The 70,852-nt window shown below is 36.1% G+C and overlaps 6 protein-coding genes and 3 long non-coding RNA genes across 11 annotated transcripts in view; 6 read left to right on the top strand and 3 right to left on the bottom strand.

The window, feature by feature from the left end:
• The window catches only part of LOC113695753 (uncharacterized), a 4,806-nt gene extending 4,413 nt beyond the window's left edge, over window positions 1-393 (top strand). The window contains exon 3 of the long non-coding RNA XR_011816603.1: window positions 1-393. This exon is cut by the window's left edge and continues 88 nt beyond it. This is a non-coding gene — a long non-coding RNA (uncharacterized lncRNA).
• Window positions 394-3,911: 3,518 nt separating this feature from the next.
• On the top strand, window positions 3,912-6,307 carry LOC113694510 (protein LURP-one-related 10-like). Its single transcript, XM_027213332.2, has 3 exons — window positions 3,912-4,376; window positions 5,487-5,714; window positions 5,850-6,307. Exons 1-3 carry the CDS (start codon window positions 4,062-4,064, stop codon window positions 5,994-5,996), a joined length of 690 nt encoding a protein of 229 aa, XP_027069133.2. The 5' UTR covers window positions 3,912-4,061; the 3' UTR covers window positions 5,997-6,307.
• Window positions 6,308-15,313: 9,006 nt separating this feature from the next.
• On the top strand, window positions 15,314-20,933 carry LOC113695573 (TOM1-like protein 6). Its single transcript, XM_072054173.1, has 9 exons — window positions 15,314-15,859; window positions 16,635-16,713; window positions 17,022-17,120; window positions 17,937-18,050; window positions 18,557-18,720; window positions 18,914-18,995; window positions 19,067-19,152; window positions 19,300-19,569; window positions 19,855-20,933. Exons 1-9 carry the CDS (start codon window positions 15,699-15,701, stop codon window positions 20,735-20,737), a joined length of 1,938 nt encoding a protein of 645 aa, XP_071910274.1. The 5' UTR covers window positions 15,314-15,698; the 3' UTR covers window positions 20,738-20,933.
• Window positions 20,850-21,861, bottom strand: LOC140009243 (uncharacterized). Its single transcript, XR_011816602.1, has 2 exons — window positions 21,735-21,861; window positions 20,850-21,074 (listed from the first exon to the last, which is right to left on the bottom strand). It is a non-coding gene; the product is annotated as an uncharacterized lncRNA (long non-coding RNA).
• Window positions 21,862-21,964: 103 nt separating this feature from the next.
• LOC113696178 (regulatory-associated protein of TOR 1-like) lies at window positions 21,965-37,151 on the bottom strand. 3 transcript variants are annotated; one of them, XM_072054172.1, is made up of 23 exons: window positions 36,177-37,151; window positions 33,372-33,474; window positions 32,257-32,339; window positions 31,981-32,139; window positions 31,780-31,896; window positions 31,511-31,677; window positions 30,756-30,910; window positions 30,518-30,662; window positions 30,309-30,387; window positions 30,070-30,171; window positions 28,520-28,603; window positions 28,305-28,415; window positions 26,872-27,225; window positions 26,583-26,772; window positions 25,511-26,125; window positions 24,991-25,320; window positions 24,723-24,846; window positions 24,070-24,194; window positions 23,841-23,986; window positions 23,580-23,681; window positions 23,320-23,405; window positions 22,878-22,962; window positions 21,965-22,757 (listed from the first exon to the last, which is right to left on the bottom strand). In XM_072054172.1, exons 1-23 carry the CDS (start codon window positions 36,501-36,503, stop codon window positions 22,419-22,421), a joined length of 4,128 nt encoding a protein of 1,375 aa, XP_071910273.1. In that variant the 5' UTR covers window positions 36,504-37,151; the 3' UTR covers window positions 21,965-22,418. The 3 variants fall into 3 exon arrangements, with proteins under 3 accessions (XP_071910273.1, XP_071910272.1, XP_071910271.1); XM_072054171.1 differs by having other exon boundaries at window positions 24,723-24,885; window positions 36,177-36,945; XM_072054170.1 differs by having other exon boundaries at window positions 24,723-24,889; window positions 24,992-25,320; window positions 36,177-36,945.
• A 10,395-nt stretch (window positions 37,152-47,546) lies between these two features.
• Window positions 47,547-51,023, top strand: LOC113695477 (transcription factor SCREAM2-like). The gene is made up of 5 exons (XM_072056375.1): window positions 47,547-47,853; window positions 48,648-48,779; window positions 48,897-49,064; window positions 49,744-49,869; window positions 50,741-51,023. Exons 1-4 carry the CDS (start codon window positions 47,773-47,775, stop codon window positions 49,840-49,842), a joined length of 480 nt encoding a protein of 159 aa, XP_071912476.1. The 5' UTR covers window positions 47,547-47,772; the 3' UTR covers window positions 49,843-49,869; window positions 50,741-51,023.
• Window positions 51,024-55,226: 4,203 nt separating this feature from the next.
• LOC140009177 (uncharacterized) lies at window positions 55,227-57,358 on the bottom strand. Its single transcript, XR_011816527.1, has 3 exons — window positions 57,168-57,358; window positions 56,150-56,212; window positions 55,227-55,468 (listed from the first exon to the last, which is right to left on the bottom strand). It is a non-coding gene; the product is annotated as an uncharacterized lncRNA (long non-coding RNA).
• A 4,817-nt stretch (window positions 57,359-62,175) lies between these two features.
• On the top strand, window positions 62,176-65,331 carry LOC113694958 (cationic peroxidase 1-like). The gene is made up of 4 exons (XM_027213894.2): window positions 62,176-62,547; window positions 63,691-63,882; window positions 64,169-64,334; window positions 64,766-65,331. Exons 1-4 carry the CDS (start codon window positions 62,302-62,304, stop codon window positions 65,149-65,151), a joined length of 990 nt encoding a protein of 329 aa, XP_027069695.1. The 5' UTR covers window positions 62,176-62,301; the 3' UTR covers window positions 65,152-65,331.
• Window positions 65,332-70,797: 5,466 nt separating this feature from the next.
• Window positions 70,798-70,852, top strand: part of LOC113695193 (peroxidase RIP1-like) — a 2,006-nt gene continuing 1,951 nt past the window's right edge. The window contains exon 1 of the mRNA XM_027214199.2: window positions 70,798-70,852. This exon is cut by the window's right edge and continues 295 nt beyond it. The gene's annotated coding sequence lies outside the window, so the exon portion shown is untranslated.

Raw genomic sequence — 70,852 nt, 5'->3', positions numbered from 1 at the left:
TTGTGAAAAGAAGCACCATTAGAGTCCTGGTCTAAAATGCTGACTGAATGGTGGAATACTCAATAGCCAAGTGCCAACGGAAGAATAATGGCCAGATTTGAGAGTTTTATAAATAGAAATGCGAGAAGAAAACGTTTGGCGAACGGAACCAAACCGAGAACAGTTGCAAGATGCTCGGTAGAAAACAAAAGGCAGTTGTTGAATTCTTTGTGACATGGGAGGAATCCAAGAAGTAGGACAGGATAATTAAGAATTATGAGCAGACAACCAAAAATACCTTCCCTGGAAAAGGTTGTAATACTGAGAATTTACAAAAAAGAAATACCGGCTTACACTGAAACATGCATTGACGGAAATACAAGATGACTAGCATTTGTGTATACAAAGGCCTGAGCTGAGCGCTTTCTATCTAGATTACGAAAGAACATCTTTCTCTATGGATTCTGGAATTAGAGGTGACAATATAAATAAATGGTTCATAATTGATTTTAACTTAATGTACGGTGGATGAAATTTATCCAATCCATTTAGATTCATTTAATAAATGGATCTAAATGAATTAAATAAAAATTAATTATCCATTTATAATTCATTTAAATATTTTGGTTACTTTTTTTTGTTTTATCATTTCTTGTAATATGAAAATACTTTTTTATGTACTTGTAAATTTTAGGCTTATTTGGATGAAAAAGAAGACAAAATACTTAGATTTTTATATATAAAAAAAAAAACCCAGGACTCGTAATAGTAGCTTTCTGTACCAATCAAATATATGTGCATACTTATATATATATATATATATATATATATGTTTTCTTTATTACTCATCAGATATTACGTTTTTCATTCTATAAAGTATACATCAGTATTTTGGGAATTTACATTCTTTGTCACATTTTTAATGTTATACTTCTTTACACTATGTAATAGAGTAACACATGTTCCTTTATTTTACGTTAACGATGTCCACGGATCATCTAAGAATAGTTGGTGGATGATGTCTTCTGACTAATATTAAGTCAAAAGGCACCAATTCATGAAATTCATTTTCATAGGAAAAGTCTAATGGTTGAGTTTGTTCATGAGAAACCAACTCATGAAATTCTTTTTCACAAATGACCACGTGGATTCTCAAATTCTACAGAGATTATAAAGCTAAAAGCTACCAGGTGTATGTACACAAGCACAAATAGACAAAGTCTGGAATTCGTCCATGAAAATAAGAAGCCATTCACTTGTTTTACAATCAAGTTTGAAGTATATAGGCACCTCAACTTTGATTGATGAATTAAAATTGGAGATTTTTGGGGACGAATGAGAGTTAAGTTTCAATTTGAAAAAAGGAAGGCAAAATTGACTGGAAAATGGAAATGGATCCTCGGGAGAGTGTGACTATGTGAGTTTTGATAGTAGAACCACCAGAGAGTGAAGAGGTAAAGGAATCAATCTAATGTCTGCTTTTAGTTATTTCTTTTTTCGTTTCTTTTATTTGATTTTTAAGTAAATGAATATATATGATTTTTGTGGATAATTCATATAAATCGATTTAATTTAATGATTTTACGGTTGGCCAACCATTTAAAACCAATACTATAAATGAATAACCCAAATCCATTTAATTATGAATTATATGGATAGATAAATGGATCTCAATCCAAATTGCCCCCTCTAGTTTGGATCATGAAGCCTTTTTTCTCAGGTTATACGTGGTGTTTCCACGAGACTCTCTGCCTAAATTCACAAATTCAACACAAAACAGCCACCTCTCAATCCTCATCACGAGGCAATGTTAAGAAACGAAGAAGAGGTCTCGACATTAAATTACAAGGTTTATCGACTCCACGATAATTGGATGAATCAGCTCCTATAGAGTTCACTTCAAAACTGTATGCCACTGCACATCCTTGCAGAATTGCTTCCCAAGCCCTGAATCCAGGAGTCATGTTCTTACCAACCATCTCTGTGAGCAATTCGACCGCTTTACCCCACAAACCTCTCTTGCTCAACCCGCAAAAGATCTAATTAAACGCCATAGAATGAGACAAGGAAAACTTGTCTACCATCTCCCTCAACAAATCACAACCTTCATCAATTTCATGACAAGCAACAATCAAAACCTCGTATGTCAAGGAATTAAGTTTCACACCTATGAATTTCATGTTTTTATGCATCTTTCTCGCCAGATTCAACTCCCCACTCCCACAACGGGCGCCCAAGATTGTGCTATAGGTGGTCAAATCAGGTCTACATCCCAGCTCCTCCATAGAAGCCAGCATCTTTATTGCCTCCTCCGAATTATTTTGCTTACACGGGCCAGATACATACACATTATAGGTGAAAATATCAGGAGCCAGACCCAACACAAGCATTTCGTCAAACAGCTCATCGGCTTTTAAGTACCAATCTACCCGAGATCCACTTATAGCAAACGATATCGGGCACAGATTCCTCCGCTTTCATCCGATTCAAGGCCTCGAAAGAGTCCATACAACGCTGCCCCTTTTGATTAAATAGCGAATCACACTGCACCAATCACCTCTCTCGGGGGAAAAATCTAATTTCTTTTTCAAAATTTGAGTTACTCATAAATTTTTAGAATTTTCTTTTTAAAAGCTGTAAAAGTAAGACCTACACAAAGAAGCCAGGAAAAATGAACTTCTTTGGCAATGGTTCTCCAGATTCAACTTCTCCATCAAAATAGTCACAAAGAACTAGCTTCAAGCTAACAGATGAAAAGCCAATTAGGTAAATTCATATAATCCATCATTTTGTAATATTTAATTTTATATTTCATGTTGCTGATTTTCTTGATTTTGTTTCTCTATTTCTGAGTCCTGTTTTTTACCTTTTTCCTATTATTTACTTCTCCCACCTTGTAAATAAGCTGTGACAGAGTTTGTTCTGTTGCCTTAAGTTCTAAGAAGCTTTGACTTCCCTATCATTTGTACAAAAATTTTCTCATTGTTACGAATTCTCCTTGCGACTTTCCGTTGGACTAAGCTACATATGACATTTTTACAACTTATCTTCTTCCATCCATAAAGGGCTAATTTCAGAAACCTCCCCTGAGGTTTTTGACAATTTCACTGAACTCCTATGAGATTTGAAAAAAATTACACATATCTCTTTCGATTTGATAATTTTAGTAACAAAACTTTACAATAATATTGACTTGATCAAAATTTTAAATTAATATCCAAAAATACCCTTGTGTAATGAGTTTTAATTTACTTCCCTATAGAATTATAAAATTATCTAATGTAATTATAAGGAAAAGGTGCTGAATTTTTCATGTCTATACCTACTATTTAATAAACAACTATAATAATAATTTTATCACTATGATAGGATACTTTTGATGGTATTTTATTATGGATTTAGATTTATAAGATAGAAAATAAAATGTTGAAATAATTGATTCACAATTTATGAATTTTTTGAATAGTAGGATTATCATAATTTAGTAATGATTTTGGGCAATTTCTTTTTGATTTATTTTTAATTTTAATACCAAAAAATAAAAAACAAGATTAGTAAAAAACATCAATTACGTATAAAGTTAACTCATCAAAAAAATCATTAGTTCGACATTTGATTACAATAGAAACTAAAGATAATAGTGTTAATTTTATAATTTTATTGGCAAAAAATTAAAATAACAAGGAATAAGAAGGAAAAATAATGAAAAAATAATTTAAAATCATTCTAAATATAAGCATACCAAACAAGGGAATTTTATTAAAATATTTAAGAGTAGTATTGTCATTTTAAATGATAAGGGAGGTATATGTAATTTTTCAAACATCAAGGGAGCTTAGTAAAATTATCAAAACCTCAGGGAGGTTTTTGAAATTATTCCATCCATAAAAAATAAGATAAGAAAAATATTCGTTGAAAATCAAAACCGACTGATATTTATCACTTCTTTAACATCCACTATGTAATAAATATTTCAGTTTACGTCAACCACTGTCCACCGCCCGCCCGGAGCACGCTAACACGCTTGCCCCAAATTCAATTCAACTAGTCAACCATCGTTACGGAGTCGGATCAATTTGAAAATGGCTGAGACAAGCTATGGAGGAGGAGCAGGAGGAGCACCCGCGTTTCCAAATCCAGCCTATGGTGCCGCCGCCGCCGCCTATCCTCCTCCCGTTGTTAATCCCTTGGCCGTGGTGGGCCCACAATTCTGTGCTCCCTACCCTGTTGATCTGGTTATTGTCAGGAAGCTCCTCACCCTGTCGGAAGGCAACTTCGGAGTCACCGACGTTAATGGCAACATAATGTTCAGGGTCAAGGGCAAACTCTTCAGTTTGCGCGATCGCCGCATCTTGCTCGACGCTGCCGGCAACCCTTTGCTTACTTTTCAGCAAAAGGTACACCACCACTCTCGTCCAGTAGTACTCGCAATATCTCTTGTTGTGTCAAATTTACTTCTTTATTTTCTCCCCATATTTACTTCCCTCGTGTCAAATTTATGATCAGCTCCGGGAAAACCACCAGTAAGAAATTTTTTATTTTTTGTAAAGAAAGGAAATATTGATCTCCCAAAGACCAGTTATCCGTTCTCTATACTGTTCTTTCTGGGACATCGGGAACTCCTCGTCTTGAAGTAATTAAATTCGAAGCAACTTTTCGGTATCTTTAATTGTTTTATTCCGAATTGTCTGTGATACCTTGTTTTCCATTTGGGTTAGTGCTGTACTGCTGGTATACATCTCTTCCTTTCACCTTTTTTTTTTGTGATTTTTAAGTTTGAGTAACTTGTGGATGAACTTGTTTTCCATCTGTGCTTAGTTTTAAGGGTTAAAAACAAAAAAAAATCCTGGTATACCTAATACACAAAAAAGCCCCGTAGTTTCAAAATATATAGGACGACACCTCATATTTTGAACTAAATTATAAACTAACAGAATTCGTTAAACTTAATGAGATCCGGTAAATTTAACGAAAAACTCAACAAAATTCGGTAAATTTAACGGTACATTTAACGGAATCTGGTAAGTTTAACGGCTGAGACCATCATTTTCGTTAAATTTAACGAATTTTGTTAGTTTACAATTTAGTTCAAAATATGAGACGTCGTTTTGTATGTTTTGAAACCACAGGAGTTTTTCTGTGTATTAGGTATAGCACATGAGATTTTTTTGTTTTCAACCCTACTTTTAAACACATTCTGCCATTAGTTTTTCCAGTCTGTTGTTTTTCACCAGTTCAACGGGTCAAGATCTCTATCTAATTACACCTGAAACTCTGGAAGTGGTGTTCTCATCAAATTCGTAGTGCTGTACCCTGTAAACGTGTCTAAGAATGTTGGTCAGTACTGTATGATTACTTTCAAAGATGTGTGCACAACTGCTCAGGCCGATATAGGATCTGGTCATGATTGATTGTTAATCATTTGTAGCATTGGGATTGAGCACAGATCCATCTCGACCACTATTGAAGATTTGTACGACTCTGTATCCTTTTCTGCTCGTTTTCAGATACTGACTGCACATAGGCGATGGAAAGTATTCAGAGGAGATGCTTCTGATGATAAAAACCTACTTTTCAGTGTCAAGAAGTCTTCACTCATTCAATTCAAAACCAAGCTAGATGTATTCTTGGCTTCTAATACAAAAGAAGATGTTTGTGACTTTAAAATTGAAGGCAGCTGGTTTGAACGGTCGTGCACTGTCTATGCTGGAGATTCTTCTACCATTGTTGCTCAGGTACACGATGTAAAGCTTTTCCTAGCTGCTGGAGTGACATGCTTCTTCTGCACCTGTATAACGGAATGTTTCTAGTATTTATTTGAGACTTGGGATTTGATCGTGAATCAACTCCTGCTTAATGTTATGTTTCAGATGCACAAGAAACACAGTGTCCAGAGTGTATTACTCGGAAAAGATACTTTTGCAGTGACTGTGTATCCCAACGTTGACTATGCCTTCATAGTTGCCCTTGTGGTGATTTTGGAAGAAATCAACGAGGACAGGGATGGTGAGGATTGAAATCCCCATGACAATCAGCAATGGTGTTCATTCTGATGCCTTGTATCATTCGTTCGTGCTGTGGCAGTTTCGAATGTCCTTGAGGTTGCCATGAATTTCAGAAAGCACCAGGGTATCCTTATGTGGATAATAAGTAAAGGGCTGTTAATTAGTTTTTTACTTGGAGGCTGTATGACAAGAAAGCTTCCGTCTTGAGAGTCATTTAAGCATTTAGCTTCTGTATTGTGCGTGGAATTTCATCTTTCATCTCATAAAGCTGCAGTTTGGAAATGCAGCACCTCCTGACGTTGGATTGCGGGAGTTTATTTCGATATCAGCTACCGTTCTTGTATTAGTGAATGAGGTGCCTAATTTCATATAACAATACAAGGAACAAAGACCATTGCGAAGTTCTAAAAATTGGAAATCGTTTAGGAGACAATAGTTTAACTGCTATGCAAATGCTCAGTTCTGAAAATGCGCGTAAAACACCAGGCATTTTCAGAAATCAGTTGGTTAAGTCACCCATTTGGAAGAACCTGATAGAGGGGGGCAAGTGATACCTGCGCAAGGGAAGAGGTAAGGCCATGGCAAAAGATGATGGGAATCGACTAATGAGAAAGGACTAGGTAATTTGATATGATCAGGCTCCTACCGAAGACAAAAAGATATGATTAGGCAAAACAAAATTAAATGAGTTCAAGCTGATAAATAATGGGAGTGGCATTCAGTCGCGCGTCTCTGGATAAAGCTTGGCATGATGGATGGAGCTGTCCTGCGAGCAAAATGAGATTTAGAAGAAGAAGCCAGACACGTGTCTCTTGGATTTTTTTGGAGCCCCACATCTAGCATCAAGTAGTCTGTAATGGATTGAGTGGTGGAGCCTTGGATCATGATGACTTGTGATTGAAGAGGAGTGAGGAGCAGTGAGAATCCAATTCTACAACCATTGGGCCTTGGTTCAACGGCCAAGCAACTTATTGGAAGTACATCGTACAAGAAGTATACAGTGTTTCTTGTTCTTGATAATAAATTCAGAAAGTATAATAGTACGCTTGTCCGATATAATGGTTCACGTTTAGTTTCCATACAAGTTTGCCTCTTTAGGCTTCTCCCTTATATAGAGTAGGAGTAAGAGTAAAGATAGATAGATATTTACAATTGCGGACCAAAAAAAAAAAAAGTATTCAATTCCACAAAAGTGTAAACCGAGTCAAAAGGCATAAAAATGTGTTTGTGAATCATATGGAGCATCCATAACATTAAATTGTTGTTGTTAGTCAAAAAAAACACAAAAAGTGTTTAAACTCCAACCACTAAATAATACTAGTAGTAATTAGATTCCATCTCCTACTTTCCAACATCTTACAAATAATTGCTCTCTCTGTGATCTACAATCTCCCTCCATCTATCTATCTATCTATCTATCTGTAAATGCATGGAGGGAATCTTCCGGAGGACCACGATTCATCGCATGATTTTCTAGCTGATCATATTATCATGAAATATCGGCAGAATAAAGGCTTTTTTTTCCCCTTTTTTGCTTTTTGGTTGTAAGTCATAAAGATTTTTGACGTTTTTCTTCTTAATAATAGACTTTTTATATTTTGTTTATGAGATTATCAAGTTTTGCTTGATGCCAACTTTGGTTGCCTGGTAAATTCTAAACTCTTTTTTAAGTGCTAAGCTGATCGAGAACTCATAGACATAGTAATAGCATAAAATAAAGCTGCAATGGCGTAATACACGTTTATTCATTTATCTTTTATTGGAAGTATGCTGACGTAGGTGGCATATTCTATCTTATAGTAGGGTAGACCGTGGCTCCTGTATTAAATTAATGACTTCTTTTCCCCAGATACTAATGCTCCAGTCAACAATGGATGGCTGGCTGGCTGGCTGGAATTTCTCCTTACCAAGAATTTTCTGCTATCAACCTCTCCATATAGGATTTCTATTAGTTAGTATAACGCGCACCATAACTGTGAATAAATACTTCTTTTTGTAATTACTACTTTGTGGTTAGCCCCACCAAAACTGTGCCATGTTGTATGAGTGTTTGGATAGCACAAATATGTCAAATAATATTTCGTTTGCATTATAAACACATTTTTCAATTCACCTTTTTATATTTCCAATTACCTTTTTATCTCACATACATCACATCACAAAAGTGTTACAGTAATTATTCCAAATAATATTTCAAATAATACTCTATCCAAACAAACCTACGTCATTCATCAGTCACTTCCAATTCCAGCCCCAACACTAAAAACAAGTAATAACTGTGTGTTTGGATAGGAAATTATTTGAAATAATTACTGTAGCACTTTTTATAAGATAATTCAGAAGATAAAAGTGTGTGTTAAAAAATTTGTTTGTGATACAAATAAACAATTTTTAGGCAAATAATTCTTAGGTGTAACATAAAAAACTGGCTCTAAAATTTTTTCTAATATCACTTAGCACTTGTGAGATTTTAAAAATATCACTTACCTCCCTCTTATAATTGTAAAATGACTATATTAACCCTCACTGGATACGTAATTCATATATCAAATAAATGGAGTTTAAAAAAATTAAAGAAAAAGAAACAAAATTCACTCTTTTCTCTTTCCCCTTTCTTCAACATTTTCTCTTACTTATTTTTTATGATTATGCAATTTTTTATTTGTAAATATAGTAAATTAATTTTTATTTATATTTTTTCTTTTTATGATTATGATAGAGTGGGATATGATTTCTTTGTTTATTTTGAATAAATTTTTATACTAATTTAGTACAATTTAAAAGTCTGTACCACAGGTTGAGAAGAGGTTGGAAATAAAATTAAGATTCATAAAAAATCAATTGTGAGCATATATAATTGGATAAGTGCCCGTGCATTTCTTTTTTGCCATCCAATTTTATATTTTTATGGGCTATCATTCTGTCATATGGTAGTACTACTAGAACTTTTGTTTTAGGTTACGATTTTTCTTGGATAAAACAAAATGATTTATGAGTGTTTTTATTTAGTAAAATGAGCTAAAGGGTAGTTTAGGATTTTTAAAAGTTTTGTTACACAAATAATAAGGGTAATGGAGGTAAGTGATATTTTTCAAACTTTTAAATGCGCTCAGTAATATTGAGAGAAACCTCAGGGAGGTTTCTGATATCATCCCTAATTCTTATCCAAACACACCCGCGCTAGGCCGCTCAAATTGTCAAGAAAACCAACGTTGAATTTTGTATTACTCTATTATTAACGAGAGTTGCCATGACATAATGGCCCGACGGTATAAAGTAGAGGACAGGACATGAATGCGCATGCAGCAATGTTCACGGTGATTACAGGCATGCTTGAAAATTACCGTGAGCACCCTACCCTATAATCGTTAGGATTTCATTCTCGAACAAAAACAGGAAGGCATAAATTATTAAGCAGCCCAACTTCATTAGCTAAAAAAAAAAAAAAAGGAGTTAATTGCACTTTGCATACCTTAATTATCTTTAGATGGAACTTTAAATCCTAAAGGGAAAATCGTTCAAAACGTCACTCACATTTTGTAAAATAATTTTTTTCATCCCTCACATTTAAAAATATAATTTTATGTCCCTTACAAATCCATCTTGATCAAATTTGGTCCCTACCTAGGTTTCTGACTAGTTTTTAGTCGGAATCCACTAGATGCCTTGCACGTGATCATTTTTTAAGGGCAAATTTGTTAAATCAAATCTTACATAATTAGATTCATAGTCTCTCACATTTTATAAAATAAATTTTTTCGTTCCTCATATTTCACACAATGAATTTTTGTATTCTTCACATTTTACAAATTAGATTTTTTCATCCCTCATTGATCATGTGTGCAAATAATTCTTTCTAAATTCATGTATATATCTATTTGATTTCACCTGAGCAGTACGAATAGCATGTAATATAATCAAATATAAATATATTACATGCTATTCGTACTATTCAAGTGAAATCAAATAAATATCTACATGGGTTTAAAAAAATTATTAGTTTTTCACTCATATTCATTTCGTTTTATTCGAAATTTGAAAACAAAGAAAACATTTAATCTTAAGTATTATCGAGTATTTATATCAAACTAAATTTGGACAAAAAAACAAAGGAAAAGTATAACAAAAAGAAGTAATTAATTGGCACTTTCAAATTTTAAAACAATCACAAGACAAGTAATTCAACTGTTGGTCTTAAAAGTGGTAAGTAGAAATTTCATATTTAAATTACAATTTGTTAGCACGACTATATAATTCAAGTTAGTACCCATTAATTAGATGGTTTTATTATACATCTCAATAAATAAATTATTATCAAAAAAGAAAGGTCACAAATATTGAATAGGTTTACATGATGAAATCATCTAGATATATACATGGATTTACAACAAAATTGTTAATTTTAAGCCCCTGTATATATCTGTTGAATAGCATATATACAACTACAATTAGTCTGTTTAACTAAAATCAAATAGAAATATATTACATGTTATTCGTACTGTTCAAGTAAAATCAAATAAATATATACATAGATTTTTTTTTTTTAAAAAAAAAGCTATTCGTACACATAATCAATTAGGGATGAAAAAATCTATTTTAAAAAATGTGAGGAATGAAAAAATTCATTTTGTGAAATGTGAGGGACGAAACAATTCATTTTGTAAAATGTTAGGGACGAAAAAATTTATTTTGCGAAATGTAAGAGACTATGAATTGGATTATATAAAATTTGATTTGATAATTATGCCCTTAAAAAATGATCATGTGCAAGGCACGTGATGGATTTCCGACAAAAAACTAGTCGGAAATCTAAGTAGAGATCAAATTTAATCAATATGAATTTGTAAGGGACATAAAATTACACTTTTAAAAATGAAGAACGAAAAAAATCATCTTGCAAAATGTGAGGGATGTTTTGAACAATTTTTCCAATCCTAAACTTCTAATTTCTGCAGTTAACTGGCTTCAACTTTTGATTTTTTGCAATGCACTACAATAGGCTAAATTTCGGCAAACTAATGAGATCTTATCCAGCCAAAGATTAGTAAAAGACTATCAAATCCTGCCCTTCTTCTTCTCCTCCCAAAATGCCCTTTTTTATCAAGAGGGATAGGTCTCCAAAATCCACCTGATAAAAAGTAAAAAACAGTTTGGGCTTCTGCAGCTCAAAATTCTAATCAAAATGCTAAAAAGATAGGGCTGCAATAATCAATAAGAGGATCTTCTTACTTCCACAAAATTCTTATTTACATCATGTGCGTGATCTCTGTGACGCCTTCTTCTTGGTATCTATCTCTCTGTTTTATTTTTTTTTTGGTCTCTTCTTCTTTTCTATTCTTCAATAAAATTGCTAGCATAAAATCTAAGAAAAAGAACGATTTCGGCAACATGACCATGTTGAAATGAAACCTAATGACCAAGGTAACAGACAACACCATCTTATGTTTCCTTCACCGGCACTGAGCGGCTCGTTGATGATGCCGCAAGAACCAAGTTGTCATGGAGTTGACCATTGGGTGGTATTCGGATTTGGGAAAATGTGTAATTTTATCTTCTTCTTATATGATTTTATAGGTATTAGTGTGGGATTTATTAGGGCCTTTTTATTTTGGGAAATTGGTCGATTTTAAACCGTTGCCTGTTGGACTAAATGAAGAACTCTTTACCTATTAGAATTGGAGCTTGACGTGTATAAGTTAACTAGCTAATGATTTCGATATGCAGGGACATAGTGCTGATAAGAATGTTCTAATTTTTTTTTCTTTTTCTTTGTTTTAGCTAACGACGTTATGATACATTAAGAACTAAAGATCGTTGAATAAGTCTGATTAAATTAATTGAACGATTGGTAGTTGTAATACACAAGCTAAGCAATTTACAAGTAAAGAGATTTTTTTAATCAAAAGTAAAATGACATAAAATTGATTGTTTTATTATTTTCCAAAAATTGCATTAACTTTTAAGTTGTTAAAAACTTCATTATATGTGAGTGATGTGTCCGGTAATACTTTGTTTATTAAGAAAAATTAAAAAAAAAGGTAATTTGTTTTCTTAAGAAATTTGCCTCCCCTTCTGTGGGACTTTTGGAAGTTCAAAAAGAAGTTGAGGGTAGATTGGTTAGGACACCATTTTTTGCCACCCAGTTTAGCTTGATTTCGCGTAGTGCTAAAACGTTTGACTAAGGAATAATTGAGGGGTACGAGCTGCAATTAACCCTAAAAAGATAATTATAAATGTAGGTAACTGCATTATTTAGGAGTCCGATTAGTGCTCCCTGTATATGTTAATTTACTACTCCATTGAAATTCTAGTTGGACCGATAAGTTTGGATTCTCGGTAGAAACCGAAAGTTGGTATCTTAATCTTGATCCTGAACCGCAATTACAAACAAAATTTTGTACATATTACGAAGGTTGGTGTCTTCATCAAAAATGCCCAACATGATCCGAGGATATTTAGTAAAAAGCACTTATATGTAACTTGTGATGAATACATTTTTGGTCAAACAAGTTTGCCTCTTCCAGATCCTAATTTCTTAAATGCTTCGTCTGGGATATGGGTAATTTGGTAAAAGAATACTTTTGTTAATTTAATAAAAGAATATATTTAGAAATATTTGTATTTTTATAATTATTAATGTATTTTCGGGTTCGAGTCGGATACGAGTCGAAATCCTATATTTCGTATCCGATCCGCTTTTTGTTAGAGTAAATGGATTTGGGTCGGAGTCCAGATCCAAGTTCGGGTACCGAAATTATTTCTCGACCCATATCCGAAAAAAATAACAGGATTCGAACCCGATTCGAGTTCAAATCTGACCTGTTGATAGCCCTAATTTCATTTTAAAAATTATATAAAAATTAATTTATTCTTAAATTACACACACTGGTATGCCTTTAACACAAGTACATATTATCCAATTATAACATGTTGAAATTCGTTCGAGTCATCCATTTTATTACGTGTGGTTGTGATATTGGCGCCCACCCCGCCCCATTGCCCAACAGATGCCCAATTAAAGAAAAAAGGAAGAAGAAAGTTGTGAGATGACAAACAAAAGCGGCTCCAACCAGAATACATCCCTCTCTCTTATATATCCATGTTGTTTGACTTGTACCACTCACAATTCTTAGCGCATCACATCACGCCCACCTTTGCTTAACCAAAATTTAATTTTGTTCCAAACCCCAGCAAAGGCTTTGTAGTCAAAGCCTTTCAACCACTCTCGTTTCTTCGCGTATAATCTTTACGCTCCGGCTCTCCCCTGCCGTCTCCCGTACAATACAACTGGAGCATCCTGGGACCGCTACATTATATATAATTGTAAACGCTAAGACAATGAAGGGATAAGTTGAGAAACCTCCTATAAGTTTTCTGACTATTTCACTGGCCTCCCTCTAAATTTTAAAAATTATACTTACCTCTTTTAAAATTAATTATCTCGCAATATTCAGACCTAATCAATAATTAAAAATGATATTATGAGAGAAAAATAATATGATTCCATTATTACCCGTCATTTATTACATTATTTAGTTAATTGAATGTTGATCCACACATTAAAAAAAACACTTAAAATTTCTATTTATCATTATGAATCAAATCACATATAGCATTAAAAAATAGTATATTATAATATATTTTTTAATTTAATATAATATTCAAATTACTATTTTCAGTTATATACCCATTGTCAAATATAATCAATAATAAATAATCAAAAAAATTTACAATCAAGATATTACACAGAACAAACTTTAACATTATAAATAATCTTATCAATATATTAAGGTTAGATGTTGAGATTTTTATGACATTAAAATTCGCTCTTTGTAATATTTTAATTACATTTTTTTAATTATTTATTGTTCAGAATGTTTGACAATGGATTTGTAACTGAAAAGAACAATTTGAATCTCACATTAAGTGAAATACGTAGAATGATATACTATTCTACATGCCATATGTGGTTTAAATGTTTAATCCCCAATAATAAAACAATAAATTCTAATGTTTTATTTAATGTTTGAGCTAGCGTTAAATTAGTTAAATAATTTAGTAGATGAAGGCAATGGTGTAATCATATTATCTCCTCTATTCTAATATCACTTTTTAATTGTTGATTGGGTTTAGATGTTACAAGATAATGAATCTCAATTGAGATTAGTGTAATTTTTAAAATCTGGAGGGAGGCTAGTGAAATAGTTAGAAATCTCGGGAGAGGTTTCTAAAATTATCCCAACAATAAATATAACACAAATTTTAGTATATAGTATACTAATATGGTGTTCGCATGTTAATATTTTAGTGTCTACATATGCCATATTAATCTGTATATGTACTAATAGTTATGAGAACCCCAACCTCTTTATCTCATTTTTCTCCCTCTTTGTTTTGTTTTTAAAAATTAATTTCAAGAAGAATAAGATCTTATGAATTTGTTCATCAGAATGCTCCAAATTTTGATAAGAACCAAAATTCGGGTGGCTTTTCTCCAAGTGCACCATCCATTAATTCGTGCGAGAACAAAGGTGTTAATAGATTAAGCAATTGTTGTAATGGTATGGTATTTAACTAGTCGTAGAGAAATGTTGAAGAAGAAAGGTTGAGAATTTCTTTGTTAGTATGCGGTTTAAGGAACGGCCGATGAATTGGTGTACAAACATCCCTGAGCATCATCCAGAGAATATGTTTTTTTTTTTTTTTGGATATGTGAACTCATTTCTTAATCATCTTTTGATTTTATATTCATCAAATTACTATACTAATTTTTTTATAATCACCTTTTGATTTTATATTCATCAAATCACTGCACTAATTTTTTTATGAAAATACTTTGAAAAATAACAATCCAAACGGTATCAGAGTGTTGTGCCATTTATTAATTATTCAGTGCCGGGGGGAAGAGACTGGCGAGTGGAGTAAATAAAAGAATATTAAGTGGGCGCGTCTGCTGAAGAACCCAACTAAAAACCTCCACTCTCGTCTCTTATCTGTCCTGTTTTCTTCCTCTGCCTCTTCATCTTTCGTTTTTTCTTCCTCTTTTTTTTTTCCCATTTTTGTGCAACAACGAGAGAGAGAGAGAGAGAGGGAGAGAAGAAAAAGGTAAAACGAAATTTCGGGAGAAAAGATATTTTATTACAACAAAAGTTGACCAAAAAAGAAGAAAGAGATAAACCAGGAGACTAGGAGAGAGAAACCCCCAATCCCAAACAAAGGCATAAAAGAGAAAAATGGTAGAAGAATACGGGGGAATACGCTACTAGCATCATATCGTCATCATCAAAGGAATACAACTATATACAAAAAGTTTCTTACAAGAGAGAGAGAAAGAAAGAAAGAAAGAAAGAAGCTGCAAAGCACAAAAGATTAAACGGGTTCTTCTTCTTGGATTGGATTCTTCTTCTTCTCTCTCTCTTTTTTTTTTTTTTTTTTTTAAATTCTCGCTCTATATTTGTATAAATTGTAAACGAAATACACTCCGCACCAGTGAGTTGAAAAAATCCATGCATCCAATATCCACATATTATACCACTATTGGCAAATAGCTAAGGCTGGTTTTTTCTTTGAAATTTAACCCTTGACGACAAACCACAACCCTGACGAGTCTTTCAATTCTCCTCTCCTTCCTTGTTAATCCTTCTTTCTACTAGTGTTCCAGCAGAAAGCTTTCCAATTTACCCAAGCAGAAGAGGAAGAGGAAGAAAGAACAAAATGATGATGCCATCAATTTCACCATCTTCTTCTTATAATACAGCCACAGTTTCGTCATCATCGGCAATAGTTCGAGTGGAGAAGGCCACCAGCGAGTTCTTGATCGGTCCCGATTGGACTATGAATATTGATATATGCGATACCCTCAACTCCAATCAGTGGTATTTTTTTTTTTTAAAAAAAAAATAACTTTTCGTTCTTTGTGGTTATGTATGCATACAAATACCCTCTTCTTCTTCTTCTTCTTTTTAATTTAACTGTCCTCAGAATTTTGGCACCTTTTGTCCAAGGTGTTGAATTTTCCTTCAAAAGCTGACTTTTTGTCCTTCTTCTGGGGAATACTGGATTTTCTGGACTTTTTTTTCCTTTTTTTTTTATTTTTATTTTGGTGCAGCGAATTTTGTTTTGAGATTTAGGAAACTAGAATTTCAGTCCACAGAGGCTGACAGGCATATGTTATATTGTTTATGTTGGTACGATATTACCATTCGACTAGAATTTCAAGGCTGTGCTTATTGGGTTTTTTAGGGGTCTGTAACACGGGTAGAAGGAATTATTTTTTGATTTGATGTTTGAACTTAACTTGTGAATTTAAAATGGAGGAGTTTCAAGCTTTTGATGGCGTTGGTAGGTGCTTGACATAAATGAGAACGAGGTGGGCTTTGTTGCTCATATGATTCCTACCTTTGAATTGTGAATTTGTGATCGTGGGGATCAACTCTTGGGTCTTCCGTAGTATATCATTAAGGTGTTTGGCAAAGAACAGATAGAAAGGGAAAACCTTAGGCATGCCCTTTGTGTACTTTGTCCTAGTCCTTCCAATTCATCCATGTTGGAAACTCATAATCTTTACGTCATTTTGCCGACTGAAAGAAATGGATTCACTGAATTCTTCCATTCTATTCTTTTTTTTTTTTAAAAAAAAATACTGCTCAGGCTTGCAAAAGATGTTGTCAAAGCTGTGAAGAAAAGATTGCAGCACAAGAACCCTAAAGTTCAACTACTTGCCTTGACGGTAATTGATTTGGAATTCTTGTCTTCAGTTGCACTTTACATGATGCTTCAAAGAAAACATGTCCTTTTTTTTTTTTTTGGTTTTGGTGGGGGGGGGGGGGGTTGGGTGGGAGTTGTTCTGTTATTTGCTGCAAATGTCTGTGGGTTGCTGTTAACTAGAACTGGTATCAAGCACTTGGTTTTTCTTTTTCCTATTGTCTCTTTTAATCGTGGTGCTGGCATACATGGAAGCTTTTGTTTCAATTCTATTTTGTTGGATCTCTACTTCACCTTTGCAGCTTGCTAACCGTGGCCCTATATATTGTATAGCTTCTAGAGACAATGGTGAAGAATTGTGGTGATTACGTCCATTTTCAGATAGCTGATAGGAACATTTTACAGGAGATGGTCAAAATTGTAAAGAAAAAGGCAAGTTTTCTTCGTTTGCAAGGGACTATGAGTCTGAGTGTTGATAAACATTTTAGTTTCCCTTACGTTAGAACTCTGCACGTGTTTTTTTTTTTTTTCCTGATTGGGACTGTACTAGCCATTTCTGAAAGTATGACACAGCGTGCTAATATTTTGGCTTCAATTAGATTTCTGTTATTTGCATGCCTGTGAGTTCATTGTAAGAAGATTTTGTTCGAGTCAGATATCCTCTGCTAGTGATATTGCATATTTGAATAAGAAAGTAGGGTGACTTCATTGGGGTGCTTCTGTTAAATTCCAACTTCGAATCTTTCATGGGTCCGTATATGATCTACCGGTGATGAAAACAGCATTGCCTGTGGCATGAGCCATAGAGTATGTAACTTGGGTGGTGGCAGAGGACAAATTGCAAGTTTGTTGTCTCTAATAGTGATCACATTCAAATAGTTGAATGCTGCTATGGAGTTGGGAGTAGTTAGAAAATCTTTTTAATAATGCTGTGCAATTGCACTGCTAAGACTGTGGAAGTTTATATACTCTTTAAGTACGACGAGCCTTCGCAATGCTTAATGTGACCTATTTTCAGCATTAACAAAGATATGACCCATGAAACCTAAATCCCTCAGAAGTCATTTAATTGAGGGTGGTTTTGTTTTGTTTTGTTTTCTTCTCTTTTTTTAAATCTTAGTTTTTTTTTTGGACCTTCATTTCCCTACCTGTAAAGTATCTCAACTTTTATTTGTTTTCTGGGTGGATGCATGCTTAACCTGTCACTTAGGATTCATTCCAATAGAGTTGCTTCAACTCTTTTTTCAGACTGATATGCATGTTAGAGACAAAATACTGATGTTGTTGGACTCTTGGCAAGAGGCATTTGGTGGCCCTGGAGGGAAATATCCCCAATATTACTGGGCGTATGAGGACTTAAGGGTAAGTCCAATTTTGGATTACAGCTGACTGTTTGCTTAAAGCTGCTATTATTACTTGATTCCATTAATCTTTGAATGATTTTATTATCTGAATTTTATTTTGGTGATAGCTATTTTATATGGTGAATTGTGCTGCTTCAGTTTTTTCATATTTCTTCAGAATTTTTTCTGATACACCCTCAACTCAAAAGTAATAGAATTTATTAAAGATAAACTGGATTCATGGAATAACAATTTATTAAATTAAGAGAGAGTAAGTTGTATAGTTCATGTATAAAGAACAATAAAAAAAAAATAAAAATGAGAGAACAATGTAAGCATGATGTTACATTGTAGACTGTAGCAGGCCTTGAAGGCACTCTAATGAAGCTGACAAATGACCTTTTTTCAGCAATACCACATTACCTGCGTAATGTTCTATGAATGCTGTTTATTGCCTAACTTGGCATAAGCCACCCTGCAGCCACGTTGATTATTATGTGTTATTTGTGATTCTGCATGTATCAGCGTTCCGGTGTGGGCTTTCCCCAGCGATCATTAGATACAGCTCCTATATTTACACCTCCTATGACGCATCCAACACCACGACATCCACAGCCTGGCTATGGAATGCCAAGCAATTCCTCTACTAGGCTTGATGAAGCCATGGCTGCAGAAATGGAAAATTTAAGGTTAAAATTACCTTCGAAATTTTTACACAATATCACCCGATTTTCATTTGCACATATAGGACAAAGGCCCCATTACCATTTCTTTTTGTTATGACTTTTTTCTTCCTAAATCTTGTGTTCTATGTCTGTTACGTTTCACTTTATATTTTTTGTTAGCTTATAGTTTGATTTTGGATTATTTTTGTGGTTATAGTTTGTCAAACATAGGGTCTATGCGCGATGTTCTGGATCTCTTAGCTGACATGCTTCAAGCTGTCAATCCAAGTGATCACTCGGTAGAAAACTCTCTATTCTGTTCATGGTTCCGAAATTTTCAGAAAATTCTCTCACATTTACTTCTCTGTAGGCTGTAAAAGATGAAGTGATACTTGATCTTGTTGAGCAATGTCGTTCCAACCAGAAGAAATTGATGCAGATGTTGACTACTACAGGGTCTCTCTCTCTCCCTCTCCCTCCCTCCCTCCCTCTGTGTCTCTGTGTGTGCGCGTGTGTATTTTGGTCTCTGCATGTATTGCTGTTTCACTGGGTGTTCTTGCTGAAGTGGTTTGCTGGTGGATCTGTGTATTATGTTTGTGCTAGGGATGAAGAACTTCTAGCTCAGGGCCTGGAGTTAAATGATAACCTCCAAAATGTGCTAGCAAAACATGATGCTATAGCATCTGGTTTACCTCTGCCAGTTGAATTGACAAATCACAACCTCCAATTGAATGACAAACATCATTCTAGCATCAAACAAGATAATGCTGTAAAAGGGAGTGAAACAACTAATGGTAACCCTTCACCAGTTCCCAGGATTCAGATTGATGAAGATGATGAAGAGGAAGATGACTTCGCACAGCTGGCACGAAGGTATTTCTTCATTTATATTTGTATTTCATGTGCTATACTTGTCATCAACTTCACATGACAGATTGGCAGTCTCATTGTTCCGTTGGATTTTTTTGTAATGCCAGTAATATGTGTTTAGGTTTTGAAGTTCTTGGATTCATTTACTAAATGTTTGAAGAAACCTTGGGACTTGTGGATACATGATGGTATCCTTGCTGTTTGGGGTTCTGGATGTTTGGTCTGCATCCAAAAGGCTCTCTCCACTTTGATTCATGTTTTCTTCTAAAATTTTGCTTGTGTTTGCAGGCACTCAAAAATAAACAAATCTGCTACTCCGGCTTCAACCATGCGAGGCAGTGATGGTGGCACTCTAAGTAACAGCAGCGATATGAGAGCTCAGGAAGCATCTTCCACCCTGGGCATGAGCGATGCTTTAGTTCTTGCTGATCCACCAGCACCAGCTAGAACTACAAAAGAGCAAGATGTGATAGACCTCTTGAGCATTACGCTGTCAACTAGTATGTCACCCCCCCCGCCTCAGGCATCTACTTCCTTAAAGCAAAACCTACACGAGGGGACTGCACTGAGCTCCGGAGATGACAACTCTTCTGTGTCTCGTGCTTATAACCAATCCCAGTCCGTCAATAGTTACATTACTCCTTGGGCTCAACCTCAAGCTCAGCCTCAACGACAGTTTGAACCGCAGCCGCAACAGCAACAATTAGCACAGGAGTCTCAAATGCCGCAGCCTAAGTATCATTCTCAATTTTATAGCCAACGTGATCCTCAATCACAGTTTAGGCCCCAAGCTCAACCAACGCTTGACCAATACTCTACTGGCTACCCTCCACCACCATGGGCCGCCACACCTGGTTACTTTAGCAACCCGAATCCTTTGTCTAGATCTCCTTATGCATATTCAACAGTTCAAGCCACATCATCCATCTCTTCACAAGGAACCAGAACTTCACAGCATACGAGCATGACACCTGTAAGTGGAAGCAATGTGTCAGCTACAAATGGAGATGCACGGCTTGGTCCTGGGGGACACAAGCCCTTTATTCCATCATATAGACTGTTTGAAGATCTTAATGTTCTTGGAAACGCTGACGGGAGATTTAAGATGACAAGCAATTCAACTCCTCTATCTGGAACTAACGGCCATGGCATGGCCAGGGGAGGAAAATGAATACAGCTTGTTGATTTATGCCTAGTCACTACGTTATGCCATGTTTGCTGGATTTGAGAATGTCTACATAGTGTACATTTTTCTCATTTATATGCCCTTTTTGGAAGTCATGTTTCAGAGTAGATATTTCTAACTTTATGGCCATAACGTTTGTAATCATAGTTTTGTGGATATTCACACTTCAGGTTCCACAGTAGATACTTTCTAATTCGCCATCCTAACAGAATCTCCAATGGCGTCCAGCATGGAGTTCGGGCTGATGACGAGGGGAAAACGAAAGGCATTTTCTGGTGGTCCTTCAGTAGTTGGGGGCCCGGGCCCGCAGGGAGGAGAGACGCTTGCAAAAAAGAGAGGGAAGGGGGTCATGACAAAATAAGATTTAGGAGAATTACCGTATCAGAAAATTTCAATAATAATAATATATTCTTTCAAGTGAATCATAAAATTAACTTATTATATGTAAGTTGACCATTAAAAGAGATTTAAAATGCCTCTCGAGTAAAATTTTTTAAACTCCTCTTTAGGCTATAGATTGAGATTCAAACTCCACACCTTACAATTAAAAAAAAAAAAAAAAATTCAAAGTGTGGGCCACAACGTCCCTTTAATCTTAACGAGCCAATTTGGATTTGCCCCTCCATTGTACATCACGATACCCTAGATGTTACCAATTGAACCAAAAAAAAAAATAAAATCAAGTGAATCATGGCATCAAATATTTAGAAGATTTCTGAACTAGTGTACCTTCAAATATTACGAGAAAAATAAGATCCATCGTGTAATGAAATTGATATAAAAAACTATTGCGGGACAAACATCTGGAGATCGCTAGCAAGTCTCTAACTAAAAGCATACTCTGTGTCATAGAACTTCATCGGCAATTTTAAATAAAGGGAACCCAGTTCAATACCATCTAAAGTGCAGTAAAGCTGATTTGAAAAAAAAAAAAAAAAAAAGGAGAGCTACAGACAAACTGCCCAATCAAATAATAGTATACCTGTGGAACGCCAGTGGAAAATAGAATACAAATGCCTTCCATTCAGTAAAAGGTACAATACTGCAGTTGCACAAGAGTAGAGAATTTCAACAAGCTGCTCAAACTATCAGCAAGAAGTATAGAATCCAGTCTACTTTTAAATAACAAAAAACCTTGCAACATGTTCAGTGCAGCATAGAACCAAACCATAAGATGTAAACGGTTCTTGGAAGGGGAATACAACCGATAACTGCTTACAACCAATTTAATTTATATTAATGAAAACTTAGTTAATTCTGTACAAATTGAACAAAGGTCTCAGATGAGCAGACCATGATGGAAACAAAAGGGAGAGATTAGGTACTAAATATCAAAAGGTGCAAGCTAAGCAGAAAGGAAGCAGAAGAATAGAGAATATTTACACCTTTCTTTTACCTACGTATTTTGATTATTTGCCAAAGCCTCCAATGAATGCGATGATGCTCCCAATTTTGGGCAACCCTCTAAATGCAGAGACTTAATGAATATGTAACATACATCTTCCAAGGCAGTGGTGTCATTTTGTATTTTAAGCACATTCACTGCAAAAAGGAGCAAATTGTCATTCTACGCTTCATTTGCACCAAAGATCCTTCTGTTGAAGAACTCTTTTATCTTCAATCAGCCACCAGTAAGGAAAGTCTCATAAAGCCATTACAAGTATCCTCATCTTGCAGTAGATGTCGCATCAGCATAAATAGAAACGCAAGCATCTGCAGTGCCAGCAGCCAGCAACACTTCATAAGGATGGAAGGTAAGGCTGCTAACAGACCCAATCTTATGGGCCATGAAACTTGGGTAATATCGAATGCTGCCTAATTGCTCTCCTTCCAAGTTGAAGATTTTGATAAGCTGCTTTGCGGAGCCGCTAGCAATAAGGGGAGCATGTCGATGGACAGCTAAAGCAGTAAGTGAACCCCGGTGAGCATCAATTGTGAGATACGTATCCCTGAGATGTCTCAAATCAAGGAACTGAATATAGCCAGCTTGCGAGGCACTCACAATCTGAGCCCAAAAAAAAAAAATGGTACAAGAGTTTATGCTGATCTGAGGTAAATAACTGATTTGAATATGATTTCTCATTCACTAGGAAGTAGTAGCAGCAGATAGGAGTATGCATTTTACCTTTCCTGGCTCAAGTCCAGGTTGAAAGGCAATTCCCACAATTTTTTCTAATCTCTGTGTATGCGGTTGTGTTGCAGAAACAAGCCTAAACAATAGATATCAATACAATGTCAGGTATGAAGTGCAAAGCCATAGAAAAGAAATCTCTCTAAACATTTGCAGAGTCAAAAGAAGAAAAAAAAACACGTGCAGTTGAAAACAAGATAGAAAAAACGCAACATGCTAACTTTCACAAACATTTGTTTCTTATAACATGTTTTAAGTTTATGAATGAGACCAGAGATTTCCTGGTGAAATTATTTCAATATCTCAAGCAGATACTGAAACAATTTATATCACAGAAGCATAGCTTTTCAAACCAAAAGAAAGTGGAAAGCATTGAAGATAATTCTTCTCGCCCTTAAAACTGAAAAAATGTAAAGAATGTCTAACCAATTCTTACATTTCAGGTGTCCGAGTGTCATATAATCTCACAAATCCATCCGAAAAACCAGCCACGAACTGGCCCCCATGAATGTGAGAAGCAGACTGTAATGTCATGGTCATATATGCTAGTTAGATATGTCACAAGACAAAAATGTCCAACAAGCTGTATCCAGATTCAGGGTTAAAAAAATCTGTTGAGATAAATAATAATAATAAAAAATCACAAGGGAACAATACCATTTCACTCAACAGGATAAGAATTGCAACAGAACTCACCAGTGCTGAAATGCTGCAATCTGAGGATAATGGGATAGTATTTACAAGCTGCTCCTTATCCAGATCCCATGCCATGATAGATGACACTTCACCCGAAGCAAACTGTTCACAAATCAACCAATTGATGTATCAGAAACTGTGGGACAAACAAGAGATAACAATAGTAAAAGGCGTGCAAGCCAGCCCATGCACATCAGTGAACTTGAACCCAGCCACTCATCCCATGGAAGTTTATGATACATTGAAAGTTGGAAAATGTACCAGACATCCAGACTGCTGTTGCCAATCGACTACTGCATTCACACTCCGCACGCCTGGCCTGTGACCTTGAATCGAAGAGAGTGCAGTAACCAGTTTTTGTTGACCTTTTGAAGTATAATCCTTCCAAATCCGGACATTTCCATCACCTGCGTAAAGTTTAATAGTATATTCAATTCTAAAAAGTCAGGCATATATGACCTGCTTAAGACTTGCTCAGTAAGAGACTTACTTGAAGCAACAAGCAGCAAGCTCTCATCAAGTTCATTCACAAGACACAGCTTTGAAATTCCTTTGTCAGGGTAATCATGATTCTCAAAACTGTTCAGTAGTGTAGATTCCTCGTAATTCCAGATTCTATGACACAAACATGAAGTAATTGAATTGTCATGCACAAAAGTAAAAAGATGTCGAAACATTTTCATGATCCAAGTTTCACCTCTTAAGCCACTGTAATATGCCAAAGAATGGAAAAATGATCAAAATCACATACAACAGAAAACAAAATTTATCAAACAAGAAAAATGAGAATATACCGCAGGAAAGAAAGAACTTCATGAACACATTGTACCCCAAAAAGAAAAATAAAAAACAAAAGCTTCTAAACCGACCCATAACCATGCACATAAAACATTTTTCATCACATCTAGCATTTTGAATATCCAAGTACGCAAAAAATAGCATATGCATGACAACCTGGATAAGCAAGTTGCTGTCATATGGACATCCTCAGTCCACAGTGCAACTTGCTAGGATAACAATACAATTCATAAGTATGGAAATCACAGTGACCAAATATCTCTGCCTGCTAGCTATGCGAATTCGTCATGAAAAGCAATGTGCAACAGATATATCAAACTAGAAGGCAGAATAAACTTGCTCTACCTGATTGTCTCACTCTCATCTGAAGCAACCACGACTGGAGAAAAGGGCTGCAGCAAACCAGTTCTGGTACCTGTCTCAAATTTTGCATCCCAACTGGCAATTTGATCACGTAGTCTGTTCACAGCTGTCAAAAGAAAGGGCAAGGATGCTGTTAATCCTCCCCCTCCCAAAAAAAAAAAAAAAAAAAAAGAAGAAGAAGAAATTATCCTAAGACTGAAAAGTCAAAAGTTAAAACTTAAAATAAGAATTGGTCAGCATAATGACATACCAGAATGTTGGCATTTTGCAATACGGTCCAAAGCCAGCTTTTCTCTCTCTTCTCTTCTGGCAATAATCTCTTCACTATCATCAGTAGCTGTAAGAAGAGGCTTTGAGAAGTGACCACAACTCCAATTGTAGATCGTAGACTGTGGAAGAAAACTGCGTTCTGAAGCTCCAGAAGGTCCAGCTGTTGCCAAAAGTGGATCAGCTAATCCAGAATCTGGAGAATTCATTAGATGTGGTCTAAACTCCAAGGAATACACTCTCCGCATTCCTGTCAAGTAACTAGGCCGAGGAGGGCTAACTGGAGGTGTTCTAAACGTGAGAGGCAAATGCCCTACAGCAACCAAAGAATAAAATTAGGACTTAGAGAATGATAAGAAGAAGACAGATGCTAAGTCCCAAAGCTTTTAACAAGAAAAAGAAAAATCAAACTCAAGAATAAGAAACTCAGCAACAGCAAACTTCATTTTCTAACAACCAGATTTTAGAACAGAGAACATAAGGTAAAACTTAAGATTGTTTACCTCCATTCATATCAAACCATGATGATGACCGAGCTAGTCCAGTGAGACTAGTGCTGGCATTAGCCATGGATTCACTAGGCTGGGCATTACCAGGAGTAGACCTCACTGATTTTGCAACCACCGATTCAATGCCAATAATAGATAATACTCGACGACCAAGGCTGGCGATTCGTGGCGATGGATCTTTGGCCAGAGTGCACATAGCCAACACACATTGTGAATAGAGTGCATTGTCAAGAGGTCTAGGCCTTGCATGGTTAACTACCCCATTGGTAATGGAGTCAGCCACTATGCCAGAATCAGAATGCTGAGATGAATCATCAGAGAGAGGAGAGCCATGCAAGATTCCAGATGTTGCAAGGGGGCTACTGGTAAACACTCTTCCATCACGAACTACAGGCTGGCTGTTTTCCCCAACTCTGAGCAAAGGAGAAACTGCAGATGGAACAATACTTCCATGAGGCATGTATTGTGTTGGAGTCGTATAGCCACTACCTGAACCCTTGACTGCAAACGCAGGCAAGGCAGCAAGCACAGAGTTAGGCTGAGGCTTCCAGTATGCAGCAGCAACAGATTTCAGGTGCTTGTTGTGGCCAAAGGCAAAACGAGCTAGAGCTGCAAATGAGTTAAATGATAAACCAACTTCAACTTAACAACACAAATGCAACAAGCAAATACAAGCAGGAACAAGCACATGCAAAACAGATCCAACATTGAAAGTAATTCAAAAAGGTAACCATATAACTTCTGTTTTATCTTACTAGAGAGCAGGAAACCCAGTAGGTCCAACATAAACAAAGGAAGTATACACTTGGGATATTCCACAAAAAGCGATGTACTAAGTGAATCAGTTCACCCAATCCTTTATCAGAATAAGTAAACCAGCATCACAGCATGGGGTCTAGCCCGCCAGAAACTATTTTGTATTATAACTACCACATAGGCACTCAGTCAAACACCAATCACAATTTCTATGGGCAGAGAGAGTTCAGTTATAGAAGAGATGTTGGCATTGTGTAAATAGCTACATAAACACTGATACTCCATCCAATAAGATCAGCCTAAAACATACCAACAGCAACCTCAGCACGAACCAGAGGACTTCCATCAGAAACAACATTCAGAAGGTTTTTGACAATACTGGCCTCAGACCTAACTTTTTCATCATCATCACAATCTTCCTCACCCCCAGCACCATCTCTTGATGTGTCAAACCCAACATCGAGGACAGTGCCCAGAGCAAAAACAGCTGCAGCTCGAACCTGAACCAGTTCTTTCTGAAGTAAGATGACTAAACATTAAATGCTAAGCTCTATAGAAAAGAAATCCTTGTTTACACAAGAAGGAAGCAAAGAGCAAACCTCAGGTTGGGGCTCAGAAAGTAGAGGTGCTAATACAGCAGAGGCATCTGCCAGCACACCCATGGTTTGTGCCTCTGCAAAATCTTCCCATAGTTTCCCAAGACATAGGCACAGCCACTGAAGAAATAGTGGTTCAGTTTGTGAATCACCTGGACTTGAAACCTGAAGGTGCCTCAAGCATACATGTATCAAACCAGCTTCAATACAGGCCTCCTGACCTCGTCTGTGACCATCTACAATGACAGCCAAAACAAATGCAGCCATTGCACGTTGCTCTGGGTAAGCTTCAACACTGTCGAGAAATCTAATGAAATATGCATGTCCACCATCCTTCACGAGATCAACCTGGCAAGACTATTGACACAATAAATCATTAGTAAATACGAGCACAACTTACACCACATGCAAGCGCAAGTGAAATTGCACTAAATCAAATAACCGTTTATGGATCTTAAACTAAAAATCCCCCCCCCCAAAAAAAACCAAAAAAAAAAAAAAAAATTCACTCACAAAAGCAGAAAAAAGTTCCCTTTACATGCATGTCTACAGGTGGGGCAGGTGTACGTCATGTAAGGCAAGAGCTATGAATTGCTGATGCAGTTTACAAAGACTTCAAGGAATTTTAAAATTAAAGCTTTTTTCCTCAAGCTTCAAGTAGGAATCAGAATAGTGTCTTTATTTAGGTTCATCATAGTTTTATTCTTAGTTTTAGTTCTTATTAATTAGGTCTTAAGGGGTATTTTGGTCTTTACATACATGTCTACAGGGGGGACAGGTTATGTCATGCAAGGCAAAAGCTACAAATTCCTGATGCAGTTAACAAAGAATTCAAGGAAATTCAAAATTATAGCTTTTTTCCTCACACTTCAACTAGGAACAAGAATGGTGTCTATATTTAAGTTCATAGTTTTATTCTCAGATTTAGTAGTTTCCATTATTTAGGTCTTAAGGGGTTTTCTGGTCTTTTAGTTGTCACTGGAAATTTCCAGAATTGTCTTTGAGGTTTTTTTTTAGTTATTTAATACATGAGGTAAAAATTGGAGTCATTGTTAGATGGTAAGTTCCTAAAAGTTCTACGAGTAGTTAATTTCCTGTGGAAATAGGAGTTTTAGGAAGCTCTTTGCTTTATAAATACTTGTGTTCTCATGTTAATTTAGACTGAGAATCTTTAAGTTTTTCTTTAGTAGCTGTTTCCCTCTTCTTCCTCACTAATTTCCTCTCTTATTTCCTAACATTACTGTTCCCCCATGCTGTTCACAGCCCTGACATAGGCCATGATCCTCTCATTCTTCCATCTGACCCATCTGTCCTACATTAATTCCTCTTCCAAAAACAAGGGGATAGGCCAAAGGGAAGCATAATTAAGGATACAACAGCTAATGGACATCAGAAAGAAGTAAAAATGATAGTAGTGAGAGGATTTCTGAATGCACCTTATCAAGCGCAAGAATCTTTGTCCAAATGAACACAAGAATTTGCCTAAGTTCAGGAGTAGTTGTTTGCAAGAGCTTTAAAACGTAAGGAAATATTCCAACAGATAAGGCCTGCAAGTATAGGATATATATATACACATATATCATCATATAACCCAACAAAAAACTAATTAACCACAGAAACATTTTACTGCCACAATGCAAAATATCAGTACCAAATCCACAGCCCAAGATCCCATATCCAGAAACCTTCCAAGGAGCACCAAAGCACGGAACCTATGACATTGACTAAGTAAAACCTGAAAACAAATAAACCAATTGTTGGTCGTACATTACACAAGAAAGCCAGTGTTATCTCCAAGAAGACAAAACTCAAAAATATATGGGAAGCAGAAAGCTGTGATCCAATTTGACAGTGTAAAAACCTGAAGGAAATTTTTAACTCAACATAACCTGAAGGAAATTTTTAACTCAACATTCTTCGACAAATCTAAATAGGAGTTCAAAACTAGAACTGGAGATTACCTAAACTTATTTACACATATCTATGAATAAAATGGGTGTACAAGGTACCATTAACAGTTTAATAAACAGCATTATCTATTCACTAAATGAAAGTATCAAGGAACTGTGATTTCAAATATGACATGTGATTATGCTACTGCTGCTTCAATGAATACAATGATAGCGTTCAGACCATTTCCACTAGACTACCCTCACCGTTGCTAGCATTAAATCAAAATTCAAAGCAAGCAACCAATGTGACTAGTGGCCAAGCCAGGAAACAAGAGTTGAGCATGTTGCACTGCAATTTTCATCTAATGCAAGCATGTAGCTTTCAAATGTCTTTGTTTTTGCATCCCCCCCCCCCCCCCAAAAAAAAAAGAAAATCAGCGGCTAGGTTGAGTCGTTGAGATGAGGACTTAAGTACTGCAATAGTACAAAATTATGGCAATTATTTGTATCGTTTGGAGCTGTGGCCTTCTCCTGCTCCCTATCTCAACCAGTGCCAATTACTACAGTCACTAAAAAGATCCTACCCATCATTTGTCAATATTAAATTCTTACAATAGGATAGACATATATTAGATTAAATTTTCACCTGGCAAAGGAGGGAATAGAAATGACTGACAGAAAAGCAAAAGGGTACACACAAGCATTAAGGGTCAAAATGATTCACATCATCCCAAGACTCATGACATAAAGCCAGCATGATCTCTCCTGAACTTCCATGGACATTACCACATAAAACTGCCAGTCAGATCATCAGTGTGTGACCACCATCATACTCATCAGTGCACAACCCTTCAAATTATGCAGTTCACCAGTAAAATGATATGATCAACCAGTTTTAACAAGCTGAGAAGATAATATGGTCATATAAATGATCTCACACTAGTATCAAGGCACACTAAGTGTGCTTATAAGGTGAGAGTGAATGACTATTGATGGAGAAGAAAAAGTAGAGTGGGTGGTTAGTTAATCATGTGAAGGGTGTTCTTGAAAAACCCAATGAAGTGACACTACATTACTCCAGACTTTAGGCCTTAGATATCATATGGATTATTTTATAATCAATTTACACATCAAGTAATCACTAACACCAATCGCCAAAAAGTAGTAATTTGGCCAATGGATGGCAATAGATATTAACTAAAAAATTAGAGTTATCAAAGATGCAGAAATTATGACACCTGCATCAATGAAAATTTAGAAAGAACCAAAATTCAGTCAGAGGGGTATTTCGAGATGGAAACATTCCTACCTGAAGAACAATTGGCAGCTGTTCAGGTGGTTTTTTAAGATCGGATCCATGATCAAGCCACACCTCAAAAGCTGTTAATTGCTCCGTAAAGAATGGACTAGGCTGACAATTTAAACCAAAAAAGAAAGAAAAAATTAAACCAGACTGCAACAACAGGAAGGGATATGATGCTATTGATTATCCCATCTCTTTTTATCCTACAAACTTCTAGATACTAAAAATTAATCTAGAAGGCAAACCTGGAATTCTGCATTAGGGTCCTCAACAAGAGTTGGAAGCTGAGAAAGGCATATTTCAGCAGCCATATCCCAAGCGTCCCTAAAGTGTATAAAGCAATCAGAGAATAAGATGCAGAGTGAAATTTTGATAAGGATCATACTTCCAACATATTTTCTGCAGTTCTACAACAACTGACATAGAAGCAGAGTAAAGAGTTTATAATAGTTACCACATATGATGTTGATGGGTCGGCGGCAAAATGGGATGCGAAAGTGGTGAACAATTGGCAGAGCGCATGATTCTCTCCGCAAGTAGAAAGTTACGGAACAGACTCGCAACTAATAGATCTTGCCTGAACAATCTCTGGAAAAGATCTGCAGGTTTTTAAGTTGAAGAATGCTCAAATACATATCGAAGAGGAAAGAACCACCAAAGTATCACGCAAAACACAATATATAATTCACTACCATGTGGGAGAACATTCCAGGCAATTGTGTCTGTCACTGCTGTAAAAATCCAATTCAATTCTCCAAGAAGCGTCTTCCGATCAGTTTGCCGGCCAGGAATTCTATCTATAAGTGAATAATCTAGAGACTCACGAAGCAAAGAACGAGTACAAAACCTGGAAGACAAGATATTTCATACAAGGAATGAAAGTGAGTGGCATCAGCAAATGAGACAAAGAAACAAGCAATGTCAAATCAAACACAAATATCTAAATAACTATCATATAAAAACCCAGAAAGATATCACCAAGAATCAACATAAAGTACATAGCGCAAGAAAGTTGCATCACATCACACCAACTACAGCGACTTGATAGATGATTTCCACAAGCACAAAGATTTGATGCAAGCGACAAACACAAACATAAAAACACACACAACGAAAACTTCTCTTACACAACTACAGATAATAAAACATTCATCAACAAAACAACAACAATGACACCTTAGCTCAGTTTTATTAGCATGTTAGTATCACTTAAAATGGATATCAACAACTAACTTTCCTAATATAAAAAATACATAAGTTGCAATAAGTATCTGTACATGCATATAAATGTTTTCATTTACAAAAAGATATGTTTGTACAACCTATTCTTTGAAGAAACAGAGGAGAGGGGAAAAGGAAAAACACAAAATACTGATATTAATTTAAAAAAAAAAATTTTAACGGTTCAACTAAGAACAGGGATCAGGGAAAAGGTACTATAGCTTACCATCTCAATGCCATTTTTATGGGAGTTGTAAGGCAGGAAGTAAACACATCAGCCGGAAATTCAGCACTTTGAGGAAGAGTCTCATGTGCTTCACAGGCTGCAAGCAAAATGCAATCCCTAGCAGAAGGACCAGAAGAAGCAGAAGCAGCAGCAGTCCAGTCCTGAAGCTGTGAGAATATGAGGCAAAAAATTAGCAAAATAAATCAACAAAAAGCAGATTAACTCTGCCACTGGTTATGCAAATAAAATGCAAAAGCATATCATGATACCTCTACAAAGGCATTGACAATCATCCCAGCAGCAGAGCAGTCAAAGACATATATTGAAGGTGTCTTCAGCCAAGAATCCAAGTCACCAATAGGTAATGGAATATACTGTGTATAGCTCTAAAATACAACAGAGAATTAGAAGAAGAACAAAAAAAACCATTACAGGACATGGGAAGAACTCTCCAGTTGCTGTAACCAAACCTTATTGAAAAGCCATATTTCTCCATTGACCGTTGGTTTTGGAACTCCATGCCCATTATAGTGAAACAAAACTCTCTCTGACTTGGCATATTTACGACAAGTTGTACAAAGTTTCTTGACTTCATCCACAGTGGGATCTAAAGAGATCTTGTAGCGAGCCTGAACGAATGTTAGGAAAAGAATATAAGTTATGCAGACCACATCATCACCTAATATGTGCAAAATACCCAATCAACGACATGAGCCAGCAAAAAGAGTAATAACAAAAATCCTTACTCTAGGCTGCCATCTCTCGTACTGTTGGTTTAAGGTTCTTCCAATTGTTTCAAGCGCTTTTTGAGGTGCCATTGAAAAAGGGTCTGCATAAAAGAAAAGAAGATAGATAAATTACTATATTCATTAGTGCTATACAAAAGGACAACTTGAATATAGCGTCTCCAAAAGGAGCCTGTATATATCTCCAATGTAATTCCACAACGTGACAATCCTCCTCAATATATTAACCTACTATAATTTCAAGGGTGGACATAAATATAAGCAAGCACCGGATGGGCACAAAATACCAGTTTGAGTGAATCACCTTACACAATTTTCTTCACCACCCAAATCCTTACCCCAAAATCCAACAAAACAAACAAAAAGAAAACACAGGGAAAAAAGGGAAACGAGAATAAGACAAAGCCTTTTATTTGCATGAATGGGATCAATAAAAAAAATGCCAGATACATGTACATGCACAATGGAATGGCATCCCGAGAGGAATTCTTGTTAAATAATAGATTGGAAATAAGAAAAAAAATTTACAAGAATTCGCATATCTCATAAATATAGTCTTAAAGCTAGAAGAACATATAAAATACGGAAGATATATGGAAAACAGAAATCAGGGAAGAAGGATGTGTAAAGTATCACAAATCTGAGCAGCAGAAACACCATCGAACAGGATAATACAAGTCGTTGCACGCTAGTAATGAAGATTCCAATATGCAAGAGAAAGAAGGTAAGCTCCATTCTCATATTGGTTCAAATGGCCACATGGTTGTACATTTTGGATATTATTGTTAATAAAAAATCATAATAAGTATGAAAATACATATCAAGCCTTGCAATTAAACATGCCAATGCTGACCTTTTTTGAAGAAAAACACTTCTCCTAGAACAGGCATTAAAGTATGCATCCACAGACATACAAACATCACATGAAGCTCACTGAATTAATCATTATGTGAAGGAAAAGCATATTTTATTGAAAAATTCTCATAAGATTTTTCAACAGTATAAGAAATCAACAAGTGAAAACTCAACATCATGAGATATGGCTGAAGATAAAGTATAATCATGCAGAGCTAACAATAGATAAAAACGAGAAGTACGAAAGATATTGAGTATACCAATCCAGCACTCCATCCGGGCACAAGGAGATATCTTTATTACATCAGGTGGATCAACACTAATGTTTAAACATAAAACAAGGGCAACACATCCCGTCTTCATCTGCGATGAATGTTATAAACAATGATGGACAAAGTACATCAGTAACAAAAAAAGGGCAGAGAGAGAGAGATGAAGAAGAAGAAGAATCTATACAGATATGAACTAAAAGAAGACATAGTACCAGCTAGCAAAAGAACCATGAAGCAAATAAACAGAACAGTCAGTCAAGCACACGTGTTTAAACCATATATCAGAACCTCGTTTCTGAAAATGTGTTCAAGGATTTACCAAGTTTCAGTCAATTAATTATCCCAAATAAAAAGTTTGAACCATTTTCTCTACCAATTGTATGCAAGATGCATCCAACCGTATCATACTTATCAATATCTTTCTTTAATTAAGAGAAATATCAGATAACATTTTCTTTCATTCTTGATTAATTAAGCCTTATTAGTGTACTCTATAGCCAATTTCCAATGTCTCTTTTCTTTATTTAGAGGCCACAAGCACGAACCTCACCCACTTAAATAAAATAGCCCAAATTTGCTCACAACCTTGCAAATCATAATTGAGAATGCGTGGAACTATACTTGGGCAACAGGATAATATTTCAAATGGTATAACTTAAAACGAAATCAACTTCCAGTGAACTAAATTGATTGTTCAAAGGGAACATGCAGCATCTAGAGTTCCTGCCATCACCAACCATATCAACTGTTTCTGCCACCAAAGCTACTTTTATTAACGTTACTAAATTGAACCTTTCCATGACTTTGTCTTCACTAACCTATGAAATCACTTTATTACAGATGCTTCCTGCTGAACCTTGAACTCCTCTTAGAAACAAACTTCAATGATCCTAACTTGAACAGGCATCAAAGGACATGCAAAAACATGTTAACAAGAAGATATTCCATTTTACACCGCCTTGTCACTATGCACGGAAATAGAAGCTCCTAAGATGAAATTCTTAAAATCAAAAGTAGCTTACTATCACTGATCCCAATATTCCATATGGAAACAGGAGAGTAAGTCCTAGACTCTAATAAAAAGGCATGATTTTGGGGAAAAAAACCTAGTAGGAAAGGCTTTATTTGAGAAAACCAGCACTAACTTCATTACAGATGCTTCGTGCTGAACTTTGAACTCCTCTGTAGTAACAAACTTCAATGATCCTAATTTGAACAGGCATCAAAGGACATGCAAAAACATGTTAACAACAATATATTCCACTTTACAACACCTTGTCACATAGCACGGAAATAGAATCTCCTGAGATGAAAGTTTTAAAATAAAAAGTAGATCACTGTCACTGATCCCAATGTTCCATATGGGAACAGGAGAATAAGCCCTAGACTCTAAGAAAAAGACCTGATATTGGAAAGAAGCCTTGTAGGAAAGGCTTTATTTATGAAAACCAGGACTACTCAAAATCAAAGTCATTAAAAAATTCTGTTGCTGAGCAAAAGTTAACTTCTTGAAGTCGTGATGTCTGCAAATTCTTTGCGTAGAAGATGCTATATCATAAAGTGATCCTTTAAACTTAGAGTAACAGCTACAGAGCCCCAATCTCCCTTTTGAAGTGTATGCATGATCCATAATTGCTATAAACTAACACCTTCTTGCCACTGCCACTAATCAACGGATATACTTAGCATTATGTTTTTAATTTCTAACGGAAAATTTAGCAACAGAACTTGTGTCAAACAGCAGTAAATTCCAAATTCGCATTAACAAGAATAAAATTATAGGCTTTCCTTGCCTGCAAGTTAAGTGCATCCAGAAGTGACAGAACTTGACCATAAAATAGATCTTTCTTGCCACGTTGAAGAAAATGTATGTAAGTATAGTAGTGCATTAAACAAATAATAAATAAAATGGTTAAAATTACACATTGTGAAAGGCTGGTTTTATTGTTGGATTAGATAAAGTACTATTCACATGCTAAAAGAACACTGCAAGTCTGAAATGTGGCAAAAAGAGAAGCTCCTTCAGCTAAAAGATTACTAATCATTATGCTTACAAATCTAAAGTACATTAAATAGTACATCATGAGCACTCATCGGACGACCAGCCACATAACTCTTTTTGACTTATCTTCCCCGAAAACCTTGTTAGATATCATTATTACCATCACATATGGCTCAGTATTCACACAAAAGCAGCTATGCTAGGCCACATAATTCATCCAACAAATTTGACCCCGGCTCAAAATCTCTAACAGCACATTAAATGCCATGCAGCCTAGGCGCAACCCATAAAAAACATAAAACTTCATTCAAAGTTGCTTACGCACTAATTTTGCTAAAGCATAAGAATAAAAGTCTTTACCACTTTCACACAAACTGAACATCTCATCAACAGAATGCATACCCACGTGAGCCCCAAGGACCATGCAGAATGATACTGATAAAGTATCTAATCACCACCTGGCTTCCAAAATCTTGACTAACAGCTACAAATAATGCAAAAAAAAATCGCATATACCGCGATACAATACGAGTAAGGTGTATCAGTTACCAAAATGTGGCATTTAATGAATATGTATGCATGGGCAGTAATTAATTTGATAATCATGAAGTCCATTTAATAAGAGCTTAAAAAAAAATCTTCTTTGATTTCCTCGACATTCCAAATGGTAATTAGCAAAATACAAACAAAAAGCTAACTGAAACCAAAGAGAGTACATGCCAGAAAATGCCACAAAATGAAAAACAAGGGAAAAAAATGATATAGGGGATGGGGAAGGAAAGGAAGTTTACCCGGTCCCTAGGCCGCCATTTGGAGACCAAGCCACTGTCAGACGGGCCAGAGGGCAAGGAACCCTCAAAAGCGTCATGCCGGAGCTCACATAGTACCAGGGTCTGAGGCAAATAGGCCATGCTTGTCGTCGTCATCGCGGCACCAGCAACATAACTACTACTAGCAGTTTCCGAATCCCTAACACTCCTCTCACCATCCTCATGATTAATGCTATTATTACCGGTAGTACTAGTGCTAATATTTAACTCCTCGAGATGATTGGACACCACCGCCAAGGCCATAGATGATTGCGAAAATCTAGAAGCCATCGAATCACCCAATGCCATTCAAATTCAAGGAATCACACCCAACCCCCTTCTCTCTCTCTCTCTCTCTCTCTGACACAGAAACCCTGTTAACCCTGCCCTAATCGGACGAATTTCGGATTGCAACTCATAACAGAGATCGAATAAATCAAGTGGTAACTCTTTCCCTGGGGAAACCCTAACCCTAGGTATTGGCGGGAAGGTAAGTTAGGGTTTAGGAAAGGAACGACAGGAGTGGAGCCGAAGAGAGCGAACGAGAGCTTAAGCAAGAGACAGAGGCGGTGTTGCAAGACTTAATCGACAAAGCCAATGAACCAGCGGCGTAAGCCCTTGGAGATTGGAAGGAGAATGGGAGAATCCAGGTCGGAAAGCTACGACGAAACCCTCCTCCTTTTTTCTTTTTAATTTAAACAATATTCAGCATGTACAGGGGTGGAGTGGTGATGCCGCTGCTGCTGGTGTTGCTGATGCAGGCGCATATGTGTATCCAATGTTAACTTCAGTTCTCACACACACACACACACACACTCTCTCTCTCTCGAGAAAAAAAAAAGGAAAAAATAAAATAAAATAAAATCTGAGAGAGAGATAGAGAGAGTGACCAGTACGTACGGCTCATGTATATTATTGCCTTTTCGTTATAACAATTGAAAACAAAAGAATATTTGTATGTAATTTCTATGTTCACTTTATGTTTATATCCCCCCCCCCCCCCCCCACAAACCTATCCTCACTTTGAATTGCAATTTCATGAGAGCAAAATACAAAATTCTGCATGAATTTAATTTGGAATCTTGGATAAACATATTAACGAGTTTGTTTCGATGGGAGTTTATTTTGATGATTTATTTGAGATAATTAATCTAGCACTTTTTGTGATATGATGTATGTAACATAAAATGGTGATTGAAAAAAATAAAAGATGATTGAGATTTGTGAAGCAAATTATTTTTTTTCAAATCATCTCAATCCAAACACACTCATTGCTATAAATAAATGCTCATATTATACTCGTACAATATATGTTCGTACGTATCTTCAAAAAAAAATTTCATATTTCACACATTTCAAAAGACATTTTGAAAAAAATACTTGTATTTTTTAATTAATCACATGAAACATGTAGGAGTAATAAACTTTTAACATATATTTGGATGGCAATTATTTGGGCAAAAATTTGTTTGTTTGCATTATAAATATATTTTTCAAGGTAATTTTTATTCAAATAATTATTTTTTTATCTCACGTATGTTACATCACAAAAAAAAAAGCATTATACTTAATATTTCAAATAATCTCCCATCCAAACGCAATGGTCATTTTCTCTTTCATGATTCTCAGGCTCGTTGGAATTTCAGTTGCTTGAGAGTTTTAAATTTTTTGTACAGACTGCTGGTTCAAGCATACGTAGGAATTACCTTCAAAACAAAGTAAATTAGCAGGAGGAGGTGGGCATGCAGCATCTTGTCAACTTTCCGGCATGTATACATACATAGGCTTCATCCAATATGGGTCAGAAAATAATATATATATATATATATATTTTTTCCCATTTTTTTGTTTGCAATTTAGCTGTATCCGTTTCACCAAACTACTTTGACACGTCATCAGCGTCTTTATCCTGCTCCTGCCATTGCTGCCAGAAAAAGAAAAAAGGCCTATTACGACACCAGCTGTCTATTGCAAATTTTACAAAACTACAGCTAGCACAGTCCTGTATACTCCAGTCCAGCGTCCAGCTCGCCCCTTTATTCTTCCTTGTTAATGTCCCCCCTCCCCCTCCCCCCCCCCCCCCCTTCTCTCCTCTCTTTCACGTCCCTTTGTTTTTTTTTTTTCTTTTCAAGAAAATTTTTTGGGTTATCTGTCCTTTTTCCTCAAGTGTGTCCTGTATTCCTGAGGAGGCAGAAGAAAGCTTTTACGACTGTTTTCATAAACCACTTGCTTAATTAGCGTGGTTTAGGTCATGTTTGGATTACATTTTTTTAAAATTTTTTATAGAAAAATTATTGTAATAATTTGATATATGTAAAATAAAAAAGTGATTGAAAAATATATTTACGAAAAATGTTACAATTTTTCTTGCTTTCCAAACAATTGTCTGTCAAATTTTCTTCCTCAGTAAAACTCATACCGTTTATCTTGCTTGCAAATTGCAATGAGAATTTTCCGACGAAAAGAAGGCCGCCTAAAATTAGCTCTATGGGTTGCGTCTTGAGAGTCGCGACTACACGATACATGCTGGCATGATGGGAAGGAGAAGATTGGAAGCTTGACGTGCGCCCAAAAAAAAAAAAAAAAAAAAATCCTCATATATTTGCACAGAAGTTTAAAAGAACAATATCTTAAAATTGAAATAGAAAAATATTGTAAAAAAATAACTAGAATAGTTTGTCAAAAAATAATGATCAATTATTGATTAAACTAACAAAACGTCTACTCATTGCTAACAAAACAAAGAGGTGCACGAGAATAAACTTGATTCCAATAATTTTGGACATTTTAATATAAAGTTAGAAAAAACTTCCCTTAGAATTTTGTAAAAAATAGATTTCAAGAAAAATTAAACTCAGTTCTTCAGAGGAAGAGACTTTTCTAACTCAAAAGATTCATATTAAATATGAGAATGAAATGAACAAGTCAGAAAATTCCTTTCCATTGCTAAGTGATTCCTAAGTTGACAGCAGATCTGATTCCGTTTCATGGGAATTTCGTCTTTTATGCTCCATGATAAACACAAGAACAATTGGAAATTACATGGGCCGGTTTTGTAGCTTTTGACCCGACCCAAAACAGCATTGAACTTGTGGACATGGGCCCTGCCCAAGTTCAACCACTTGTAGCCTCAATTGGATCACTCTGCAAAGTACACGCCCATCTGCTGTAAACCTGTGACCCCATGAGTGAGCCCATTAATGGGAGCCTAATCTGGGCCGGAACTCCACCGAAACGACTCCCGTGTCTGTAAAAGTTTTTTGCGCTCGGCTTCGGCGTCCATTTCTGACATTTAGGAAACAGCGTACATTTTGATTTTTTCAGCCACGTTAAAACATCCAGTAACTTGTAGTGAATGAGCATCTTACTTGAGCCACTCTGAAAATAAAATACATTGCGCGCTCACGGAAAGTAGTGCTCATTAACATCTAAACCATCCGTGCATCTAACGTGCTAGGTCTGGTTGGGGCGTCGGGCCGGACCGGGCCAAAGTGGGATTAGTCGGGCCGCCTTTACTGAATTGACCCGAACACCCACTCCGTCGACAAAAAAAAAAACATCTAAACCATAAGAATGCGTTAAATGCATAAGGAGTAGATATATTGGGGGAAAGGGCTAATACTCCTCTATCATCTTATTTAATTGAGGACGAGTGTTGATATTTTCAAAAAAATAGAGTTATGTAGGGGAGATATATGATATGATATAATTTAGGTGCGCTAACAAATGCTAAGTCGGTACCTAATAGAGATAGTATATAATAAACGTGAGATGGGGTAACAATTACTTACTGGTGTGTTTACTTATGTGGTAATTTAGGTGTACTAGTAAATGCTTACTAGGCGCTCGGTAAAAAAAATCATCTTATTTAATTTACCAAACGATTTATGATCAAATGATGTCATTAAGCATAAGCCAATCCTTCTAGCAGGCACGATTATATACACATAATGAAACCGCTTCATCTGGAAAGTAAAAACTAACTCGTCTAAGAAGAGCTGAGATGTTTGGTGCACAATCACAGACAAAAATGACGTAAATAAATAGCACACGGCAACAAGACACATTGGAGTCGCACCATGTGGGACTCACTTCTATGGTAAAAAAATGATGTACAACAGTGTTTGACTGTTTTGGTTTTCAATTGGCGAAGTAATTATTGGAACTAAAGTCAAATTGGGAACTACGGTCGAATGGGGGATTCAATCCTAAAATGTTTTGCTCTGCAGTTGATATTATTGCTTTTGCAACTATTCCTTGCTCCGTAAATTGGAGTGTTTAGCAAAAACCTCTCGAAGGCCTCATCATTTGGGCAAAATACTACTAGTATGACTTGGGGTAAGAGATTGACACACACACACACACATATATATATATATACTTTTTCTGATTTACTGATGCCATGATTCTTGTAAATTACTTTCTTTAAACGAAGTGATTCTTCTTTCGATATGTAGTGATGAAGTCAAGGAAAATTATTCCCTTCTTCAAATTTGTTTGGAGTACTAGTATTTGTCAGTGACCAACCCTAACAACAGCCCGAGTAGTTTTTTTTTTTTTTTTTTTAAAAAAAAAAAGAAAAAGAAGTACAGTACAGGCCAAGTAATTAATTTAACAGTGATGGTGAATTGTTGGGGTGATTAAAAAAAAGAAAAGAAAAAGAAGTACAGTACAGGCCAAGTAATTAATTTAACAGTGATGGTGAATTGTTGGGGTGATCATATATCATTCCAAGACCAGGTAGTATTAGCTCTAGGCCTCGAGGGAAGAAGAGTCAGGCCATCATCATTCGAATCTTGGAAAACTACTCGAAATGGCCAAATGCCAACTACTATGCTACCGTTGTTGCTCCTGTGAACAATTATCAAGAAAAGACTTGAGATGATGACATTTTTCTGGTGCTGCCAAACAAGCAAGGATGATTATCCACCGTACTCCACTCGCATGATCCTATACCCGAGGCGGCAAGGACGTCCCAAGTCCAAACCTAACTGTTCACTGAAGAACTCTGCTGGTTACTTTTGAAGATATTCAAGCATTTTGCGCAGAGGTCTCCACACATTTCCTTTCCTCCCATCTTGTTGGGGGCTGCTGCCGAAATTTGAGGGGTCAATGCATGTGGCACGCAGCAATAATCTTCACCGTTCATTGACTAATAAACAAGTCCACCAGTATCCATTGCAAAAAATTCTTTTTGATTTGTTTATTATAAATATTTTTTTTTCTAATCAATTTTTTTAATCTGCACGTCTACCTTTTCAATCTCACTTATATCACATCACAAAAAGTATCATAAATATTAAGGACAGTTTATCTATTCGTAAAAGATTGCGTGTTTGAATTTCATTATTAATATAAGAATTATGTTAATCGATGATTCATTATAAACATTTTTGCCGAAACATGCTTTCTTTCTTCCGTAGTAATGGTTGAAATCGAATTCATTTAATTTTTTTTAAAATATCATAAATATATGTAGAGATGGAGCATTGATTATTCATTTATTATCATGGAGCTTTGATTTGCTAGCTAGCCGACATGTTTGTGAGGAACCACGACATCAGCCTGGCCGGTTGCATATAAATAAATGCCATGTCTTTCGAAATTTAGGTTCTATAATTAGATCGAGAGTTGCCCGTGAACTTGATGTCCCGATAAGAGAGCAGTGTTCATGGTCTGGCTCTTCTGTTGTCCCAGCAGCCTCCATCCATTCCGATTAGTTGCCCGTGTCCGTTAGATGATATTAGCATTTCACAATTAATAGGGGTCACCAATCACGACTCCATATTTTCCTTACGTTGCATACACTCACATGCGTACCTAGACACCTGACACGACCGCCAGATTCACATACCGATAAAATTTCCTTGGAGGTTCCAGCTTACACTACTTATCATCAAACACAAAAAGGGGGTTTGGTGGTTGGGGCAAACGAAAAAAAAAATTCAGGCTTCTGCAAAGGAAGAAGAAGAGAAAAGAAGAAGAAGAAGAAGACTGCTTTTGTTTTTTTTCCATGGCTCCCCATTTTTTGCCGCTTGTACATGAGGGAAATGATAAAGCTTGTAGGCCGGCCATCCATTACCCATAATATATTTTTTCTCCATGCAAAGTTTACGAAAAATTAAGACCAATACATCAAATTTAGAAATTTTAAAAATAAAATACATTTTCATGATTTGCTTTCTTGGAGAACCCCCCCCCCCCCCTCTTTTTTTTATGACATAATAAGACACATATCAATTCATAACACGGTAAAATTTTCAGAAAAGACTGGCTTTGATACATGAAATCACAGCTAACATTTTGTCTTTTCCCTGAGGGACCAATATCTTTTTTTCTTCTTAAGAGTCACTTCGTATGACTAGTTAGATCCCACATCTTGACAGTTGAAAACAAGAAATTCATGAGTGGTAATTGAAAACTGGAGAAATTGTTTATCTCCAACAAATTGGATGTTCATTGACCAAGGTATTGTTCTTCATGAATAACCAAATTCCTGTTAGCTTTTCCAAATTCCATTGGAATGATGTACTAGTAATACTGAAACCATGGACCATATGAACCAATGGCGCTGTATGATTCAAGTGATAACGTTAAATCATTGATATGCAGCCATAGAATAAGGCGTGATTTCACTCTTTGTATTGACAGACTGAGAGTACGCATATACATGGCCTTCCATCCGAGATCTTGTACTTCATGGCTTCGCAACATCTACCGTCTCTCTGTCGGATCAGCGAGGTCATGATAAGAACCAAAGTCATTTCAGAATTGGGACGGACTTATCGTGTACAATAGTATACTGGTATATATGTTCGAGTTGCCTCGCACAGTACTAACTACTGAATACTAGAACTAGCTAGCCCGCCAGATAAGATAGATTATAGATATTGGTATTTCACAAGGTAGAAGCAATACTATGGATGTAATCGAGTCGAGTCAAGCGCAAGTATCACTATACTTAAACTCGGCTCGACAGTAGAGAGGTACTATTCGAACTCAAATGCTTGACTCGATTAAAAGAGTAATTCTAATAATTTATACAACTCCTAAGTCTAAAAGAGTAAAATTGTAATAACTAAATATATAATTTTTATTTAATTACTTTGTCTCCGATAAGGCTCGACAAGCCACCGAGTTTGAAAAATCAATAGTCGAACTCGACTTGAATAATTATCGACCTATTCATGCAAAATCGAGTGTGAGTCAAGATTTTGACCAAACTGCTTGCGATTAGGTCGGTTCTATTACATCTCTAAGCAACACACACGCGTAAAAAAAAAGAGAAGAAGAAGAAGAAGCTGAGCATGCAACTGTAATTTGTTGCTCAGATATTGTGACAGCGACTGAAACAGTAATTATTTAGCAGGATGTATAAATTACGTACAGCTAGCAGAGTATTTGGCTCCCCCTGAAGTAATGAAAGCAAATTGACAGAGAGAGAAAATGGGGGAAAGAAAAACCACAGAGCTCGCGACCGGAGCCTCGGGCTATATATGAAGTGCAAAATTGGAAGTTGGGGAAGAGACAAGAAGGGTGGTTGTTTTGTTGTGATGATTAATGCACACATGTGAATGGGTGGGTACGTTGTGCTTTGTCTTTGTGAGAAGCTGACGATAATACTATTTTATGCCATGCTTATGGAATTACAGAAAGCACGTCGTCTGCGAAAGTCTAATCACAAATTCTAGCTTAGCTAGCATGAATCTCTTTATTTCGATCGGGAAGTATAATATTTTTTTTTATTTTATTGTTATATGTACGTTTCATTTTACATCAGAGGAAAAAGAAATTTCTATACATAAGAAGTCATCCATCCGATGGCAGCCAGCTGAATACTGATGCAGCTAGTACGTGCTTAATTAAACCAAAAAGGGGGGAAAAATACAAGGGATTTAATTTAATTTAATTTGGTGGTTTCTAGCGCGGGGATATGAGACCAGGCTAATTAATAATCTGATCAAGTTCACTAATTAATTATCCGATTTATGAAATGGTACTTGGAAAGAAATTCCGTACGTAGTTTATGGTACGTAGTAATTCAAAGCGGGAATCTCCTATGTATTATTTTTGTAGTACGTACTATCCAAACAGAAAGGATTAATTAGTGGGCAGCTAATACTACTATTAGGAATGGTGCAATACAGTTGTCAATGATAATTACGTTATTTTTGGCTGGCAAAAGCAAAACATTCGACCTCTCGTATGAAAAATTTAAGTAGCCATTAACCACTCTGCCCCGGCCAACAATTGGAGCTAGTACTAACTAATAGATACGCGTCTATCCATCTTCTCCGTATACAAAATGCATTAGAATGTTCACCGGATCCGGGCAACCAAGATCCGGGTGATGCATGTCAATGACACATGATTGACATTTTGGCAGCACCAAGACTGGCGATTTGGAAGTAAAATAAATGAGAGCCTTGACACGTACGTAAATATTACATACTCTTTTTAGCGAGCGAGTGCCAAAAGTGGTCGTCGGGTCTTAGCTGCTTGAGAAGTGAGGGAGCAACTGCACATATGATATAGCTAGCGGGCGTGCATGCTGCATTGACCTAATTGAGGATATAGTATAATACCAGTACCATGTATTTCGATCACATGACCCTGAACATAATATTATGTTAAACATCGTCATCGTGTCGGCATTACGGATATATAGAGAGTCTAATTTGAGCAGCATGCAGCTTTATTAATTAGACATCATTTGACTTGCCGTCACAGACTTGATTGATCCATCCAACTCCCTTGTTCCCTTTGATTAGGGGTGTGCAATAGTGCTCTCAAAGTTTTGACTGGGGCGGGTTAGTGTAATACTAATTAATTAGGAACTGCCTATTCAATGGCTGCAATGAAATTAACCAACCCGGAATGAATTCGTTGAATTGGAACCCATATGTGTGTAATTAATTAGTTGTGCATGCATGTATGCTAATTAACAATTATGCATCAAAGAAGAAGAGAAGAAAAAGGAAAAACATGTAGCTAGTACGTACATCCTTAATCTTCGACCTACTAAAGTGCGGTAGTACTATATGCTTCGTACTTTTGGATGTAGCAATTTTGTGTCAAAGCCCCGTGAGTGGTCTGTCTCTATATCAACACACTAAAATAGTGATAATAAACAATGAAAAGGAGGGAAGATACAGCAACAGCGGAGGAGGCGAGCTGATAATGCGTCTTGGATTCATTTTGCAGGAAAGAAAAATTATTGAAAGCATTACTAGTAGTAGTATATACTAGCTGTCAATGCATGCCTGCAAAGTGCAAAACACCTCTCTCACGGGGGGATCCGGATCTCTTGAGTCGTCTTCATGCACCCAAACCCCCTCTCTCCCCCACTCTCTCTCGTCTTCATTTATGCTCTCCTTCCATGGTTTGTACGTAAGCCATATACAGTACTGTTCCATATAATACTGCGCCTAACACATCATCATTTTCTATCTCATTTCATCAAAATGTCCCATTAATTTCCCCTCCACAAGCAACTAGTCGTAATTGTATGTATACTCCAATACCCCTTCCCCGACCCAAAATAGAAAATTTTTAAATGAAAAAAAGAATCCAAAGTGCAAGCATACTAGTCAATTTAATTAGTGGGCATGTGATCAGTCCGTCTATTTCAAGTTTCATGGACTATAACATTTACATTACGCGCAGTACGTAATCATCCCTGGCTCCCAATTAATTAATATGTTTAATTCTTTTTTACGCCTGCGACTTATGGCGTGTCAAAACTTGATACTACCCGATTTCCATATACGGTATCAATAGACTTTTAGTAGCTAGACAAGGAGCTGAGATGGGAATTTTGCACCATGTCTTTACCCTTGTTTGGTATTGTGCAGAATTTGTGGTCATGTCTGATGATTTAGAAGTTGAGCAGTCAAGCACTTACATGTTCAGTATATTTACCCCAATGCAACATTATGCCTTTATCAATTATATATTCAGAAGTTTTGTTGTAAAATATCAAACCAAGGAGGAGAAAGGTTCCATTGAACAAAGATGACCCTAATACCTAATTCGGACGTCTTAACTCCCTGTGTTGCATAAAAGGGTGCAAGTTGAAGTGGACTGATATATTGAATGTGTGTCTCGGATTTATGTAGTCTATGACATTATGTTTTAATTATAATAAGGATAACATTTTAGGGAATTTTTATTTTAAAGGAAATATATGCAATTTCCATTTTGGAGATGCGAGGCCAAAAAATGAAAGCTTCGCATGAAAAATTCAATGTTTCTTATGATAGGAAGAGAATAGAGGCAAAAGGAAAAAGTCTATTGCAACATTCTCAACTACGCACTCAAATTCAGCTAACACTCCTATTTTAGAGTGGTAAGGGACATCAACGTTTGTCAATTGATACAGCATCGTCGAGCCTGGCTTATCTCAAACCCTATGGTAATTATTTTGTTTTATTCTGAAACTGAAATCCTATCTTTTTGATGGATGAGAGATAGAAAAGAAAAGGGCGTCCCTACGCTGAAGTAACTAGTTATGGCGCCTGTAATGTAAGAAAACTTAGAAAACTAACTTTTTCACTCTTAACTATAAAATGGAAAACTAAATTTTGCTCCCTTCAACTTATGGATACAGTTCTAGAAGCGAACTACACACATAGGCTATTATGCACGAACAAGTCACCTGATTCATGATATCTGCTGGAATCTGTAAAGCCAGTGTAGTTTGTTAGCAGTACTTGTTTTCCTTGCATTAGTTAGCACTTTCCAAGCAGGAAATCAGAGCGGGAAAGAGGTTCCACTTTAAAAGGGGGTTGCAGTCAAGTCTTGAACACGAGGATTAGTTGCGGTCAAGTTTTGACTGCGGTTTCTAATCTAAAGACGAAAACGACAGGGGTTTCTAACACCCTTCTGAGTTCTGACCGTGTGCGTTGCTTGCGGAAGAGCAATCACAGGGAATCAGAGCGGCCAGTTATTGGCGGACACTTATAAATGCCGGCAGTTTAATACACAAACATACATGCAATAGTAGGTAAACGCGCACGTAATAAATTGTAATTTAAAAAAAAAAAAGTAAAAATAGAATAAGAGGGGAAGAAAAAAAAAAGAAGTGAAGTAGAAGAAGTGGCAAAAATGGGGATAGGGGTATTAAATTTGGGTAAATTCCAGTAGCATTTCAAGGAGAAAGGCTAAGTAAGAGAGTAACGACAATGGATTCATTCTGGGATCACCTGGCCGCTGACCACTGAGGCTTTATACTACTAGTACTAAGAGTGAGGAAATATGAGGGACAAAGTTGTCACTCAGAACTATCTATCACTATTTGCCGCATTCTACATACAGTATAGATGAGTGGTGTGTACGCAGTACTGGTAAAATGAATTGAGCCAAAAACGTGGGTGGTGCTTGTGAACCTTTGAGGTACTCATCATGCAGGAAACAAACAAAGAGAGACGGTGTAGGTTTTGAGAGCTCTTCTTTCCCTTTAAAAAAAGCCTCCATCTCATTTTCAAGACCCAAGCAGCACGCTGTATATCTGACAAAGACAGAAAAATAAGAGGGTGGGTTGAAAGGTAAAAGATCGGGAGGAAGAAGAAGAAGAAGCATGAGTGGCTCCAGCGAACGAAAGAAAGCAGCCTTACATGGAAAGTTGCAGCAACTTCGTTCTGTAACTAACTCCACCGCGGTAAAACTATACTTTCTACAGTTTGTCAAATTCTGGGTTCGTCTGATCAGTTTTTGAATTTCTATGCATTCGATGTGCAGTATTAAGAGTACTACAGCATTTGTTAAGAAAAAAAAGATAGAAAAAACTACACTATAGCATGGAACTTGTTGTCCTATTTTGGTTGTTTATTCATGAACTACATTTATATGCAATTCGACGTGATCAAGATCAGCAAATGAATAAATTGAACAACTCATCATTACTCACTTTCTTCTTTTCTTCTTTTTTCACTTACTTCGATAATCATTATAATTATTGGGTGGTTCTCCGGACAGAGAGGCATCATCTTATGCTGGCAATTTTGGCATAGAGTGGAAATCCAGCTGACGGAGAATCTCTTGTTTTTGTTCTCTTCTGTTTCTTTTTTCCGGGGGTTTTGGGGACAGGAAGGATTTAAAGTTAAAAGAAAAAAAAAAATCTCGTGGTAGATTAATGTGGACTAATAGCATAAGAATGTGATGGAAGCGCTGTTCATGCTATGAGTTTAACTTGTTAATTAAGATGCCATGTATTAATATTTTCTTCAGTTGTAGTCGTTAGTTGAACTTATTGTTAATGGTCTGGATTGGAACCCAGCTGATCAGCTGAGAGCCGCCATTATTTTTTAGGTTGAGCTAGGCAAGACGAAGTAGCCTCTGCACATACCCTTTATTTGAAATTTGAATAGTACTCCTGACCATCCTTCCGCGTTTAATTACGTCAAAATTCCAATTCGTCTTTCATTAATTGAATCGAGAATTTGTAATTGGCAGGTGAATACAGCATCCATCATAGTTGATGCTTCGAGGTACATAAAAGAGTTGAAGGAAAGAGTAGAAAAGAAATATCAAGATGTTGCAGCAACTTCACAAATATCATCAGGTGACCCAAACGCATTACCCGCGGTACAAGTACTTTTCATGTCATCAGTTCAATGAGAGTCATCTGTTTGTTTTCTCCCCACTGAATTGAGTAGCTAATTTGTTCCGGCCACTTGTTCGTGGGTTTTGATCATCCATCAGGTAACCGTGGAAACCCTAGAAAAGGGATTTCAGATTAACGTGTTTTCAGAAAAGAACTGCCCTGGCCTGCTGGTATCCATTCTGGAAGCCTTCGAGGAGCTAGGTCTGGAAGTATTGGATGCTAAGGTTTCTTGCTCGGATAATTTCCGCCTCGAGGCCGTTAGTGAAGTAAGAAAATTCCCTTCTTTTCATCTCTGTACGTTGCAGCAACTTTAATTACATCATCAGTTTTTTTAAGTCATTACTTTTGCTGTTGTGATTAATGTGTTTTCCAATCTCTCACATTTGTTGTTCAAACATCACTCACGTGCAGCTGTGAATCATGCATTATGCCTCATCATTTGGCCACACATTTCGGCTTCTCTACGGATGATGAGTGGTTCACAATATGTAGGCGGTGACCTATGCGTTGTTTCACTTGCTCTAAAATCCTCACACTGCGTTAAATGTAGTCTCTTTTTTTATTTTTTTGGGGGGGGGGGGGGGGGGGGGTGGGGGGGATTTTTTTAGTGCAGTACTTTGGCCTTCTTTTTTTTTCCCCCCGTTATTTTGGCCTTTTTTTCACTATACATATATTGTACGTGCATTGGATTGTGTTGGGTCTAGACAAACACATCTACATCTAGATCAGAGAGGGGTGTTTTGACACATTTTTTAAGATTTTTTTCCAACTGCACTGCATTGTGCTTGAGCCCTCGACTTACACCTCAGAAAAGGAGATTTTACATTTCTTTTGATAACTAACTTGCATAAGACAAGTTGGTTGCATTTTGAATTGGATATGAAAGTTGAATTCGTTGAGATTGATGCATGTGAAAATGAAAGAAAATTTCTTCTTTTTTCCTAGAACGAAGGGCAAGAGGATAACATAGATGCCCAGGTGGTTAAACAGGCAGTGTTACAGGCCATCAGGAACTGGAGCGCAAGTAGTTATGAACAAGAATAACCTTTTCAGCAACAAGGTCAATGTAATGTTAGTTCTCTTCTCTCTAGTTTTCTTTAGATCCTTGCTCTTCTTGTTGTGGATTCGTAGCGTGCAGTAAGAAATCATCTGATGAAAAAGGCGGAGCACTCAATCTTTTAAATTCTATTAATGATCTAGTGGTGAGCAAATTCAGCGTGTTTGGATTGAAAATTATTTGGCAAAATTGCTTTTAAAGATTTCGTGTAGCACTTTTTTTTCCTTGTAATTTGATGCACGTGAAATTTAAAAAGTAATTGAAAAAAAATTAAAAAAGTGATTGAAAAATATATAGAGAATATCAGGATTTGAACTTTTGTTTACTGTCATGTAATGCTTCCCAAAAGTCTGTTACATTGGAGGAAGACAAATTATAGAGAGATCAGCTTTCCTCGATCGATCAGTTGGAGGGACTAATTAATTTTATGTGTCATGTAGCAAAAGTTCATTCTCTTTCAAAAACAAAAACAAAAACAAAAACAAGAGGAAGACAACAAAGAATAATAAATAAAAGAACAGCATATCTTGGGATGTAAGTGACATTAAAAAATAATTGTCATCAATCAGCACATTAAATTGTATAGAGCTCACTCACCCACTGTAGTTTTGACTTGTGCTGTTACGCTGTTGATGAGTGAAACTGGACGCTCTTTGCTTGGTCCTGCAAAAACTGAGAGGAAAAATGATTAAAAGAAGTGGAAAGCAGATGGTCCACATAGTATATTAGGCTGCAGTGAGAAAAATGAGATGAAGAGGTCTAAAATGAGCAGAAGGGGAACTGCGAGCATAATGATGGCGTTTCTCTCGACTCTCGTGTTACTTTTGTAAATACTAAATAAATGGGACCGGACGACTAATGGTGTTCATATTTTACTGCTACTAGTACCTGTGCTTTATCCATCTTCAACCCCAAAAAGGAAACGATCAGATCAGATGTTCAACTTCGAGTGAGGGAATGCCTGCCGTGAGTGATGGTATAGTTTGGCAGCAGCAGCAGCAGCGTATAGGATAATGCAATGGTGACAGAGCTTCTGAGGCCAGAGGCTGTACTCCTATTAAAACACTCAGAATTTGATCGGTTGTATTAATTAGTGGCACGGTTTATGTAATTCCAACTCAGAAGGGTTGTCTTCAGTAATGCTCCAGAGGTTAGTAAATTTTCGATCTGGAACGCTATTGTGTTCTGGTTCCATTTCACAGAACGCCGTGTATAAATGGAAATAGGAACAATGATTGACGGAGCGACTCTGCAACTAAGGTTTAGTTAAATGTTGACAAGAAAGCTTCTGCTGCTTGTTTTTATACATTCCTAGAATTTTAAGCACAGTCTCTTTTTTTTTTCAATTTATTATGAATTTATACAAATATGAATAATTTAAATATAAAAATTAGCTACAGTTCTATATGTTTATTCATATTAATTTTAAAAAATTAATGTATTTTACATGTTCAATTATTTATTAAATTTTAAAAATTTGTTCAATAATTGTGATTTAAAAGATTTTACTATACTTCTATGTAATAATTTGGTAGAAAGCAAATATTATTAAGATAAGATTAGTTATTTTAAAATTAAAGATAATTTTTAAACATATAATATAATCATTGTAATAATTTGATAGAAAGCAGATATCGTTAAGATACAATTAGTTATTTTTAAAAGTTATTTTAAAATTAGAGATAATTTTCAAACACATAATATAATCCAAATACGATTCAGTATGGGTAAAACCCAAGTGACCCATAGCCCTTTAATTCTCTTCAATTAGGCATACCACATAGGAGTGAGAAATACTGTAATTAAAATAGCTACTTTTATATATATATACCCATATATATTCTTTTGCTCTTTCTTTGCCACCCCCTAATTTGTTCAACAACCAATACTGAAATAAATAATAATAATAATAATAATAATAAATGTATTAACTTTTTATACACTGACACTGCAGTGATTTTTCAACATTAGCAGCTATGGATACATGTCACATGCGCATGATTAAAATTTCAAATTTGAATTCATCTTATGTGATTTAATCTAAACTTACCTATTAGTGTGTATGCTAAGAGTATGTAAGAAAAAGAGTTATCCATAGTGAATAACAAGACAAGTTCGCTGGGCTGGGCTGTGCTTTGTTAGTTGGACCGATGATCTGTGCATCTCATCGCGTCGGCAGGCTTAGAAGCCAGGCTGGCTGCTTGTAGCTTCTTGGGATTGCGATCAATAGCATTAGCAATTACACTGGGCTTTGTAAGCGATAATGTGTTGGTTTGATATCAGCCCAAGGACTTGGAATTACTCGGAGATTAGATATTCGTGCACTTGTACTTGATTAGCGTCGCTCTTGATCGTGGTCGGGTGCTGTCAATATTTTATTTTAATTATATTTCTTTCGTGGGGGTCAAGCGGCAACTTTGGTGCTGATGCGATGCCAATCGAGTGTCGCAATTGGTACTTCAATGTCAAATAAAAGAATCATGCAACAAGTCAATTGTGACTTACATAATTGATATACTCAAGGAGGAGTGGATTGCGTGATAGAGGGAGGGATTGATTGGAGGTGATACGGAGAAGGAATATAAGTAAGAGGTTTTGGTTTCAAAACCTTTCACTCATGAAAAAAAAAAAAGAAGAAAATTATTGATATTTTAATTAATTAATTTTTTTATAAAAAGCAAATTTTATTAATGAATTGATGGGATTGTCCAGTATGATTTGATTTATATCACTATCTTAATAGCTGTAAACATCCATTAAAAATTATAGATCCGTAATTTAACAGATATGATAAATTTGAAAAATTATAAATAGATCTAAAAAATTTTAAAATTGTCTTCTAATAAGATAAATTGATGTAGTTCTCTAGCGTGCATGTTGCAATAGTCAAATCTACTTATAAACAACTTTAAACTCTAATGATGATGATGAGATCTATCAAAATAGATCAGAGATCTAAAAAGAATTCAAATCTGATTTGAAATAAAATAGGTCCTAGCAACAAAATAAGAAAGTAAAATACAAAAATCTCCATAGCAACCCTTAGGAGAACAAATAATTATCACTAAAAATCTCTAGGAGAAATATAGAACTCTCACTAAGAAAACTTATGAGAGATTTTATTAAAATAAACAAAATTCACCGGAGAAAGTTCATAGTACGGTCTCCCTTCTTAAGAGGGAGGCCTTGAAAAATGGGAAGTTGTAGACAAAAGTTAGAAGGAGGAGAGATAGAAAGGCGATATCCTAGATGGTATTTGGATTGCAATTTTTTATCAAAAAATTTTTACATTTTTCTGTGGATATAAATTTTAATTATTTTTTAATTTTTTATATATTAAATTGTTACAGGACATCTTTCTTTAAAAAAAAAAAACTCGGAAAGATAGAAATCGAGATGGGACATAAAATTAGTGGAGTAGGAATCCACGATGACATAAAAGCGAGTGTAGGTTTGATTCATTTGTTTTAAACTAGAGTTGAGATTAAACATGGAAACATGCATGGATGTTGCGTTATCTCCATAAACACATCGCAGTTAGAAAGGGCCGCAGCCCAAACGATGCCCACTGGTAATGGGACGACTTGTAACAACACATTTTAATTGATAATACTAGGTCTGATTTCACTTTCAAACTTTTTTTTTTTTTCCTTCTTGTCGTCTTCTCTTTGAGAAAAAGAAAGAATGCAAAAAAAAAAAAAAAAAAAAATCTACCAAGTATGTATTATTATTATTATTATTTTTTTATGGTGGTCCGCGACATTGTGTCAATTCTAAATTCCCAAATGCTTAAACATTGGATAACAATTCATTTTAGGTGGAAAGGAAAATGACCATCTAGAACCAACAAAAAAAGAAAGCCAAGGAATGAAGACTAAAGACTAATTTAGAAAACGTGTGGGGTCGTAAATGAGTTTTTTTCCTGCCCGCAAAGTGTAAAACCGTGTTCTGTCGCATTTTTCCTTTGTTAAACCCTTTTTTTTTTGTTTTGTCGTCCTCCAAACCGCCCTTCACAATTGTCAAACAAAGTAAAAAAGTGGGCAGTGCTGAGGATACAATCATATCATACCAAATGCGAGAACGACATCAATTTTGTCCTCCCTTTCTGAGCTGCTATTCCTTCATCCTTAATGCTTTGAAGCATGAAATCCCCATCTCCACTTCGTTATTTGACTTTGACTTTTCAACTCCATCGTTTTCCCCCTTCTTTTTCTGGACTAACATAATCTTCTGTACTCCAGGCATCAAGTTGGAAGGTCCCAAAGTTATTACATTATAGCACTCCTATCAAATAGTTTAAACCTCTATCAAAATTTTAACGGTTTCTATTACCGGTGGTGCATCCATGAAATATCGCTTTCGATTTGTTGAGATCAATCCCAGCGTCTCAAGCCTCTGCTTGACGCCTTTAATGCTAAAGTCACGCGCATTAATGCTTGAACCCCGAATCCCCGATCCAAAAGAAAAATAGATAAATTTAAAAACGGACTCATATGATTCGAGACTTGTGTCCTCTAAATCACATTTAGGCCTAATTTGGGAGTGTTGAAGGGGAAATAAGGGAAGAGAAGAGAAGGTTCAAATTATAAGAGAAGAGAATGGGAGGGTAGGGATGTTTAAGTTGTTTGAAAGTTTAAAAAGGATTTGGAGTGATTGTGGACATATTAGGTATTAAAAATTTGTTCAGTGATATACTATGGACAATTTTGGCATGTAGAAAAGATTTGGAATCTTTAGGGTGCATTTGATAAAAGAAATTTGAATCTGTTAAGTTGCTGAATTATTAATTATTATATCTAACATATTTGAGTATATATCATATTATTTAATAAGTGAATATTTTATCACTTTTTTTTTGGACCAAATTTTGTTTAAAAATTTCAGTGTGTGACAGCCCCACCTTCCCCTAAGGCGAACCAAAGGGGTTAGCGGACTGCCTGCCCAGCTCTCGCCAGGACTACGGTACAGTTAACGTCGTTCTATAACGTTCCGGAACACACCATTGCACGCAAACAAGTCAGAAAACACAAAATAAAAAAAAAACGAAAATTTGCGCCGAAGATGAATAGTGCAGGCCACGTCAGAATCTGGCCGGAATCTGGCCGGATTAGCGGCCGGATTCTTGGCCGGATACTGTCCAGTGAGCATTTCGAATTTTTTTCAAAAGTTCCACTCAATCCGGCCGGCAATCCGGCCAAGATTCCGGCCGGATTGTCTGGCCGGATACCGGCCAGTGAGCAACTGGCCGGATTTTCAAATTTTCACAGGCAATCCGGCCTTCAATCCGGCCAGTTTCTGGCCGGATTCCTGGCCGGATTCAGGCCAGTGACCTTCGGTCAAATTTTTTTTCTTTTCCGTTTGAAAGCCGTGGTGATCCGAAATCCATCCAAACATTTACCAAACATATATATACAATGGAAACCAACATTTACAAGCCAAACGGCCTACCAAAGTATCCATTTCGTTCATACATATACAATAGCCATTTACCCCAAACATTGGTGCAATCAAAGCACTTAGGGTTTTCACCCTCAAGGAGCTAATCAAAATACATATACATGAGCTCAACTTGTCATTCAACTATTACAACCTTTTCCAAAAGTATTCATTTTCCTGTAAGGAAAACAAATGGAACGGAGTGAGCTAAAGCTCAGTGAGCAACTATCACAATAGCAGTTAAGATCACATAAGCATAACCATTCAATTCAAGTATGCAATTTCGAAGTAAGCAATTCAGTGAAAGGATACGGTCGGCTCTCAAGAGCCCATTTCCACGCTTACATTCTTGATCCACACTCATTGACCCTCCGTCAATGTTAAAAGTACCAAACCGTAGACCTCACTTCACTTCCATTCCTTCCACCCAACATACCCCAACCGGGCCCGCACTCCATTCAGTCATTTTGGTAATACTCGAGTATACCGGAACCAAAGGTCTCATTACCACAAGGTTCCTCAGTACAGTCCCCGTGGCATGACAATTTTCACGACCAAGCCCTCGCCGGCTCGATCCAATTGACTACCAAACGGGGTTGAGCTCAGTAATACAGTGAAGCCATTGGACATTCGCCCAAATGACACCAAATCAGTTTCCAAGAATGGAATTCAGTATCCAGTATATCAAGTTCAGTAATGCAGTAAAACGGTAGCCAATCAGTGATACTATCAAAAGGGGTGAGGGCGGTCAAGTACACCCTCACCTTAATCAATTCCAATATCCAAGTAAGCCTTCAAGGCATCACATATACATTTAGCAAAGCCACATAGTAACAATTAAGTGAGTAGTATACTCACCAAGTGAGAAAATGATGTTTCATGCACCGTCGTTAAACGAACGTCGTGCACCACCGTTTCCTCCTAGAACAAGTGAACAATTACCATAAGACTCGATAACGAGTCACAAAGCCAAGCCAATTATAACCCAATAGGGTTTCATATGCATAAACAAGCATAATAGCAAACCAGAAAATCAAGCATTGGAACTCATTCGTCCCAACGACAAAACAGTTTTTGGCCTCCAAAAGCGGTAATGGCACAACTCTCACTACAATTATCGGATGGGGGTGTAAGACCCACCATTTCGAAGCCAAGAAACAGAACTACAACAATGTAGAAGGTCACTCAATCCAGTTCCTAACACAACTAGGTCAAATATACGAAATACTATACCAGAATTCCCAAAACAGGTTTGCAAAACGCAGAAAACTGTAATCGGTATATCTCAGTCCATACAAGTCCAAATGCCGAAATTCCAAAGGCATATGTTAGCTAAGTCATCCAGCTACATTTCATCAGAAGACACCAACTCCAAAATCCAAACCAATTCCAGTCAAAATAGCCAATTACTATCGCAGTTTTCGCATTCTGTCCAAAGCAGAACAGCTACAGTAATTTCGTCATAACTCACTCCACACTAATCCAAATGCCCTGAAATTTTACAGGCATCTCCATCACATCAGTACCTACAACTTTCATGTTTTGAGAAAAGTCAAATTCGGCCTCTAACCCTATGATAAAAAACCGGACAGAATTGGGAAATTAAGAACCCTAACTTTTCAATTTCACACCAAATCCAAAATTGATTGCATTTAACCACATTTCACATCCACTAGAGCCATTATAGTCCATTGCCAATCATCACAAACAACCACACCATCATAATCCAATTAAACCAGAAAAATCATCATAAAAGGGAAAACTTCACCAAATCAATTCCAACCAAGATAAAAACCAGAAATTTCAGCACTCTTATCACTAGTAAGCACAACATAAGCATCATTAGGTGTAGTAGGGTGTTTCAAGCTTCACTTACCAAGAAACAAGAGAGAGGAGGATGTTGAACACCTTAATCCTTCAAACAAAGTTCACCAACACACTAACTAGCACTAGAAGGAAAGTTTTTATGGAGTAGAACTAACTTAAGCACTTGATTTGGTGGATTTGGACTTGTTAGAAGCTTGAATGTTGAAGAGTTTTGTCTTCCTTGGAGCTTGAGAGGGCCGGCTATGGTGGAGAGAAAATGAGGGAATTTTAGTGAATTTTTGAAGATATTTACTAGTTGGGTCAAAAGTCAAAAATTTGTCAAAAGGTGAATAGTGTTTCTTAAGTCATAACCAATGAGAACGTGACATGTGGCATCTCATTAAATGCATTCTTATCATTCTTTTCTCTCTCACATCAATCACTTCACACACACTACTTATCTCTTAACACCCGATAAATTTTTCACAGTATCCGAAACTTAACCGTATTGGCCGAATTTTCCCGAACTTCGCACTAGTGGGTCCCACGTCCAATATATATTCTTAATTTTCTAAAAACTCTCCAATACTAGAAAATTCATCTAAAAACTATAACTGCTCATAAAATTCACCAGGAAAATATTCCTAAGCCAGAAAATGCAGAAAACATGCAATTAAGGGGAAATAAACCCTAGAAAAAAAATATTAGGGTTTTACGGGTTCTCACACAGTGTCACTTAATTAATTTATTCAGGTATCTATTTTTTGTTATCAAACATATAGTTAAGATCCAAATCCATTAAATTTAATTGCTAAATTAGATTATCAAACAGAGCCTTAGCTTCCACTTTCCTTCCATTTGCCTCCAAATATATGGAGAATTTTTAATAAAAAAAAACTATTTATCCCTTTATTTCTTTCATTTTACTTCTTCTTAAAACTCACAAACAAAGGAAATGTGGATATTTCCCTCCCCGTCTCTTCATTCCTCTCCAAATCCTTCCATCCAAACTAGGCTTGAGTTTGTCTTCAGCGCACATAGGCTATGTGAACCATGAAAGGATTGTTTACATAGAACTACAATGCAATGGATCAGATGTGCTCTTTTTACTTTCTTCATTTGTTCAAGTAAAGAAGAAGAAAAATGGTTATCGTCAACTGGTCCAACAAATATAAAAAATCCCACATCGAATATCATTTTCATCTTATGTTAAACAAACACATTTTGCATTGTACAAATCTGAAAATATTTGCATGCTCACGACTATCCCATGTACTAGTTAAATCCACCTTCTTTTGCTAGGGAAAGTTCAATTTTGCATTGTAAAGATTCTAACATTGCGTCCTAAAATTGGTCATTTATTTAAAAACATCGAAATTTCATTTAAGCCTGTACTAATAGCGAAAATTATACTAGACATACACAACCACAACAGATAACTCTTAGTACTAAACTCGGCACTGTTACACTACTATCAGTAGCCTTTATTTGGTAGTAATATAATAGTAGTTATAGATGTACGTATCAGCTAAGAATAATGGACACAATTTGATTATTATGCCCAGAGCTAGCTAGCTGATGGGATTAAAGTCGCAACAGGTCCCACGCGCCTACGGTTTTGGATTGCGCTTCAACAGGTCCCACACCTCTATTCCCGGCCAAACTTTAATTTAAATATATGTGTGCTTTTCAAGCAGCGGGCAAGCTAAAACAATGGTCTGCAGCAATATTATATGTTAATTATGTTGTGGTGTGAATAATTATACGATTTGTCTAATGGGTGTCTTATTCGTTAAAATATATTTCAGATATTATATTTTTTGGAATATAAGATTAATTAGGAAAAAAATAAATATAAGGAAGAATAGATAAAATTGGATAAGGAAAGTATGTAAATGCAATAGAGTATAATAATTATTAGTACATGTATATATATGATAGATTAGGTGAATACTAGATGTATTAATGCGTGCTCTAAGAGCATCCTTTAGAAAAACTCATAATTATATTATAAACGGGGTAACAAAAAAGCATATCTTAATTGTTGTTGGGGCTAGTTGATAATTCTCGAGTGTGTGGATGTGTCTGTTAATTATCACCGTTTTTGTGTACATATCTTCAAGCAAATCATGAAAAAAAGCCGTTAGTGTTTGAATAGCAAAATTATTCAAAATATTATTTTACTTATATAATTTTCAATCAACTTTTTATCTTTCGAAACACGTCACAAAAAATTTATAGTGATTATTCTAAATAATCTCTTATTCGAACACACTTAGTGTAAGGATTGTGAAAATAAATATTAGAATAACGAAGGGCATTTTTTTTTTTCCTGAATGCACCTCATAGGCTCATTTTTCTTATCCGAATACACTTAGTGTAAAAATGTGAACTCAATAAATATTAGAATGACGAAGGGCTTTTTTTTTTGTTTTTTCTTCCTGAATGCACCTCATAGGCTCATTTTGTACTTTTAATGAGATCGAGATAAGAAAAGGAACAAGATCTGGGTTGAAATTGAGAATAAAAATTTGAGATTTGTTTTGAATTGAAGTTACTCAGCTCAATCTTCAATTCTTAAGGCAATGGACGTACTTTGTTATGAGCCCAAATATCAGGGAGGGGATGATGGATTGAGTAGTACATTGGAAAGGAGTGCAAGTTAAAGATTCTATACTCGATATCTAACACTTACACGTGAAAAAAAAAGTGCAAATGTAAGCATCTGAAACTTAATCAGCTTGGCTAACTTCTATTTTTCAATCAATTTATAAAGTTTGATTAACTAAAAAAAATTATGCGGATGGATTAACCCTTCTGACTCAATTTCTCCAAACAAAAAAAAAAAAAAGGTATGAAAGGGATATAGGGCGCCAAAAAAAAAGGCTTCCAAAACCCCTGTCACAACCACTAGCTGGCGGTCTATCGCATGGCGATGATTGGAACGGAATCTTCTGAAGACAGCTTGTAGTAGGTGAGATGAGATCATGCCAAAGCGACGAACGACATGCGAAAGATCTTTTGGATCTTTTGCTTTGGGCGATCGCGCAAACGGGTTGGCGCCGGATGGCACCACAAGGTTTAGGTTCGTACAGTGAAGATTCTCCAAGTATGCTCGCTCCGTTCACACAAGACGAGATCCAACCACAATATGAAGATCGGATCGAGCTAACAAAAATGTCAAATATAAAATCAAAAGAGAAAATTAAAAATATATTTCGCAATGAAGTCTTGATCTAATAATTACGATTAGATTTAAAACTTTCGAAATTCTAAATCCATTTATCCCTAAGTCTTTTTGCTTTTTGAATCCTACTCATCATGGTAGAGCATTCGCCACTGAAAGCGGAATTTCCGAATTACATTTACACACTTTCTGAATAGCATCTTTGTCCGGTTTCCTCGTTGCTGTGCTTAGGGTCGCTGTATTTTTGGTATGTACTTTACTGCCAAAAACATCTTGCGGAACTTTCAACACGGCAAAGTAGAATACTAGCCTAAAGAAGGAGAAGAAGAATCTGTCCGTGTCACATTCACTCCCATCGGTGGAGAATCTTGAGAACAGCAAGGCTTTTCTGCGATTCCGCGTGGTAGAAAATTAGCTAAGAACTTTATGCTAATAATTCAACGAGTCCCATTTGTGCTAATTGAAGTTCAAAACCGAACACAAAAATCTTCGGGTACAAGAAAACACTGCCACACTATGATTTCTGTTTACAAAAATCTGTGTCACTTTTATTTATGACTTCTTATCAGTCACAAATCATCTTCTCGTGCAATTATCCATTTCACTAACAGAAATTACTTAACTCGGAAGTGTTTGGACAAGCTTTTTCCTAATCTTTGTCGCGCTGAAATTGAAAATGCTTTTTATGGCTGTCTATCTAGAATGGTTGGTTTGGTATGCGAATATGACTAGGATGCTTTTACGTAAAATTCGGCGATTGATATTTGTCCAAATGCGTGTTAGTCAACGATGGCCGAGAAAAAGGATAACAACGTGGAGAGAAATCGCCTCTGGTGATTGTCTTTTTAATTCCTTTGATGACAGGCTGAATTAGTAGGGATCTAAACCTGTAGAAATTCGCCAGAAGCCAAAAGGAAAAAAAAAAAAAAAAGGGTGGATTTTCACATAAATTTCTGGCGTTGCATGATTAATTGATTGACCGTTCACAGACAGTGAGCTTCTCGCATGCAGATAAACATCCAATTAGGAGCGTGCAAAATCGAAAAATTCCGATTTATCGACCGAATTCAGCATTGAAATCGCAATTTTCGATTTCGAAATCGGAAATAGAAATAGAAATTTCTAATTTCAATTTCTTTTTATAATATATATATTAATATATATAATAATATTTTTTATAATATATGTAATATAAAATTTATATTATATAATAATACATCTAACAAAAAGAAAAAAAAAGGGAAAAATGTTTCTGAATTCGGTACTGATAAATTCGAAATCGAATTCGGTCAATAAATCTGCTGCCAAATTGTCGAAAATTTCCGAATTCAAATTCGTTGCACACCCCTACATCCAGCTGCTAAAGCTATGGCAGTTACTATGGTGTTTAGCGACTAAAAGGCTAATATATTGATCAGTGAACACCCCAAAAGGCTTCTGACGCATATTTCCTGGCGCTGAACTTGCACAAGTGCGCCCAAATCTTGTTTAATACCGATGAAAATTGTCATGACTACATGTTATAGTCTTTCGTTACTTAGCAAGTACATTTTTGGCCTATACAGTGACAAAGCAAGTAATTTTATTTCAATTCCTGCGGGAGGCCATGTCAGTTCGATCGTGATTATCCCTGAAATCAGTACCGTTGATTAAATGTCACAGGTTATCTTTTATTTCCTTTATGGTTTTTAACCCTCTCAGAGAGAGAAGGCACCATGAAATGGCACTACGTACTAATATTGTTGTTCAATCTTCAGTCCCCATCTATTTTTGGGATATGGTTGACCAAGTCCAGGCGGTAAAGGGTGACACGGAAGGGTAGCTAGCTGTATTTCATGAGCCAGAGCAACTATAAAATCGGCAATGAGATAATACTCGAAGCACGAAGTAACATATACACCATTTCCTCAAGAAGCAGCTGCACTATTATAGTGCATATTATCCTCTGTTACACCTTTTCCTTCCCAAGTTCACTCTACAACTCTGTTAAAATTTGACCACATTGTAGTATATAGTCATGGCTGCCTCTCACGCTTTACTATGGATATCAAAAACTAGCGGCATTAGTAGTCTTGCAATCAGCTTCGTAACATTCATTCTTCTTGTTGGAATGACTTCTGCTCAATTATCTGCGAACTTCTATGCAAGCTCTTGCCCAAACGTGCTCACCACCATCAGAACAGCAGTGAACTCTGCTGTATCAAAAGAGGCTCGGATGGGGGCATCCTTACTCCGTCTTCATTTCCATGATTGTTTCGTAAATGCAAGTGAACTTCACCTTGCTCGCTTTTCTTTTCTAAATTTCTCTGATGTCGATTTGTTTTCAAGTCTGTTGCCTAGGCATACATGATATATGTGACCCCACGACACCATGCACGTACGAGTCCAACTCCCACACATCACGGACAATAATCATTAGACAGGATGCATGGTACTCCATTAGGGCTTTTGATTATCACTACTACACTTTTGGTGTCGCATAGATCAACTGATTTATAAAGGGTGAGTCTCATCTGGTATAACATCGGTTTAACACCAAAAAGTGTAACAAACACCAGTAGGCACAAGTTTTTTTTTTTTTTTTTTTTTTTTTGGGGTGCAAACAAGGTGATATATTTTTTGCCAAATGCGTATTAAACTGCCTACATGTACTCCCAATCTTTTAAAAACTGGCCTTGGGGGACTTCTTTTATAAGCTTCTTGTGAAATGGAGTTGCTCCTTAGAGCCAAAAATAGACACCCCACTCCCCCCCCCCCCCCCCCACAACAAAAAAAAAAAGATGTAGGAAGAGCAGCAGGGATTGATGCGCTCGGCTAGCTTTGGAGATTTTTAAACGCAAAATCGACCTTCGTCGCTTCTTTTTGGTTGTGGACAAATTAGTACACACTGTCGTTCATCCATGCAGATGATAAATTATTGTGCATTTTCTTGTCATCATGCAATGCATGCAGGCAGACGAACCTTCCGTTATTCTTGAACATTTAGAACTTCCAGATCTCATACAAAAATATAGTATTAGTGTGTCTGCGTGTGTGTATACACACACACACACATACACACGCACACACACGTACCACCAAGTGCTTAAAAAATTATTCCTACTAGAAGTTAAAAGGGTCTAAAGATGACGTTGCTCAACTTCAATTATGGCTGGTCAAAGTAATCGAACTTTTTTATTTTTATTTGGGCTTTGACTCCAAGAACAAAGCAAAAAAACAAGAAATATCACAGAAAGTGATCCTTAGTTCATAACTTAGGGAGGTTGGCTTGATATTTAATTAGTTGCAGAATGAGACTCCAGTTTTAATTAAAAAGGGGAAGAAAAAAGAAAAACACTCCCGTTTAATTACTTCAATTTTCTTATGCTTTGTTGAGCAAATAATTAAGCGCGTACAACTGAAACAGGGATGTGATGCATCGGTGCTGCTGGACGATACAGCAAACTTCACAGGAGAAAAGACGGCTGGCCCCAATAACAACTCTCTACGAGGATTTGAGGTGATAGACAGCATCAAATCCCAACTTGAGACTTCGTGCCCGGGTGTTGTTTCTTGCGCCGATATTTTGACCGTCGCAGCTCGCGACGGTGTTGCTGCGGTAAGCATCGAGGAAACATTTTATTATAACGTAGGCGCACGCACGTTGAATTGAAATTTAACTAGCCAGACCTGATCCAATCATCCACCCACTCGGAACAATTTTTTTCGGGGGTTTTGGCGTGGGGGAAGAAGTTAGAAGTGTCAAAGTCTTTTTGACTCACTTAGAATCACGGGGCGATGTTTACTGCAATTGCCAATTGGGTTTGGAACAAAGTGAACCATGACGCGAATATGCATGTGCATGGGGACATAATGCAGTGCTACCTTTAATTTGTGTTTGGCAGCTGGGCGGCCCAAGTTGGAACATACTACTCGGCAGAAGGGACTCGACCACAGCAAGTTTAAGTGCGGCCAATAGCAATATCCCTGGGCCAGGATTGAACCTTAATGCTCTGATTTCGGCCTTCGCAAACAAAGGGTTCACAGCCACAGAAATGGTGGCTCTATCAGGTTTTGTTCATTTAATAATTAAAGGGTTAATACCACTTTGTCCCCTCAAATTTTGGACGATTACCTATTTCAGTCCCTAAACTTTAAAATGGGACACTTAAGTCCCTAAACTTATAAATACCTTCCACTTAAGGAAAATTGTTAACAAATTCTGAATGGCGTTGGTGGTCGAAGTGTCCCATTCTGTAACGGTTTAGAGATTTAAGTGTCCCATTTTATAAGTTTAGGGACTTAAGTGGGAGGTATTTATAAGTTCAGGGACTTAAGTGTCCCATTTTGAAGTTTAGGGACTGAAGTGGGTAATTGTCCAAAATTTGGAGGGACAAAGTGGAATTAACCCTAATTAAAAGTATATATTAGTATTAGTTAGGGACTCTCATTTTCGTTTCAAGCTCCGCATTATCTATTATCTGTATCCGTCTGGTATGCAGGAGGTCACACAATAGGCCAGGCCAGGTGCCTCTTATTCCGGAACCGTATCTACAATGAAGCCAACATAAACGCCTCTTTCGCCGCCGCCGTGAAAGCGAATTGTCCTCGCAGCGGAGGCGACAACAACCTCTCTCCGCTGGACACAACAAGTCCCATTTCATTTGACAATGCTTATTTCAGGAACTTGCAAACCCAAAAGGGACTACTCCACTCCGATCAACAGCTGTTCAGCGGAGGATCCACAAATGCTCAAGTCAATACTTACAGTTCCAATTCTGCCACCTTTTTCACCGATTTTGCTAATGCCATGGTGAAGATGGATAACCTTAGCCCCCTCACGGGTACAAATGGCCAGATCCGGACCAACTGCAGGAAAACCAACTGACTGAAGTAGTCAGATGCAGTTGCCACTCTGCTTTTTCTGTTTTCTTCTTTAATTTATCTTTATGAAATTATATGGGTTTAATTTCCTTTCATCATGTGTTTCTTTTACCATTATCACTTTTGCTGTAATATCATCTTACATTTGGAACACAAGTAAAACTGCAAGTCGTTTCTAATTTCAGACCAAGTTATATATAGGACATAAACTAATTAATTACCGCTCCTTGCCAGTACAACGAAGCTTCACAATTTTACAAGCAGAGCAGAAATGGGAAAGGGTAATTCGTTGGGAACCTAATTAATTTTCCCACCAATTTGAGTTTCGTCTCTGGGACATCACCACTCCGCAAATAAAATTGATTGTGTGAACTCATTCGGCCCAAGCGCTCGCTAAACAACAACGTAACGGACCTTTTGGCCAACGTAAAGCGAAAATTACACGCCATTGTTCGGCCAATCTGACCAAATAACCAAGCAAGAAAAGACATTATTAATATTCCCTAGGACAATGTGGCAGTTACATGCTTGGAAGTAGACGATTCTTGGACCATTTATTCTCCCAACCCATATAGTAGTACTTATTTTATCTCTAAATCCGGAAGTTTTATACATGTTTGTAATTTTCAAAATTGTAGTGTCTGCGGTAGCACTATGGCCCTGTTTGGCACTTGAATTTTTTGCCAAGTTTGTCTGCTACAAGTTTCTAAAAAACTTTAACTATAGTAACCTCAAAAAAATTTTCAAAATTTTTAAACTATACACTTCAAAATATTAAAAAATTTACACATTTTAAAATATTTTTAAAAAACTTCTACAATAAGGTACAGTAAAATTTTAGACAAACGCTCAAAAAACTCACTTGCTAAACGGGACCTATAATTCTTTACCCAACATGGATTGTAATAACCATTAGCAAGAAGATCTGCAGTAGAATGGAATCATATTTATCACGGGTTTCAAAAAGGATTTTTAGGGACATTTTCATTGATTAACTAAGTCACAATGCTTCATTGGATAATTTCAAAAACCTCCCTTGAGGTTTTTGATAATTGCACTTAAATACTCTCTAATATTGGAAATTACACTACCCTCCCCTTGAATGATATTTTTTTTTGGAAAAATCGTTCAAAACGTCCCTCACATTTTACAAGATGATTTTTTTCGTCCCTCACTTTTAAAAATATAATTTTACGTCCCTTATAATTTCACATTGATCAAATTTAGTTCCTACTTTTCCGACTAGTTTTTGATCGGAATCCACCACGTGACTTACATGTAATCATTTCTTAAGGATAAAATTATCAAATCAAATTTTTACATAATCTGATTCATAGTCCCTCACATTTCACAAAATGAATTTTTTCTTCCCTAACATTTTACAAAATGAATTGTTTCGTTCCTCACATTTTAAAAAATGAATTTTCTCATCCCTTACATTTTTCAAAATAAATTTTTTCACCCCTCATTGATCATGTGTACAAATAGCTTTTTTCCTATAAACTCAAGTATATCTATTTGATTTTATGTGAACAGTATGAATAACATGTAATTTATCTCTATTAGATTTCATCTAAACATGCTAATCGTAGTTATACACATGTTGTTTAATAGATATATATAGGGATTTAAAACTAATAATTTTTTTTGAAACCCATGTATATATTTATATATTCAATATTTGTGACTTTTCTCTTTTGGTAATAATTTATTTATTGAGTTGTATAATAAGATCATCTAATTAATGGGTCCTAACTCGAATTTTATAATTGTCCTAACAAATTTCAGTTTAAATTTAAAATTTCTACTCGACACTTTTAAGACCAACAGTTGAATTACTTGCTTTGTGATTGTCTTAAAATTTGAAAGTGCCAATCACTTATTTCTTTTTGTCATACTTTTCTTTTGTTTACTTTTTCTATCCAAATTTAATTCAATAGAAACACTCGATAATATTTAGGATTAAATGTCTTCTTTATTTTCAAATTTGGAGTAAAAGAAAATGAATATAAGTGAAAAACTAACAATTTTTTTAAACCCATGTATATATCTATTTAATTTCACTTAAATAGTACGAATAGTATGTAATATATCTCTATTTGATTTCACATGCTATTCGTATTGTTCAGGTGAAATCAAATAGATATATACATGGATTTAAAAAAATTATTCACACACATGATCAATAAAAGATGAAAATTTTCATTTTGAAAAATGTGAAGGATGAAAAAATTCATTTTGTGAAATGTAAAGGACGAAAAATTTATTTTATTAAATGTAAAGAATTATGAATCGAATTATATAAAATTTAATTTGACAATTTTGTCCTTAAAATATGATCATATGCAAGGCACGTGGTGAATTCCAACCAAAAACTAGTCGGAAATCTAAGTGGGGACCAAATTTGACCAATGTGAATTTGTAAGGGACGTAAAATTATATTTTTAAAAGTAAGGGACGAAAAAAGTTATTTTGCAAAATATGAGGGACGTTTTGAACGATTTTCCCTTTTTTTATATAACTATTTCAGCTCTTGTCAGGAAAAGTTTCCTCAAAAATGGAGAAACAGTATTGACACATAATTTTCTATCAATTTTGCCCTCATTGTATGTAGGAGAAAACATGTTCAACTTTTTTTTTTAATGAAATTAACAAAACGAAAAAAAGGAAAAATATTGGCCTTTCAATGATCCTCGCAGGACAGCAAAGAATACATATAGAAAAGTCAACTTTTGACTGTTAAAACTAAGAAGAGTTGTTCCATTATCAACTACAATGGCTCTATCTTGACAGCATATAAACTAGAAAATGTGTGAAAATTATGCATTCCACTTTTCAGATAAGGCATTTTTTTGTAAAGTGAACTATGACCTTCATTAAGATTGCATACATTGACTAACACAGTAGTTGAAGAACAAATTTGTCTTCATCAAGTTATCACAAGAGCTCAATTCATGGAAGAGCATTATTGAGGATCAAAAACAAAATTTGTGATTGCGGATGCAATGCAACAATTAGAATTTCAAAAAGCGAAAGAAATCCAAATAGATTATATTTTTATTGCACCAAATGTGACTATTTCAAGTAGTATAATGGTAAAGAAGAAGAAGAAATGAGCAGCAAAAGACGACAACTAGTTTGATTTTGCACATTGGATGATGGATCATTGTGGAGGAGAAATCCTCTACAGACATGTGTCAGGGTCAAAAGGCTCTGTTTAGACTCCACCTCATGCTCGAACTAATTGGAGTTGGCTATCGTAGTAAGGAACGGCGAGGTCTTTGTAATACGGTCAGAGCTAGAGTTCGACGGGGACTCTAACTCTAGTAACTTAGTTGGACTCATATTCATAAATGGGATAACCATTAGTGAGTGAAAGGATAACTCCGGACTCCTTCATAGCCATCCAGGGGAGGCTTTATAAATAGTAGACAGACGAACCAAGAAAAGGTGCGAAAACTCGATACATTCATTCTCCTATATTCTATTATTCTCAATCTGACTTGAGCGTCGAAGTCACAACGGGAAGTTAGTCCCACTATTCAGCTCATCATAGGTCAACTCAGCCACTCCTGTTTGGTGCTTAGTTCGGATCGTGCTCTCGACGGGTTCTACAATCTCCAAATTGAGGATGTTTTGGTTTCTTGAGTTCTCTCTTAGTAGAGCTAGTTTGATTTTTCTCACAACAATGACATTGTATGGCATCTTGCCTCCTCAAGTTGCTATACTACCACCTAATTGGCGCCAAGAAGTAGAAAAAAAATTATATTTGATGCAATTTCATTTTCATTTTTTTTTTCAATAGCAGAAAATGCACAACTCTTTTAGGGCAATTTGGTTATTTGAAAGCTATCGATAGTGACGTTTGGTCACATCTATTTGAGAATGGAGGATAGTATAATTTTTAATACTAAACGGCATTTAAGTGTAGTGATCAAAAATCTCGAGGGAGGTTTCTGAATGTAACCCATGCTTTCTTGAGTAAGTGTAAAAAGAACTTCGAGCTTTGGTAATTTAATGATACATGAGGCAATCTTCTTACGTTTGCAGCGAGAAAACATAGAATGCGTGTATAATGCATAGGACCAAGAGTCCGAACATGTTACCACTCTCTCATTAAGGGTTTAATTGTCCTGCACGTGTTCCCTGTGTATATTTGTTATTGCTTATTGCTGTGCATCATCCTATGCTCTGTCAATTGTCTCCTTCGTAGAATCAGATAGATATGGATATTAAATTAACCATGAAGAAACAACGAGAAAGAGTAAGTATACTTATGTATTATAATATTTTAGGTTGTGAAAATGGTATAGCAATAAGCTCAAAACAGATGCAACCATACAGCTGTAGAGCCCCTCATCTTCCAAGTGATGATCCTTCTAAAATGGTAAACTAAGCAGAGACCACAAATTACGCATTGACGGTGCTGCATGCCGATGGTTGCCGTTCAACTTGGCCGTATTGTTTTGAAAGACGGATAACCAATAATATACCCAGTTAAACTATGACCTCCATAAATATTATCCCTTACGGGGAACGCCTATTAATTAGCAGCGCGTAAGAGGCTGTAGTATTCAAACATGCAGTTGTTACCATGCATGTTATACCGTTGACATTGAGGTGCAAACAGCTAGCGCTTCTATTTTGACTCCCGGCACGTCGTTGAAATCAATCGTGTTCCGATAGTTGCTACCTAATGCGGATATAATGCATGGAGTAGTATACACTAATAATCAAAGAATGTCTTTGTATTAGGGCAGTTCCGTTGACCATGGATTTTTAATGATTTTTTGTTGGATTACCGATTCCTATTGCGTTTCTTAGAAGACTTCGCACACCGAAAAAAAAAAATGTCCAACATGCCATCAACTAAAAAAAGGCCGCGTTATCAAAATGGTGGAATTAATTACTCTTTAAGTAAGAATTGAAGTTTTTCACAAGCTTCGTGAATCTTTAACTACTAACAAAAATTGAAGGGAGTCTACGGAAAATGGAAAAGTAGTTCGCCAGAAGACGTATTCAAATATGTATTGGAGATGATGGAATATAATATATTTCTCCCGTTGATAATTGAAGAACACAGACATGATGGTTTGTCAAAGATGCTAGCAGGCATGCAATTTTAGTAGTTTTGACTATATCTACTCGAGAGATATGCTGCTCTGCATATACAAGTGCTAGTATTATATATCCCCGACAGACCTACTTTACTAGACTAAGCAATCAAGTTAACAACTCTCCTGACTTACGACCTTCATCCATATTGAGAAGTATATTTAGTTTGAATGGGTTGAGAATGAAATTAATTAGCGTGCATTTATGCTCTTTTTTTTTTTTTTTTAATTCTGGCCAACTTCTGTCTCATAATCATGCCGTGTTTGACACATTCAATTAGTAAGAAGTGTCGATAATTTAGAACATCGCTTTTTTCTTTTTCTTTTTTTTTTTGCATTTATTGGGTTTCGGTGGAGTATAATACTCGCATATATCTAAAAGATTACTTAATTAAGGGTTCCTATGTAGAAAAATAGCACCAGATCTGGAGCGGCACTGTAGCCCTCTCTTTTTTTCTTTTTTGGGCAAAATACTGAGGCCTAGCTATAAATAGACACAGCTGCTCGTCATATAAGTCACAAGTGTCACTACCGACCATAGAATTTTAAGTAGTAGTGGTAGTAACTAAAATCAAAAGCAGCAGCAGTAGC

Source organism: Coffea arabica, chromosome 6e (assembly GCF_036785885.1).
Source record: "Coffea arabica cultivar ET-39 chromosome 6e, Coffea Arabica ET-39 HiFi, whole genome shotgun sequence".
Lineage (NCBI taxonomy): Eukaryota > Viridiplantae > Streptophyta > Magnoliopsida > Gentianales > Rubiaceae > Coffea > Coffea arabica.
The sequence above is the reverse complement of the archived record's forward strand: the minus strand, read 5'-3'. Positions and strand labels throughout refer to the sequence as shown.

Excerpts from the sequence above, each read along its gene's own strand:
- LOC113694510 (XM_027213332.2), top strand. The coding sequence starts at position 4,062 with ATGGCTGAGACAAGCTATGGAGGAGGAGCAGGAGGAGCACCCGCGTTT. Across the intron at positions 4,377-5,486 it reads TGCTTACTTTTCAGCAAAAG|ATACTGACTGCACATAGGCG; the intron begins GTACACCACCAC and ends GCTCGTTTTCAG. Across the intron at positions 5,715-5,849 it reads CTTCTACCATTGTTGCTCAG|ATGCACAAGAAACACAGTGT; the intron begins GTACACGATGTA and ends GTTATGTTTCAG.
- LOC113695573 (XM_072054173.1), top strand. The coding sequence starts at position 15,699 with ATGATGATGCCATCAATTTCACCATCTTCTTCTTATAATACAGCCACA. Across the intron at positions 17,121-17,936 it reads TCAAAATTGTAAAGAAAAAG|ACTGATATGCATGTTAGAGA; the intron begins GCAAGTTTTCTT and ends CTCTTTTTTCAG. Across the intron at positions 18,721-18,913 it reads GCAGAAATGGAAAATTTAAG|TTTGTCAAACATAGGGTCTA; the intron begins GTTAAAATTACC and ends TTGTGGTTATAG.
- LOC113696178 (XM_072054170.1), bottom strand. The coding sequence starts at position 36,503 with ATGGCATTGGGTGATTCGATGGCTTCTAGATTTTCGCAATCATCTATG. Across the intron at positions 32,340-33,371 it reads CCGGATGGAGTGCTGGATTG|ACCCTTTTTCAATGGCACCT; the intron begins GTATACTCAATA and ends TCTTTTATGCAG. Across the intron at positions 30,911-31,510 it reads ATAAAAATGGCATTGAGATG|GTTTTGTACTCGTTCTTTGC; the intron begins GTAAGCTATAGT and ends CTTGTCTTCCAG.
- LOC113695477 (XM_072056375.1), top strand. The coding sequence starts at position 47,773 with ATGAGTGGCTCCAGCGAACGAAAGAAAGCAGCCTTACATGGAAAGTTG. Across the intron at positions 47,854-48,647 it reads CTGTAACTAACTCCACCGCG|GTGAATACAGCATCCATCAT; the intron begins GTAAAACTATAC and ends TGTAATTGGCAG. Across the intron at positions 49,065-49,743 it reads GCCTCGAGGCCGTTAGTGAA|AACGAAGGGCAAGAGGATAA; the intron begins GTAAGAAAATTC and ends CTTTTTTCCTAG.
- LOC113694958 (XM_027213894.2), top strand. The coding sequence starts at position 62,302 with ATGGCTGCCTCTCACGCTTTACTATGGATATCAAAAACTAGCGGCATT. Across the intron at positions 62,548-63,690 it reads TCCATGATTGTTTCGTAAAT|GGATGTGATGCATCGGTGCT; the intron begins GCAAGTGAACTT and ends CAACTGAAACAG. Across the intron at positions 63,883-64,168 it reads CTCGCGACGGTGTTGCTGCG|CTGGGCGGCCCAAGTTGGAA; the intron begins GTAAGCATCGAG and ends TGTGTTTGGCAG.